Here is a 72089-nt window from a genome sequence, read left to right as displayed (position 1 = left end):
TTGATTTCCATTTACATCAACATATACGTGATTCCTATTTCCAGCAACACATATTTGATTCATATTTCCAGCAACACTTAAGTGATTCCTACATACATCGACAGATCCTTGATTCATATTTACATCAACACATACCAGATTCCTATTTACATCAATAGATACCTGATTCCTATCCACACCAACACATATTTGATTCCTGTTTACATCAACATATACGTGATTCCTATTTACATCAACACATACTTCATTCCTATTTACATCGAAACATACCTGATTCCTCCCTACATCAAAACTTATTTGATTCCTATTTCCATCAACACTTAAATGATTCCTATTTACATGAACACTTACTTCATTCCTATTTACATCACATATACTTCGTTCCTATTTCCATCAATACATGTTTGATTCCTATTTACATCAACACATACCTGATTCCTATTTACATCAACACATACCTGATTCCTATTTACATCAACACATACCTGATTCCTTTTTGCATCAACACATACCTGATTCCTATTCACATAAACATATACCTCATTCCTATTTACGTCAACACATAAGTGATTCCTATTTACATCAACACAAGCGTGATCCCTATTTACATCAACATAAAAGTGATTCCTATTTTCATCAAAATACATTTGATTCCTATTTCCATCAACACATAAGTGATTCCTATTTATATCCACACATATTTGATTTCTATTTAAATCAACACATACCTGACATCTGTTTACATAAAGACATACTTGATTCCCACTTGCATCAACACATACCTGATTCCTATTTCCATCAACACATATTTGATTCCTATTTCCATCAACACATAAGTGGTTCATATTTACATCAACACATACTACGTTCCTATTTACATGAACACATACTTCATTCCTATATCCATCAACACATATTTGATTCCGATTTACATCAACACCTACCTGATTCCTATTTACATCATATCTGATTCCTATTTACATCAACACATACGTGATTCCCATTTGCATCAACACATACCTGATTCCTATTTCCAACAACACATATTTGATTCCTATTTCCATCAACACATATTTGATTCCTATTTCCATCAACACATAAGTGATTCATATTTACATCAACACATACTACGTTCCTATTTACATGGACACATACTTCATTCCTATATCCATCAACACGTATTTGATTCCGATTTACATCAACACCTACCTGATTCCTATTTACATCATATCTGATTCCTATTTACATCAACACATACGTGATTCCTATTTACATCAACACATACCTGATTCCAATTTACATCAACACATATGTGATTCCTATTTACATCAACACATACGTGATTCCTACTTACATCAACATATACGTGATTTCTATTTCCATCAACACATACTTGATTCCTATTTCTGTCAACACATAAGTGATTCCTATTTACATCAACACATACTTCATTCCTGTTTCCATCAACACATAATTGATTCCTATTTACATCAACACATACTTGATTCCTATTTACATCAACACATACCTGATTCCTACTTACATCAATACATAAGTGATTGCTAATTACATCAAGAAATACGTAATTCCTATTTACATCAACACATACTTGATTCCTAATTCCATGAACACATACTTGATTTCTATTGACATCAACACATACTTGATTCCTACTTACATCAAAACATATTTGATTCCTATTTACATCATCATATTTCTGTGAACACATACCTGATTCCTATTTCCATCAGCACATTCTTGATTCCTATTTACATCAACAGATGCTTGGTTCTATTTACATAAACACATATCTGATTCCTATTTAGATCAACACATACGTGATTCCTATTTACATCATCAACAAATACTTGATTCCTATTTCCATCAACACATACTTCATTCCTATTTACATGAACACATACCTGATTAATATTTACATCAACACATACTTGATTCCTATTTGCATCAACACATACATGATTCCTATTTACATCAACACATATTTGATTCCTATTTACATCAACATATACCTGATTCCTATTTCCATCAACATATATATGATTCCTATTTCCATCAACACATAATTGATTCCTATTTACATCAACACATACTTCATTCCTATTTACATCAATACATGCTTGATTCCTATTTCCATCAGCACATACCTGATTCCTATTTACATCAACACACACTTGATTGCTATTTACATCAACACATACCTGATTCCCATTTACATCAACACATATTTGATTCCTATTTACATCAACACATACCAGATTCCAATTACCATCAACACATACTTGGTTCCTATCTACATCAACACATACCTGATTCCTACTTACATCAATACATAAGTGATTCCTTATTACATGAACAAATACGTAATTCCTATTTACATCAACACATACTTGATTCCTATTTCCATGAACAGATACTTGATTTCTATTGACATCAACACATACTTGATTCCTACTTACATCAAAACATATTTGATTCCTATTTACATCAACACATACCTGATTCCTATTTATATCAACACATACCTAATTCCTGTTTGCATCAATATGTACGGGATTCCTATTTACATCAACACCTAAACGATTCCTATTTACATGAACAATTACTTCATTCCTATTTACATCTCACAGACCTGGTTCCTATTTCCATCAATACATTTTTGATTCCTATTTGCATCAACATATACCAGATTCCCATTTACATCAACACATACCTGATTCCTATTTACATCAACACATACCTAGTTCCTATCAACATCAATATGTACGAGATTCCTATTTACATCAACACATACTTCATTCCTATTTACATCAACACAGACCTGATTCCTATTTACATCATCACATACCTGATTCCTATTTACATCAACACATACCTAATTCCTATTTATATCAACATATACGGATTCCTATTTACATCAACACATACTTGATTCCTATTTATATCAACACATAACTGTTTCCTATTTACATCAACACATATTTGATTCCTATTTACATTCACACATACCTGATTCCAGTTTCCATCAACACATATTTGATTCCTATTTCCATGAACACATAAGTGATTCCTGTTTACATCAACATATACTTAATTGATGTTTACATCGACATATACTTGATTCCTACTTGACTCAACACATAATTGATTCTTATTTACATGAACACATACCTGATTCATATCTCGATCAACACATATTTGATTCCTATTTACATCAACATATACGTGATTATTATTTAAATCAAGGCATACTTGGTTGCTATTTACATCAACACATTCGTGATATCTATTTACATCAACACACACTTGATTCCTATTTAGATCAAGACATGCCTGACTCCTATTTACATCTACACATAAGTGATTCCTATCTACATCAACACATACGTGATTCCTATTTACATCAACACATATAGTTCATTCTTGTTTCCATCAACACATATTTGATTCGTATTTACATCAACAAACACTTGATTGCTATTTACATCAACACATACCTGATTCCAATTTACAACAACATATACCTGAATCATATTTACATCAACACATACCTGATTCCTATTTCCATCAGCACATTCTTGATTCCTATTTACATCAACACATACTTGGTTCTATTTACATCAACTCATATTTGATTCCTATTTAGATCAACACATACGTGATTCCTATTTACATCATCAGCAAATACTTGATTCCTATTTCCATCAACACATACTTCATTCCTATTTACATCAACACATACTTGATTCCTGTTCACATCAACACATACCTGATTCCTATTCACATCAACATATACGTGATTCATATTTACATGAACACACAAGTGATTCCTATTTCCATCAACACATATTTGATTCCTATTTACATCAACACATACTTGATTCCTATTTATATCAAGACATACTTGATTCCTATTTACATCAACACATACCTGATTCCTATGTACATCAACACATACCTGATTCCTATTCACATGAACATATACCTGATTCCTATTTACATCAACACATAAGTGATTCCTATTTGCATCATCACATACGTGATCCCTATTTACATCAACATATACGTGATTCCCATTTTCATCAACACATATTTGATTCCTATTTCCATCAATACATAAGTTATCCTATTTACATCCAAACATATTTGATTCCTATTTACATCAACACATACCTGATTTATATTTACATCAACATATACGTGATTCCTATTTCCATCAACGCATATTTGATTCCTATTTCCATCAATACATAAGTGATTCCTGTTTACATCCACACATATTTGATTCCTATTTACATCAACACATATTTGATTCCTATTTACATCAATACAGATTTGATTCCTTTTTCCATCAATACATATTTGATTCCCATTTACATCAACATATGCGTGATTGCAGTTTATATCAACATATACGTGATTACTATTTCCAGCAACACATATTTGATTCCTATTTCCATCAACACATATTTGATTGCTATTTCCATCAACACATAAGTGATTCCTATTTACATCAACACATTCTTCATTCCTATTTCAATCAACACATATTTGATTCCTATTTACATCAACACATGCGTGATTCCAATTTACATCAACACATATTTGATTCATATTTGCATCAACATATGCGTGATTCCTATTTACATCAACACATACTTGATTCCTATTTATGTCAAAACATACTTGATTCCTATTTACATCAACACAAACTTGATTCCTATTTACCTCAACACATACCTGATTCCTACTTACATCAATACATAGGTGATTCCTAATTACATCAAGAAATACGTAATTCCTATTTACATCAACACAAACTTGATTCCTATTTACATCAACACATACCTCATTCCTACTTACAACAATACATAAGTGATTCCTAATTACATCAAGAAATACGTAATTCCTATTTACATCAACACATACTTGATTCCTAATTCCATGAACACATACTTGATTTCTATTGACATCAACACATACTTGATTCCTACTTACATCAAGACATATTTGATTCTCATTTACATCACCATATACGTGATGGCTAGTTACATCCACACATATTTGATTCCTATTTACATCAACACATATTTGATTCCTATTTACATCAAAACATATCTGATTCCTATTTACATCAACACATACGTGATTCATATTTACATCAACACATATTTGATTCCTATTTCCATCAATACATAAGTGATTCCTGTTTACATCCACACATACTTGATTCCTATTTACATCAACACATACTTGATTCCATTTTACATCAATACATATTTGATTTCCATTTACATCAACATATACGTGATTCCTATTTCCAGCAACACATATTTGATTCATATTTCCAGCAACACTTAAGTGATTCCTACATACATCGACAGATCCTTGATTCATATTTACATCAACACATACCAGATTCCTATTTACATCAATAGATACCTGATTCCTATCCACACCAACACATATTTGATTCCTATTTACATCAACACATACCTGATTCCTATTTACATCAACACATACCTGATTCCTATTTACATCAACACATACCTGATTCCTTTTTACATCAACACATACCTGATTCCTATTCACATAAACATATACCTCATTCCAATTTACGTCAACACATAAGTGATTCCTATTTACATCAACACAAACGTGATCCCTATTTACATCAACATAAAAGTGATTCCTATTTTCATCAAAATACATTTGATTCCTATTTCCATCAACACATAAGTGATTCCTATTTATATCCACACATATTTGATTTCTATTTAAATCAACACATACCTGACATCTGTTTACATCAAGACATACTTGATTCCCATTTGCATCAACACATACCTGATTCCTATTTCCATCAACACATATTTGATTCCTATTTCCATCAACACATAAGTGATTCATATTTACATCAACACATACTACGTTCCTATTTACATGAACACATACTTCATTCCTATATCCATCAGCACATATTTGATTCCGATTTACATCAACACCTACCTGATTCCTATTTACATCATATCTGATTCCTATTTACATCAACACATACGTGATTCCCATTTGCATCAACACATACCTGATTCCTATTTCCATCAACACATATTTGATTCCTATTTCCATCAACACATATTTGATTCCTATTTCCATCAACACATAAGTGATTCATATTTACATCAACACATACTACGTTCCTATTTACATGAACACATACTTCATTCCTATATCCATCAACACGTATTTGATTCCGATTTACATCAACACCTACCTGATTCCTATTTACATCATATCTGATTCCTATTTACATCAACACATACGTGATTCCAATTTACATCAACACATATTTGATTCCTATTTACATCAACACATACTTGATTCCTATTTACATCAACACATACTTGGTTCCTATCTACATCAACACATACCTGATTCCTACTTACATCAATACATAAGTGATTCCTTATTACATCAACAAATACGTAATTCCTATTTACATCAACACATACTTGATTCCTATTTCCATGAACAGATACTTGATTTCTATTGACATCAACACATACTTGATTCCTACTTACATGAAAACATATTTGATTCCTATTTACATCAACACATACCTGATTCCTATTTATATCAACACATATTTGATTCCTGTTTCCATCAACACATAAGTGATTCGCACATACATCGACACATCCTTGATTCCTATTTACATCAACACATACCTGATTCCTGTTCACATCAAGACATATTGGATTCCTATTTACATCAACACATACCTGATTCCTATTTACATCAACACATATTTGATTCCTGTTTCCATCAACACATAAGTGATTCGTACATACATCGACACATCCTTGATTCCTATTTACATCAACACATACCTGATTCCTGTTCACATCAAGACATATTGGATTCCTATTTACATCAACACATACCTGATTCCTATTTACATCAACACATATTTGATTCCTGTTTCCATCAACACATAAGTGATTCGTACATACATCGACACATCCTTGATTCCTATTAATTGATCATCACATACCTGATTCCTGTCTACACCAACACATACTTGATTCCTATTTACATCAAAACATATCTGATTCCTATTTACATCAACACATACGTGATTCATATTTACATCATTTACACATACTTGATTCCTATTTCTATCAAGACATACCTGATTCCTATCTACACCAACACATACTTGATTCCTAGTTACATCATCACATACCTGATTCCTATCTACACCAACACATATTTGATTCCTTTTAACATCAACATATACGTGATTCCTATTTACATCTACACATACTTCATTCCTATTTACATCAACACATACCTGATTCCTACTTACATCAAAACATATTTGATTCCTATTTACATCAACACATACCTGATTCCTATTTACATCAAGATATATATGATTCCTTTTTCCATCAACACCTAAATGATTCCTATTTACATGAACACTTACTTCATTCCTATTTACATCACACATACTTGGTTCCTATTTCCATCAGTACATGTTTGTTTCCTATTTACATGAACAAATACCTGATTCCTATTTATATCAACACATACGTAATTCCTATTTACATCAATATGTACGGGATTCCTATTTACAACAACACATACTTCATTCCTATTGACATCAACACAGAGCTGACTCCTATTGACATCATCACATACCTAATTCCTATTTACATCAATATGTACGGGATTCCTATTTACATCAACACCTATACGATTCCTATTTACATGAACACTTACTTCATTCCTATTTACATCACACATACTTGGTTCCAATTTCAATCAATACATGTTTGATTCCTATTTAAATCAACACATACATGAATCCTATTTACATCAACACATACCGCGTTCCTATCAACATCAATATGTATACGATATTCCTATTTACATCAACACATACCTGTTTCCTATTTACATCAACACATATTTGATTCCTTTTTACATTAACACATACCTGATTCCTGTTTCCATCAACACATATTTAATTCCTATTTCCATGAACACATAAGTGATTCCTTTTTACACCAATGCATACTTATTTCCTATTTACATCGACACATACTTCATTCCCACTTGAATCAACACATAACTGATTCTTATTTACGTGAACACATATCTGATTCCTATTTCCATCAACACATATTTGGTTCCTATTTACATCAACATATACGTGATTATTATTTACATCAACACATACGTGATTCCTATTTACATCAACACATACGTGATATCTATTTACATCAACACACACTTGATTCCTATTTACATCAACACATACCTGATTCCTATTTACATCAACACATAAGTGATTCCTATCTACATCAACACATACGTGATTCCTATTTACATCAACATATACGTTATTTCTATTTCCATCAACACATATTTCATTCCTATTTCCGTCTACACATAAGTGATTCCTATTTACATCAACACACACTTGATTGCTATTTACATCAACACATACCTGACTCCTATTTACAACAACATATACCTGAATCATATGTACATCAACACATACCTGATTCCTAGTTCCATCAACACATACTTGATTCCTATTTACATCACCACATACTTGATTCCTATTTACATCAACACATACTTGGTTCCTATTTACATCAACACATACCTGATTCCTATTCACATAAACATATACCTGATTCCTATTTACATCAACACATAAGTGATTCCTATTTACATCAACACATACGTGATCCCTGTTTACATCAACATAAAAGTGATTCGTATTTTCATCAACATATATCTGATTCCTATTTCCATCAACACTTAAGTGATTCCTATTTATATCCACACATATTTGATTTCCATTTAAATCAACACATACCTGACTTCTGTGTACATCAAGACATACTTGATTCCCATTTACATCAACATATATCTGATTCTTATTTCCATCAACACATATTTCATTCCTATTTCCATCAACACATCAGTGTTCTTATTTATATCGACACATATTTGGTTCCTATTTACATCAACACATACCTGATTCCTATTGACATCAAGACATATTTGATTCCCATTTACATCAAGAGATATGTGATTCCTATTTCCATCAACACATATTTGATTCCTATTTCCATCAACACAAAAGTGATTCATATTTACGTCAACATATACTTCATTCCTATTTACATGAACACATACTTCATTCCTATATCCATCAACACAAATTTGATTCTCTATTTACTTCAATACCTACCTGATTCCTTTTTACATCAACACATACCTGATTCCTATTTACATCAACACATACCTGACTCCTATTTACATCAACACATACCTGATCCCTAATTACATCAACAGATTCTTGATTCCTATTTACACCCACAGATATTTGATTCCTATTTACATCTACACATACCTGATTCCTATTTACATCAACACATAAGTGATTACTATTTCCATCAACACATACGTGATTCCTATTTACATCAACATATACGTGATTTCTATTTCCATCAACACATATTTGATTCCTATTTCTGTCAACACATAAGTGTTTCCTATTTACATCAACAAATACTTCATTCCTGTTTCCATCAACACATATTTCATTCCTATTTACATCAACACATAAGTGATTCCTATTTATATCAACATATACGTGATTCCTATTTACACCCACACATATTTGATTCCTATATACATCAACACATACCTGATTCATATTTACATCAACACATAAGTGATTCCTATTTACATGAAGATATACGTGATTCCTATTTCCATCAACACATATTTGATTCATATTTCCATCAACACATAAGTGATTCCTATTTACATCCACACATATTTGATTCCTATTTAAATCAACACATATTTGATTACTATTTACATCGAGACATATTTGATTCCTATATACATCAACATATACTTGATTTCTATTTACAACATCACATACGTTATTCCTATTTACATCAACACATATTTAATTCCTATTTACATCAGCACATACTTGATACCTTTTTACATCAACACATATTTAATTCCTATTTACATCAACACATACTTGATTCCTATTTACATCAAAACATATCTGATTTCTATGTACATCACCACATACGTGATTCATATTTACATCATTCACACATACCTGATTCCTATTTCTATCAACACATACTTGATTCCTATTTCCATCACTTCATTCTTGATTCCAATTTACATCAACAGATACTTGGTTCTATTTACATCAACACATATTTGATTCCTATTTAGATCAACACATACGTGATTCCTATTTACATCATCAACAAATACTTCATTCCTATTTCCATCAATTCATACTTCATTCCCATTTACATCAGCACATACTTCATTCCTATTTACATCAACACTTACCTGATTCCTATTCACATCAACATATACGTTATTCATATTTACATGAACACACAAGTGATTCCTATTTCCATCAACACATATTTGATTCCTATTTACATCAACACATACTTGATTCCTTTTTACATCAACACATACCTGATTCCTATTCACATCAACATATACGTGATTCATATTTACATGAACACACAAGTGATTCCTATTTCCATCAACACATATTTGATTCCTATTTACATCAACACATACTTGATTCCTTTTTACATCAACACATACCTGATTCCTATGTACATCAACACATACCTGATTCCTATTCACATGAACATATACCTGATTCCTATTTACATCAACACATAAGTGATTCCTATTTACATCATCACATACGTGATCTCTTTTTCCATCAACATATACGTGATTACTTTTTTCATCAACACATATTTGATTCCTATTTCCATCAGTACATAAGTCATCCTATTTACATCCACACATATTTGATTCCTATTTACATCAAAACATACCTGATTTATATTTACATCAACACATACGTGATTCCTATTGACATCTACATATACGTGATTCCTATTTCCATCAACACATATTTGATTCCTATTTCCATCAATACATAGGTGTTTCCTGTTTACATCCACACATATTTGATTCTTATTTTCATCAACACATATTTGATTTCTTTTTACATCAATACATATATGATTCCCATTTACATCAACATATACGTGATTGCAGTTTATATCAACATACATGTGTTTGCTATTTCCAGGAACACATATTTGATTCCTATTTCCGTCCACACATATTTGATTGCTATTTCCATCAACACATAAGTGATTCCTATTTACATCAACACATTCTTCATTCCTATTTACATCAAGACATACTACATCCCTATTTCAATCAGCACATATTTGATTACTATTTACATCAACACATACGTGATTCCAATTTAAATCAACACATATTTAATTCCCATTTGCATCAACATATGCGTGATTTTTATTTACATCAACACATACTTGATTCCTATTTACATGAGCACATACTTGATTCCTATTTACATCAACACATACTTGATTCCTATTTACATCAACACATACCTGATTCCTACTTACATTAATACATAAATTATTCCTAATTACATCAACAAATACGTAATTCCTATTTCCATGAACACATACTTGATTTCTATTGACATCAACACATACTTGATTCCTACTTACATCAAAGCATGTTTGATTCCCATTTACATCAACATATACGTGATTCCTATTTACATCAACACATATTTGATTCCTATTTCCATCAACACTTAAGTGATTCCTACATATATCGACACATCCTTCATTCATATTTACATCAACACATACCTGATTCCTGTTTACATGAAGATATATTTGATTCCCATTTACATCAACACATACCTGATTCCTATCTACACCAACACATATTTCATTCCTATCTACATCAACACATATTTGATTCCCATTTACATCAACACATTCCTGATTCCTGTTTACATGAAGATATATTTGATTCCCATTTACATCAACACATACCTGATTCCTCTCTACACCAACACATACTACGTTCCTATTTACATGAACACTTACTTCATTCCTATTTACATCACACATACTTGGTTCCTATTTCTATCAATACATGTTTGATTCCTTTTTACATCAACACATACCTGATTCCTATTTACATCAACACATACCTAATTCCTATTTACATCGATATGTGCGGGATTCCTATTTACAACAACACCTACTTCATTCCTATTTACGTCATCACATACCTGATTCCTATTTACATCAACACATACCTAATTACTATTTACATCAACATATACGGATGCCTATTTACATCAACACATACTTGATTCCTATTCACATCAACACATACCTGTTTCCTATTTACATCAACACATACCTAATTCCTATTTACATCAATATGTACGGGATTCCTATTTACATCAACACCTAAATGACTCCTATTTACATGTACACTTACTTCATTCCTATTTACATCACACATACTTGGTTCCTATTTACATCAACACATGTTTGATTCCAATTTACATCAACACATACCTGATTCCTATTTACATCAACACATACCTAATTCCTATCAACATCAATATGTACGAGATTCCTATTTACAGCAACACATACTTCATTCCTATTTACATCAACACAGACCTGATTCCTATTTACATCATCACATACCTGATTCCTATTTACATCAACATATACCTAATTCCAATTGATATCAACATATACGGATTCCTATTTACATCAACACATACTTGATTCCTATTTACATCAACACATACCTGTTTCGTATTTCCATCAACACATATTTGATTCCTATTTACATTAACACATACCTGATTCCTGTTTCCATCAACACATGTTTGATTCCTATTTCCATCAACACATAAGTGATTCCTATTTACATCAACATATACGTGATTACTATTTACTACAACACATACGTGATTCCTATTTACATCAACACATATGTGATACCTATTTACATCAACACACTTGATTCCTATTTACATCAACACATATTTGATTCCCATTTACATCAAGACATATGTGATTCCTATTTCCATCAACACATATTTGATTCCTATTTCCATCAACACATAAGTGATTCATATTTACATCAACACATACTTCATTCCTATTTACATAAACACATACTTCATTCCTATATCCATCAACACATATTTGATTCCGATCTACATCAATACCTACCTGATTCCTTTTTACATCAACACATACCTGATTCCTATCTACATCAACACATACCTGATTCCTATCTACATCAATACATACCTGATTCCTATTTACATCAACAGATAAGTGATTCCTATTTACATCAACACATACTTGATTCCTAATTACTTCAACATATACGTGATTTCTATTTCCATCAACACATATTTGATTCCTATTTCGGTCAACACATAGGTGATTGCTATTTACATCAAGACATACTTCATTCCTGTTTCCATCAACACATATTTGATTCCTATTTACATCAACACATACTTGATTCCTATTTACATCAACATATACCTGATTCATATTTACATCAACATATACGTGATTCCTATTTACACCCACACATATTTGATTCCTATTTACATCAACACATACCTGAGTCCTATTTACATCAAGATATACGTGATTCCTATTTCCATGAACACATACTTGATTTCTGTTTACATCATCACATACGTGATTCCTATTTACATCAGCACATATTTGATTCCTATTTACATCAACACATACTTGATTCCTTTTAACATCAACACATATTTGATTCCTATTTACATCAACACATACGTGATTCCTGTTTACATCGTCAACACATACTTGATTCCTATTTACATTTACATCATATCTGATTCCTATTTACATCAACACGTACGTGATTCTTATTTACATCATTAACACATACTTGATTCCTATTTCTCTCAACACATACCTGATTCCTATTTCCATCAGCACATTCTTGATTCCTTTTTACATCAACAGATACTTGGTTCTATTTAGATCAACACATATTTCATTCCTATTTAGATGAACACATACGTGATTCCTATTTACATCATCAACAAATTCTTGATTCCTATTTACATCAACACATATCTGATTCCTATTTACTTCAACAATACGTGATTCCTATTTACGTCAACACATACTTCATTCCTGTTTACATCAACACATACTTGATTCCTATTTACATCAACACATACCTGATTCCTATTTCCATCAACATATACGTGATTCATATTTACATGAACACACAAGTGATTCCTATTTCCATCAACACATATTTGATTCCAATTTACATCAACACATCCTTGATTCCTATTTACATCAACACATACTTCATTCCTATTTACATCAACTCATCCCTGATTCCTATTCACATCAACATATACCTGATTCCTGTTTACATCAACACATAAGTGATTCCTATTTACATCATCACATACGTGATCCCTATTTACATCAACATATACGTGATTCCTATTTTCATCAACACATATTTGATTCCTATTTCCATCAACACATAGGTTATCCTATTACATCCACACATATTTGATTCCTATTTATATCAACACATACCTGATTCCTATTTACATCAACACATACTTGATTCCTATTTGCATCTACATATACGTGATTCATATTTCCATCAATACATAAGTGATTCCTGTTTCCATCCACACATATTTGATTCCTATTTACATCAATACATATTTGATTCCCATTTATATCAACGTATACGTGATTCCTATTTCCAGCAACACATATTTGATTCCTATTTCCATCAACACATAAGTGGTTCCTATTTACATCGACACATATTTGATTCCTATTTACATGAACACATTATTGATTTCTGTTGATATGAAGATATATTTGATTCCCGTTTACATCAACACATACTTGATTCGTATTTCCATGAAGACATATTTGATTCGTATTTACAACAACACATACCTGATTCCTATTTACACCAATACATATTTGTTTCCTGTTTGCATCAACATATACGTGATTCCGATTTACATCAACACATACTTTATTCCTGTTTTCATCAACAGATACCTGATTCCTATTTACATCAACACATATTTGATTTCTATTTACATCAACACATACCTGATTCCTATTTATATCAACATATATATGATTCCTATTTCCATCAACACCTAAGTGACTCCTATTTACATCAACAGATACTTAATTCCTATTTACATCAACACATACTTGGTTCCTATTTCCATCAACACATGTTTGATTCCTATTTACATCAACATATGCCTAATTCCTATTTACATAACATATACGGATTCCTATTTACATCAACACATACTTGATTCCTATTTACATCTACACATACCTGTTTCCTATTTACATCAACACATATTTGATTCCTATTTACATCAACACATACCTGATTCCTGTTTCCATCAACACATATTTGATTCCTGTTTCCATCAACACATAAGTTATTCCTATTTACATCAGTACATACTTCATTCCTATTTACATCAAGACATACTTGTTTCCTATTTGAATCAACACATATTTAATTCTTATTACATCAACACATACCTGATTCCTATTTACATCAACACATATTTGATTCCTGTTTACATCAACATATACGTGATTCCTATTTACATCAACACATACGTGATTCCTATTTACATCAACACATACGTGATTCCTATTTACATCAACAGATACGTGATTTTTCTTTCCATCAACACATATTTGGTTCCTATTTCCGTCAACACATAAGTGATTCCTATTTATATCAACACATATTTGATTCCTATTTACATCAGCACATACCTGATTCCTATTTACATCAACACATACTTCATTCCTATTTACATCAACACATGCTTGATTCTTATATACATCAACACATATTTGATTCTTTTTTACATCCACACATATTTGATTCCTATTTACATCAACACAGACATGATTCCTATTTACGTTAACACATATTTGATTCCTAATTACATCAACACATATTTGATTCCTATTTACATCAACACCTACCTGATTCCTATTTCCAGCAACACATACTTGATTCCTATTTGCATCCACACATATTTGATTCCAATTTACATCAACACATACATGATTCCTATTTACGTTAACACATATTTGATTCCTAATTACATCAACACATATTTGATTCCTATTTACATCAACACCTACCTGATTCCTATTTCCAGCAACACATACTTGATTCCTATTTGCATCAACACATATTTGATTCCTTTTTACATCAACACATACGTAATTCCTATTTACATCATCAACACATACCTGGTTCCTATTGACATCAACACATGTTTGATTCCTATTTACATTAACACTTAGTTGATTCCTATTTACATCAACACATACTTGATTCCTTTTTACATCAACACATACTTGATTCCTATTTACAACAACACATGCGTGATTCCTGTTTACATCATCAACACATGCTTGATTCCTATTTACCTCAACACATATCTGATTCCTATTTGCATCAACACATACGTGATTAATATTTTCGTCATTAACACATACTTGATTCCTATTTCCATGAACACATACCTGTTTCCTATTTCCATCAGCACATACTTGATTCCTATTTACATCACTTGATTCTATTTACATCAACACATACGTGATTCCTATTTACAACAACACATACGTGATTCCTATTTCATCAACACATACGTGATTCGTATTTATATCAACACATACGTGATTCATATTTCATCAATATATACGTGATTCCTAGTTACTTCAACACATGCTTGATTCCTATTTCCAGCAACAAATACTTGATTCCTATTTACATCAACACGTAAGTGATTCCTATTTACATCAACACATTCTTGATTCCTATTTACATCAACTAACACATGATTCCTATTTTCATCAGCACATACTTGATTCCTATTTACATCAACACATACTTGATTCCTATTTACATCAACACATACGTGATTCCTATTTACATCAACACATACCTAATTCCTATTTACATCAACACGTACTTGATTGCTATTTACATCAAAACATATTTGATTCATATTTAGATCAACACATTATTGATTCCTATTTACATCAACACATGCTTCATTCCCATGAACTAGTTTAAAACTATTTTAAATGGTTTCATTTTCGATCAAAGTTGGATTTTATGTATTAATAAGATAAGATAATATAACACCCTCAGGGTTCAGGGGAGGAAAAGAGTTACTAGACCTATTCACCAATTTACGATAAACAGTACACTTTTTCACTAAGCTGACTTCGCTTTTACTAAATAATCAGAGGTACCCGATACAAGTGTGATACTAATATGGGTAAAAGCTATAAAAATAGTATGTTCTAATACACGACTTTTTAAATAAACATACAATAAAAGAACAAGTTATAATCTCGACCGATTGCTGCAGCACACATAGCCCTTGATCCATTTGGCGCTATTCGCAGTTACAATGAAACCATTAAATAATTTAGATGTGTACCGCTCCGATGACCTAGTGGTTAGAGCGTCCGCCTTGGAACCGTGAGGTCGCGGCCTCGAACCCTTGGCCGAGTCATACCAAAGACTTTTAAAAATGGTACAACATCTGCCTCGCTAGGCGCTCAGCATTAAGAAGTTAGTGTTAGGACTGGTCGGCCTGGTGTCAGGTTAATGTGACCGGGTGGGACATCATGCGACCTGTCTGCGGCATGATGCCCTATTGTTAGACATTACTATAAACTGCCACACTGCAGACATCGTAGCGATGTGACTGAAAAATTGTTAAAGCTACTTCAAAAATCCAAATCACATCACATTACACATCCATCTATCAGTCACACACAATCTATATGTCATAATTTTCCCTTTCACATTTGCTATCACACACCTGTACGAGTTATATATGGCCGATGTTCAAGACAGAGAATGTGAACATTTTGTCATTTTCGTCTGGTCAAACATTATTACGCCTGCTCCAGATCATAGTTTTTTCAAAACTGTGTTACTTTATTAATTTATTCTTACGCTAAAGTAAAGACGTCAATGCTATTTAAATAAGTATGTATTTACCTTTCTCGAGAAAAAGGTCAGACACGTGCATTTGACATTGGAATTACAACCCGCTTCCGAGGCGGACGTTCTAACCACTAGGCCACGTTAAATGTAAATATATAATTATTTAATCATTTATACACACACACACACACACACACACAGATATATATATATATATATATATATATATATATATATATATATATATATATATATATATATATATGTCTGTTACTTTACCAAGATATACGGTGTCTCATGACCGTTGTGTACTCCATACACCTTTGGCAAAGGATGCAAGGGTTTCACAAGGATCGTAACATTAACAACAACCCGTTAAACTAACATACATGGAATTTGGTACTCATAAATCGTACATAAGTCCATTTGTCTGTCGAAAGAACAACATATGAAAATCTCTTAATTTCTAGTATTGATTATGCAGAAGATTATTTTACAAAACAGCGCACTCGTAGCATTTACCTCTATTAGTCAAAAAATAAAAAATAGAGATCACAGTGAACTACCGTAGATTCAATTGCCGCTGTGAAGCAAATACTTGTTTCACCACCCCATCTCCCCCTCTCTCTCTCTCTCTCTCTCTCTCTCTCTCTCTCTCTCTCTCTCTATATATATATATATATATATATATATATATATATATATATATATATATATATATATATATATATATATATATACATATATGTATGTATGTGTGTGTGTGTGTGTGTGTGTGTGATTATTGAGTTGCCGTCATTACTGGCTCATAAGTCGAGTCCAACAACAAATTGCACACCACCTGGATCTGCTGTCGCACAAAGCTCCATCAGATCTGTGTCATACAATTTGGTATGAGTAGTTTTGGACCATACGTTGGGAATCTGCATGTGACGGTAATATTGTTCCTTGATCTAAAAAAAAAAAAAGAAAAACAAGCAAAAGCAACATACAATGATCGTGTCATTCAAATAAAATTATTGCGGTATTACAAAGATTCTTATTTACAGATATATCTGGTAAATATTAAATCTACTGACCCACTATCAAGACGACGCCGTGCTGATTTCTGGAAAATCTGTTTTCATGGTGTCGTGGTCGTGATTTGCTTATCATTAACGATGACCTTAGGCAATTTCACATCACGTGCTATATACAGCAAAATTATCTATCGTCAAGCTTAGGAAAGTAGTATTTGGTGGGTGGGTGGGGCATTTCCTTTTTTGCGGGGAGTGAGGGGTAGCAAGCGGTACCTAAATACACTAAGACTCAACGTGCTAGGGTCATTGTGTATTTGTGTGTGTGGTACATCTTCGCAATACTTACATTTTTACCCTGAAAAACCTTCTAAGTGTCATAGATTCATTTTGATATAAAGTGTGTGTGTAGATTCATTTTGATATAAAGTGTGTGTGTGTGTGTGTTGGAGAGAGAGAGAGAGAGAGAGAGAGAGAGAATTCACATCACGCACTATATACAGCGAAATTATATATCGTGATGCTTTGGAAAGCATTTATTTGGTGGGTGGGAGGGGCATTTTTTTCGGAGAGTGCGGGGTAGAGAGCGGTACCTATATACACTAAGATATATAGTATGTGTGTGTGTGTGTGTGTGTGTGTGTGTGTGTTGGAGAGAGAGAGAGAGAGAGAGAATTCATATATAATAGATATTAGTAGACTGGATCAGTCCTCTGCCGTCAAGATCATGGGTTGGTTTATGACGATGTCTGAGCTTTTCTGCCAAGATTCGTCCATGCCGGGAAGCATGGGACATTTCATCGCCTTCTATATTTATATTCTAAATTCCAAACTCTCTTTGTAACACTAAAAAAATAAATCTTGAAATGAAATAAAACCTGATGCTTGGACGCAGACACAATAATACAAATATTTCGACAATGCTGCTCTCTAATATTCTTGTAAGAATATAGCGATCATACATGCTTTTGTTTTCTTCTGGTATCACCGTCCGTCGAATCTTGAATCTCCAGCGGTCATTAAAGCCCTAGTCAAAAGGACGAGGGTTTCAACACACCAATCTGATTCGGATAATATCAATATCAGACGAAAAATGGGTATGATCGCCAGTCTTACGTAAACAGCACTCAAGTTAATATTGTAAGACAGTTTCGAATTTCCATTCTGTAGGCACCGATCCATGTTGACGTTACTTAATTCCTTTCTGAGCAGGAGAGCACTCCCGATTGTCTGACGGAAAACAAACGAGCGTATCCGAACAGGGCCTGCTACTAAAATCCATTGAGAATTAACCATAATCGATCAGTAAAATATTTGTAATCTTTTTATGGAATTAAGCAACTATCAGATCATTATGTTAATTGATAAACAAACTAAGAAATACACAAGGTTAGAGTGTAACAGAGAAAGTTCAAGAATCCCATTTGCGCGCATTGTTTTTTTTCTCTGAATGAATGCTGTGTACAAGAAGAACAAGAGAGTCTTATGTCTCAATTCCGTCAGAATCGATTGCATATTTTTAGGTAATGAGCATATTGAGGATGTTCGGTCTTTAGGTTTGGGTTGTAAAATATACGAAGGAATCATTGCCATATCAGACCGAATATGTACACGTGGACACGACCACACTTACACATTTCGTTCATCAATGTTGCGCACGCATTTTTTGTATCATTTTATTGACGATGATTGTGTGATAGTCTTATAATACTAACGATATACCTAATTATATTGTATTATGCTTTTGTTATAATATAATATAATATAATATAATATAATATAATATAATATAATATAATGTGACGTGACGTGACGCAACGTAACGTATCATAGCAACATAACAGAACATATAATATAATATAATATAATATCATATAATATCATATATAACATAACATAACATAATATAATATTTAATCTGTCTTATAAAAATTATAATTACCAATTGTATTTGTAAAAGAAATCTCCTATTCTGATCTAAAGAAGGACAGTTTAAAGGTTGCATATAATTTAATTTATATTTTGTTTTAATACATCCACTTACGCTACACTTCAGTTAAATGTAACTATGTTTAAAAAGTATATTTCTGGGAGTAAACAATATGAACATCAATTTGAAGTTTGCCTATCTGTATCCAATATGAATTCCTCATCTGCAGATTGATCACAATATGAGTACTCATGTTGCACATGAAGGTCACCTGCGAGGTCAAAGTTCACAAACCGTAATCGGTGAGAAAGGGTGAGATTTGACATATGCGCTTGTTTCGATGCTGTATATAAGGAAACAGAGTGACAATCAGCCTTACTTCTCTCTCACAACTTGCATAGCTAGGAAAAGTGCCGAGACGTTCGTCATGAAGGGAACTCTGATTTTCCTGTGTGTTTTAATAGGTAATTTTGATCACATTATTTCAGATACCATTCTAGATTGTTTCGAAACTTAACACATACCTAATTAAAACTTAGAGTATCCAAATTATTATTTTGACTACATCGTTAAGTTATGTTATGTTTGAAGAAGTGGACTGTTAGATAATCATAGGTATACCTGAGGTATTTAATAACTTTAGACATCAACATTCTGCAAGCCATTTTGAAGTAAATCTGTATCAAGTATGAATCTGAAGATTGCTCACAATTTGAGATTGACAAATGTGCTTGTTCCGATTTTTGTATATAAGCTAACAGACTTAGAGTCCGCTTTACTTCGTTCCCACAACTTTTATAGTACGGAAAACTGCCAAGACATCTACCATGAAGGCGAATCTGATTTTCTTGTATGTTTTAATAGGTAATGTTAATCAGATGTTTCATGGTACAACCTTAAATAGTTTTATAACTTAAAACGTATCTATTTAACTGAGATTATGCTATCATAATTATTACTTTAATTGCTTTGTTTGAAGAGGTGGACAGGCACGCTTTTATGTTTGTAAAGAAAATGCCTTCTATCAAATTTTAGATGAATTCAGTTGCAGTGTCTTAGCAAACACAGCCTATATAAGTCAAAATACCATCAATAAATAGAGTGTAGGAAATTACATGTTATCAACAAAAGACAGTGGAAAAATGTGAAAGTTTTGTTCCCGGTTAAACCTTATTCTATCGTTTCAGTTGGTTTGCGTGATTTTCACATATCTTATAGCAATCAAAATGAAGGAATGGTGGAAAATTACACGAGTCGACAGATGGTAACTCCTCTCGCATGCATTAATATATATAGATATTACGACGTGGGGGGGGGGGGCTTGAGTCCAGTTTCTGATGAAAATTATACCGCTTTTTCTTGACAGCGGTGACACTAGCTCAACATAACCACCACTGTAATGAAAGATCGGATTGTAATTCTGTAGTTTGCGGCCACAACGAAGAGGTTCACTGCAGAGATGGTTTTTGCGTTTGTGAAGTTGGTGAGTATAGTTTTCATATGCCATGGCTCTTGGTTAACTCAATCTTCACTCCTTCACTTTCAAATGCACGACATGTAGCAACTATCCAAAAAGTCTCAAAGACAGAGAAGGCTAACGGAATGAGAAAAAGACTGGGGGACGCAGACAAAATAGAAAAAATGAAATCCTTACGTCGTCACTTCTTTGAAATGGATAATAAAATCATTTGAATCACTCTGACGTTCAATACACTAAACTTATTTGTCTCTGCAGTACATGGAAAAAGACAACTCTGCCATGAACATCAGCATTGTACTTGCAACGATGGTACCGTCAGTGTGTGTAACGCTGATGGCGCTTGCGTCTGTCACGACCATGGAGGCCACGGAGGATTAGGTAAGATATCTGCATAATTTTGTTAGTTTATTTTGACCTTAAAAGATTGCAAATGATATGTGTGTGAGTGCGTGCGTGCGTGTGTGTGTGTGTGTGTGTGTGTGTGTGTGTGTGTGTGTGCGTGCTTGCGTGTGTGTGTGTGTGTGTGTGTGTTTGTGTGTGTGTGTGTACGGATGGTTGATGCCAAAATTAGTTAAAGTATTCCTGATGAATTATCCCTGATAACACAATTACAAATCTTTTTTGCCAATAACCTTATTCTGGAAAATGCGGGGTCTATGTGATTTACATTCGCTGTGGAATCGGTCGACCTAATATATATTATATTGACCACTGATTTTCCATTATCTATTTATAAACTCGACAAGGAAGTGATTGCAAAATTTCAAAAGGGCCTTTTCTGTCCTGAAAGGGCACCAAAGGAAAGGTCTACGTGTATATTTACTCAAAGTGTGAGTAATACCCAATTACGTTAGTGTGATTTTAGGTTAGTTTTTTTTAGCCTGGGGTTGGGGCGGGGGCGGACACCCGGGAAACGCTGGCTGACATAACCACCATTGTAATGAACGATAGGATTGTAGTTCTGTAGTTTGTGGCCACAACGAAGAGATTCACTGCAGAGATGGTTTGTGCGTTTGTGAAGTTGGTGAGTATAGTTTTCATATGCCATCGCTCTTGAATAGCTCAGTCTTCACTCCACTTTCAAATACACATGTAGCAACTATCCAAAAAGTCTCAAAGTTCTAGCTGGACAGAGAGGGCTAACGAAATGAGAAAAAGATTGGGGGGAGCACACAAAATAGACACAATGAAATCTTTACGCCGTCACTTCTTTGAAATGGGTAATAAAATCATTTGAGTCACTCTGACGTTTAATACACTCAACTTATTTGTCTCTGCAGTAAGCAAAAAAAGACAACTCTGCCATGAACATCAGCATTGTACTTGCAACGATGGTACCGTCAGCGTGTGTAACGCTGATGGCACTTGCGTCTGTCACGACCATGGAGGTCACGGAGGATTGGGTAAGATATCTGCATAATTTTGTTAGTTTATTTTGACCTTAAAAGATTGCAGATGATATGTGTGTGAGTGCGTGCGTGTGTGTGTGTGTGTGTGTGTGTGTACGGATGGTTGATGCCAAAATTAGTTAAAGTATTCCTGATGAATTATCCCTGATAACACAAGTATAAATCTTTTTTGCCAATAACCTTATTCTGGAAAATGCGGGGTCTCTGTGATTTACATTCGCTGTGGAATCGGTCGACCCAATATATATTTATATTGACCACGGATTTTCCATTATTTATTTATAAACTCGACAAGGAAGTGATTGCAAAATTTCGAAAGGGCCTTATCTGTTCTGAAAGGGCACCAAACGAAAGGTCTACGTGTATATTTACTCAAAGTGTGAGTAATACTCAATTACGTTAGTGTGATTTTAGGTTAGTTTTTTTTAGCCTGGGGTTGGGGCGGGGGCGGACACCCGGGAAACCCTGGCTGACATAACCACCATTGTAATGAAAGTTCGGATTGTAGTTCTGTAGTTTGTGGCCACAAAGAAGAGGTTCACTGCAGAGATGTTTTTTTTGCGTTTGTGAATTTGGTGAGTATTGTTTTCATCTGCCATGGCTCTTGAATAACTCAATCTTCACTCCTTCACTTTCAAATGCACGACTTGTAGCAACTATCCAAAAAGTCTCAAAGTTTTAGCTCCACAGAGAGGGCTAACGGAATGAGAAAAAGACTGAGGGAACGCAGACAAAATAGAAAAAATGAAATCCTTACGTCATCACTTCTTTGAAATGGGTAATAAAATCATTTGAATCACTCTGACGTTTAATACACTCAACTTATTTGTCTCTGCAGTAAGCAAAAAAAGACAACTCTGCCATGAACATCAGCATTGTACTTGCAACGATGGTACCGTCAGCGTGTGTGGCTCTGATGGCACTTGCGTCTGTCACGACCATGGAGGCCACGGAGGAGTGGGTAAGATATCTGCACGATTTTGTTAGTTTATTTTGACCTTAAAAGATTGCAAATGATATGTGTGTGCGTGTGTTTGCTTTTGTGTGTGTGTGTGTGTGTGTGTGTGTGTGTGTGTGTGTGTGTGTGTACGGATGGTTGATGCCAAAATTAGTTAAAGTATTCCTGATGAATTATCCCTGATAACACAATTACAAATCTTTTTTGCCAATAACCTTATTCTGGAAAATGCGGGGTCTATGTGATTTACATTCGCTGTGGAATCGGTCGACCTAATATATATTATATTGACCACTGATTTTCCATTATCAATTTATAAACTCGACAAGGAAGTGATTGCAAAATTTCAAAAGGGCCTTATTTGTCCTGAAAGGGCACCAAAGGAAAGGTCTGCGTGTATATTTACTCATAGTGTGCGTAATACCCAATTACGTTAGTGTGATTGTAGGTTAGTTTTTTTAGCCTGGGGTTGGGGCTGGGGCTGACACCTGGGAAACGCACTCCCCCTCTCCCGCCCAGATATACGAATACAACTATATGGATGATGATATTAAGTTTTAATGACAAAATCCTCAATTTTGAAGAGTTATTTCTGAAGTCAAATCCATTTAGTCTTTCTCTTTTTGTTCAAGTCGATACGGTGGGGATAGTTGCTGCCTGTTTTTAGGAAATGTTTTAATGCGTTGCAAGACTTGCTAATTTAGTTCGAATATCTCATTATTGTTTTCTTCACTATACACGTAGCTTTCGAAGCTTTTCCCCACCTTAGCCGGAATGTATTCACAAGCTAGCGATGGGTAATATCGCTGCTGACACTAGGAGGTTCTTTATGACTCTTAAATCTCATTTGTAAGGACTAGATTAGAGGAGACACCGAACAGATACGGAAAATTAGTCAGCACGTGACCGCTCTTGGATAATGACGACAATGTAAATTTGTCTAAAGCTGGACGTATTTTTCGCTTCATCGCTTTCAAAAAGCTTACATTATGGTTGTTTTCAGTTAGATATAAGTGTTGTGGAGAACAAATGGTAATCAGGATGAACGAAAATTAAACGTCGAAACAAAAGCATCGAAAACAAGATGCAATTTACTTCTTTACGTAAGTAGCAGAATATTGAACAATGTGCTAATTTCAAGAGAGTCATTTCGCGAAGACTAAACGTTTTACCAGAAAATACTTGCAATTACAATTAACTCCTTCCCTTTTTCGTTTCTTTTTCAGGTAAGAAATAGAGAAGATGAAAGTGGGAAAGGTTTCGTTTAAATGCATCTGTTTGTACCGTGTAAAAAATTACTTACGATACAGTCCATAAAATGATCATCATTTCTTTTTACTTGCTTACCATTTTATATTAAACCCGTATGTGTGCAAAGATGTCTTATTTAATACTTCCACACCCAACCCACAATAAAACACTATTTATAGATGCATTTCAGTTAGAAATGGAAATCAGACATTTAGCAGTATAGAGGGTGAACAGACCACTTGCTGGAAGTTCTATTTTTGAAAAATTAAGCTTCCTACAAAAAAAAATGAAAATAAAGGGTCAATAACGTCAAACCGAATCATCTCTAATTGGGTTAGTTTATTTTGTTATTTCATTTTTGTAGTTCGTGTTTTTCTAAATTTGTGTTTATTTTTGTTTACCAACCGTGTCGCTCATTTGTGGTCGCACCATATCTGCTGCGGTAATCTTTCATTATTATATCAATCTCTCAACCAAAGATTTTATCAAGACCTATACGATATCGCGATCGAGGATCATGTAAATGTATCGTGATAAATCCGTGTGGGGTAGATTGTGCTTTTGAAAAGAAGTTTTTGAACTTAATCTTGTCTATATCCCCACTACACCAAGTCTGATGAATATTTCGCAGAGTATGTGTATCAATTCCATTAAACACAACTAAAATGTTACAATTATCTCTGATCACTTTAGGTATTTGTGTATATCGCTGAGTAACATATATAAAATTTAAGTCTGCTACGAGAAAATATCCGAGCTGGATTTGATTGTTTATCCAGCATTACATCATCATATACTACGAGATTATTAATAAATCCCTCGAGATCATCTACAGATGGGGTTTCATCAATATCGATGATAAAATCAATAATATCATTACCATCCTCGTCCAACAATTTTGCATTTTCATTTAAATCTTTAAGCACCTCGTAGCATCTCTGATCATCTACAGATGGTCCAATTAGACATAACTTATCCCATCTGAGCCATCTCATTATCCATTTAAGTAATAATTGCGTCTCACCAGACCCAGATGGACCAATGATAATTGCCTGATAGAATTTGGTAGCGCTGGATGATGTTTGCCTGGCTCTTGCTTTCGTGTCGCTGAGAAGTCAATGACATCCATGTTATACAAATATAATACAATATTTGGATTTATATTGTGTTCGATGCAGAGCATTCACCCCCACAAGTGGATTAACAACAATAATAACAAAAAATAAAAAGCGTGCACTTACAGGTAAATTATGAATTGTGGTACAAATAAATATAAATTTATTTCGTCTCGTAGGAAGACAGGTGGTGATATCACTGCTTCATTAGGAAAATTATCAGGAATTCCTTCGGCTAAATAGCAAGGAGAAACACATGTTCCTGGATAAAATTAGTGTGGTCCTGGAACCCGACTTGATATCCGACTTGACGAGCGAGATCAAACAAAACCTGGATAGTATCCAATAGACTCGACTGATCAAGCATGTCACGTTCATGATGCAGCTTAGATTTACAAAAACTACATATTGCAGAGTGAAGTTGATTCATTCGTTAAATTCCATAAAAAAATAAATCTTGGAGAGAATCATTAGCTAATTGGTTTGTAAGATCTGCGAGGAAAGGTAAACTAATATTAGGGGCTGGTAATTGATCAACCGATTATTATAGCCCAAGGGGATATTGGAGGGGTAGACCAGCGATTAGTAAACTCGCTGATGCAGCAAATGTTACACGTTATGTTGCTGCAAATTGGTTAGCACGACAGGCAATATAGCAAATTTTATCTAGCACGACCTAACATTTTGATGTCAGGACTCCTAATGAAGTTCATCAGTCATATATTTTATTTTTACCACACGGTAGCCCGGAACGCTGTATTATCGCGGTACATACTATTGTTATCTGTATTTGTTTAAACCGTTTTGTTGTTACTGCATGGTTACATTTTGTGAAGTTTCTGTGACTTTCCCTCTATCTATTCCTATAAAAATTCTCTGTCAATCTAAGCCCGTAAATGTACATAAAATCAAATATAGTTGATGACCCAGATTAAATTACCATGGGGGAACAACTCTATATTTCGCGGTATTTATATAACTTGGGTATGGTAGCACGCACGTATTATAATAAACGTAAATTTGAACTTACCTATAAGAATGAATGTCCACACTAACACTGGCTGAATATTCCACATAATTAAAAGGATCCAGTGCTTAAATGGAACACACAAATGTAATTAAATTTGAAATCCATGAATACAAACGCAAGAAATTATTTTAAAAAAATTAAATATCTATGAATTTTAAATGCAGTTTGGGCACAGAAATGAACTATGTTGCCTAACAACTGATATTAAACTACAAAATAAAAGGTGTGTCCAATGTTGTCAATTGTCACACTGTGCCTATTTAACATTCACAAGACTAACACAACCCCTAAGTGTAGGTAGCGGATGCTTGTGACATACACAATAGTTTGAAGATTCATCCTCTGATACAGATAAGCCGTCGTGACTGTCCTCAAATATGTTTTCATCATCATCATCTACATAATATGCAGAAGGACCATGTTGAGGAGAAGAAGGGATTGTAATCATAGGTGATGTTTTCTAAAAAATTTTGGTTGTAGTACAAGATTTCTTTGAGAAAGTAGGTACTATTCTGATATTCATTATTTCTGTACTTGCTGACTTCACAGTTGAGACAGATGATTCCCTGACAGTGAAACTTGTGTAATTCTCGAGAACAGTTGGTGCTTCTTTGTAAGGTTTTGAAGCTGATGAGTGTTGCATGATGTTGACATTCTTCTTCTTCGCTAGGCTACCAGTAAGGAACGGTGTAACAAATTTTATTTTGACTTTTGGGCAATTTTTATAATTTTTCTCTTCTTAAAGAAATGATGTATGTCTTCATCTTTCTATGATGTGTTGTCATAACAACATCTTTATCGTAATCCCGAGTTGCTGCTTGAGAGGTTTCTGTAATTTGTTCTTCACCGTGACTGACATCATTCTCCACATGGTAAATGGTTGATGGTGCTAACTGGGAATCAAACATTTTCTTATTTGAGAATGGATAAATTCCCGATTTACCAGAAGACACTGCATAGTCTGCTGCAAGGTACTGCACATTTGCCTTTGTATATCCATATCCGATATCAGCCATATACTTGAGTTGGCATCAAGGGATACATGTCCTCTAGTCCTATTTCTCAAGGTTGACTCTGGAACACCAAACTGCCTAGCTGCATGATAAACAGACATGCCTGCAAGAGTTGCATTAAAAGCTCTTTGTAAATAAGTATAACTATACTGTCTCCTTGCTTTCTTCATACGTTGATTCTGAAAGACAGAAATAATATAAGTTTGTGATGATAATAGGTATATATATATATATATATATATATATATATATATATATATATATATATATATATATATATATATATATATATATATATATATAAAGGTATGAATACTGAGGAATGTGTAATTATTATTATTATTATTATTATTATTATTATTATTATTTTTCTTTAAAAATATCAAATGGAAACACTTAAGTATTCATAATTTTATATTTATGTATGATGCGCATGATCATTGTTTACGCTTCGTCCAGGGGCCCCGAGTGGCCGAGTGGTCTAAAGCGCTCTTCGTTACGGATCACTGCCATCTCACCTCTGTCTGCGGCGGTTCGAGTCTAAGATTCAGCCAATGTGGGCATGTGAGAAAGCCTGCCAGTAGCTTCTCGTGGGTCGGTGGTTCTTTCCGGGGTTTTCCGGGTTCTTCCTCCACCATTAATACTGGCCGCCATGTATAGCCTATCGTGCTGAAAAATGGCGTTAAACCCCACAACAACAACAACAACAACAACGCTTCGTCCATTATGGTCCTTACTGGCTACCATAGAATCAAATTCCATGCGCATCCTTGATATGGCTTGTACGTAACCACCGGTATATAACCTATAATTATTAAAGTGCAGACGACACATTTAGTATATTTAGCACTCAAGACCGATGTAGATATTAAAATTTCGATAGTACGTTTGTATATAGTGATCCATGAAATTGCATGCACTTTAATAGATAGTGTGCCTCCGGGTTTTTCAAAGTATATTTACCATAAATGTTGACATTTTGATGGAACTGTGTTCCAACCGATTTGCGTAACCTCTTTTCTGCAACTTTACCAAGGCAAACAACCGCTAGGCGTCGCGTGTGCAAAATTACTCTGGAAATCGCGTTTGCCGCGATAATATAGAGCCCGCAATAATACGGCGTTTGACTATACTATTAAAATTGGTAGACATCAATCACGTACATACAAATACACGTTAACCGTCGTTAACGTTGCAAGTAGGCATAAAGAAGCAGAACCACTATCAGCTAAAACAGCAGCTGAAGTTGTATCTGCTTTTGAAAGAATTTATCAACGAGGACCCTTGCGATGGCCACAGGTACTATATATTGATCTTGGCAAACAATTTCTTGGTGCGGCATCATTTCTGATGAAAACAATAGCGTCAAAATTTGACGAGGGCATACAGCAATTCATCTCAATCAGGCAATTGTTGAACGATTTAATCGAACACTTGCTGAGCGGTTATTTGGATATCAATATGCAAAAAAATAAGATCTCGCGAATGAATTGCAAGATTACCAAGTGTGATAACTGCGTTAAATAATGAACTTACTCGTGCGATTTATATGAAACACATCAATGCAATTACAACAAAAAAAAAACACATACCAATACAACAACATGACTTTTCAAAACAACAAGTATTAGGTAATGTGACTGTAGGATGTTTATATGAACCCGGTGAATCTGAATGCGGAAAAAAATAGCGACTGATCCTGTTTGTAGTATTACGACACATACAATTTCTAGCGTGGCATGATCTACGGCTAGACCTGCAATCTACAGACTAGATTCTTCTGCTCCTCAAGATCTTAAATGAGTAAACAGCGGTGACTCATCATCACTTTAACTCACAATTGTACCTAATTTAGTTCCGTCGGATAAACTAACATTACTTCGACTTATAAATGTGTTTCTTTTCGTTATATCGGTAATTAAAAAATCGAGTTAGCATCATCTATAATTAATCTTGACAATGTCGTTTTCTGCCAAGATGTTTTGCAATTTTATTCTCAAATCAGTCATATCAGGATTTTCATCTTCAGAATATTTCTTTTGTTGTGGTAACCAAACTTCTTTCTGCGAACTATATAATATAATTGTTTCACTTACAACCAACGAGATCAGTATTTTTACATCGAGCATATATCGAAATAATACTGCTGGTGTCCACAATTTTTCTTTTAGTTTGGTGGCGTTAAATCTTGGCAGTACAAAATTACATAGATTTTCCTCAAGTTATTTTATAATAATTGATAAACAGTAGTTTAAGTTTCTTTCTTTGATATGTATATTCTTCTCCGAAGATTACAGATTCAATAATAATTGAATTAACTGTTATGTATATTTGATATAATTATATCTGATTTAATTGTTTGTAAGTTTTGAAATGTTTTTATCTTTTTAAATTTCATTATATTTCAAAATAATGTTTGCTAGGAACTCGTACTTTTTCCAGAAAATAGTTTGACCTTGACTGTTCGTTTCAGTAAACACATAAAGCTGACTGGGTCTCTGAACTTAATTCAAAATTAGTAACAGCAATGTCAACAAATTCTTTTTTTATTTATTTCTATTGTGTGACTAATAAGAGTGAGATAGAGGATGTATTTAATACGTAACCCTCGACTTGTAAATTAAGTTTGATAAAGTAAACAATTTTTAAAATTTTAATTCTTTGAGTAAAATGATTGGTTTTCGTCAGGGTCATGTTAGGCATACCTGATATAAACACAATCACGTGATCCCCTTTTCGAATTCGCAACTTGGAGAATTAAAGAAATAATCTCAGTTGGGCTTTTATACTTGAACGTGTTGTGTCGTTTGGAGTTATTTCAAATTATTTGGATTCAAAAGGATTAATTATTTTTTCTGGAGATATACGTGTGCTCACACGAAATTCTTGAACAAAGACAGCTCTAATAAAAATTTATTCGGATTTCTAAAACCTGAGTGATATTTCTTATTTCTACAAGGAGCTGTAGACTTCAACACACTACAGGTTACAACATACGTCATCGTCTTCCATCTTGGATTCTTCGTCGGACTCACACTTGAAATCATTAGAAGATTTTATTATTCGGACTTCTAAACTTTTATTCGTAAATCATTTTTGGATTGGATTCTTAATACCATAAGTTCATATTTTTTCATTTATACATACATTTTCCAGGGAAAGAAATTATTATATTTTTTCAAAGCTTGTCGTTTTCACTCTTTCTTGTGTTACTGTTTACTCGAGTCTAAACACGTGACATAAGAAGTGTGCGCTCGTCGTAAGGATAATTTTGAATTTTGGCAAGAATATTTCAGAAAACTTTGTTTTTTTAAATTTTAATTTCCTTAGTTTTTAAAAATTATAGTAAAATCGGCAAGCTTTTTCAAAAATTTAATCAAAAGTGGAAATCTTTCTTTCAAATCCTGCCCAGGAACAACTAGATCTTTTCCAAAAAAGATGAATTTATTGAACTTGCCAGAAAATACGATCTTTATGACGAAAAGCTTCCTTAACGAAGAAAGAAAAACAAAATATTTTGATTCAGTATTTAGTAGAAAAGAATCTTCAGGATAAAAGAGCATTGGTTTCGATTAGTAAATCTGTGTCAGACTCTGAAATGAAAGTGAAGGAATTAGAATTAAAATGAAAGATGGAATTGGAGATGAGAAGATTTGAGCTTCAGAAAGAAGAAAGAGAAACACAAATGCAATTACAAGCGGACGATAAAGAAAAAGAAAGACAAATGCAGTTACAAAAAACACAAATGCAGTTAGAATATGAGAAAGAGGAGAGATATAGGAAAGAGAGAGAAAAAACAAATGCAAATGCAATTAGATAAGGAACAAAGAGAGAAAGAGAGAGAGATACAATTACAAAGTGAGGCGAAAAAGAGGGAATATCAATTTAGAATGAAAGAAATGGAACTGGCAAGTCAAAAGCACATTCATACTTCAAATCTAAATTTAAATTTCGATCCTGCAAAGAATATTAGATTTAGTGCCCCATTTTAGAGAAAAAGAAGTAGTCAAATATTTTGCTCGTTTTGAAAAAGTTGCTGAAATTCTGAAATGGCCAAGGGAGCATTGGACTCAGTTGTTACAATGTGTACTCACTGGTAAGGCTAGTGATATCTACAGTCCACTTTCAGTTCACCAAAGTGGTAAGTATGATGTTAAAGAATGCATCCTAAGGGGCTATGAGTTAGTCCATGAAGCTTATCGTCAAAACTTACGGAACTATGGAAAAGAAGCTGGACAAACTCATGTCGAATTTGCTAGAAAAAAGGACAGTTACTTGATAAATGGTGCTTAGCCAAGACACTTAAACGAGATGATGAAAGTCTCAAACAACTTGTATTACTTGAAGATTTCAAAAGCTGTGTCCATAGTGACATTAAGTCTTATATTGACGAGCATCAGATTGAAATCTTGGAAAATGCTGCTCGAGCCGCTGATGAGTATTCGTTAACTCATAAAGTTCATTTTGCAAGTAAGACTTCTACTCAACAGTCTTCTGGCAGAAAAGTATTTCGGCCTAATACAAAACTCAGATTGGCGCAACTGCTAAAAATCAAGCTCCTGGTCAGCTTGATTCAAGATCCTTGTCTCTTCATACGTATACCTATTATAAGAAGAAAGGACACGTTATTTCTGATTGCTACAAATTGAAAAATACACCAGAATCAAGACAGACCTATTAAACTGCTCTTATTACTAAGAGGTCAATGTCCAGGTCATGTATTGAAAGCAATAGATTTGTTGGGTCTAATAAACCCCAGTCTGATTTTATTATGGAAAATTATGAACCATTCGTTTCGAAGGGTTCTATATCACTCTTAAGTGATTCGGCCAATCCTATCCCTATTAAAATTTTAAGGGATACAAGAGTTTCTCAGAGTCATTTATTGTCAGGTATTTTGTCTTTATCTAAAAAATCTTCTTCTAATGAGAGTATTATTATTCAGGGAGTAGAGTGCGGCTTTGTTAATGTTCCTCTCCATTGTGTAAATTTGTCAATCGGAAAAGTGTATGTTGTACCCGTTGAGGGCACTGATGTATTAATAGGCAAAGACCTAGCTGGAGACAAGCTTGTGGTAAATCCGCTTGTAACTGACAAGCCTTTTTTGGATCAGAAAGTCGATCCAATTGAAAAAGAATTCCCTGATTTATTTCCAACTTGTGCAATTACCAGAGCTATGGTAAATAAAGCTCTTGAGAATGATGTTGATAAGGAAAGCATTCCTTTAACTGACACATGTATTGGTCACGCTTTTAATGAGGTCACTTTCACTCCTTATTTGGATCAATCAGAAGGTATTGATCACAGTGATCCTCTTTTAACGAATCATTTTCTTTATTCCAATCAGGGTGATAAACAACAATCACTTGTCGTCGAACAGGAAAAAGATCCGGAGATCTCCTCTTTGTTTCAAAGGGCCATTAGTGAAACTAAAGCTACTGAAGTTCGGTCTGTTATTTCATTAAAAATGGAACTCTAATGAGAAAATGGAGATCTCCCGATGTACCTGCTTGTGATGAGTGGTCATTGAACTATCAAATTGTAGTTCCAAAACCTTACAGACAGGAAATACTTAGTCTGGCCCATGAATCCATTGGCTGATCTTTTAGGTGTTAATAAAACTTATCACAAGATCTTGACTGATTTTTATTGGTCAAAAAGCAGTGATGTTGGTAAATACTGTTCATAGATCTGGCCATACCTGTGAAATGGTAGGAAAACCCAATCAGAAAATACCTAAGGCTCATCTACAACCTATTCCTGCCTTTGACTAACCATTTAGTAGAATTATGGTAGATTGTCTTGGTCCCTTACCTAAGACCAAGTCAGGTAACCAAGACCTGTTGACCATTATATGTGCGTCAACAAGGTTTGCAGACGCAATTCCTTTGAGGAAAATTAAAACTTTTATAAAGTTTGTTACTCAATTTTGCCTTCCCAAATCTGTCCAATCGGATCATGGGTCAAATTTTAGGTCTCGAACTTTCCAGCCTATTATGCTTGAATTTGGCATTCAGAAATTTAGGTCAAAAGTGAAATTATGGTTTGACAAAACTAAACTGGAGAGAACTTTTGAGCTTGGTAATAATAGAGTTCTGTCTCCCTTGCTCATTCTTCAAATTTCTCTTCAGTTTATATATTACAGCCTTTACAAGGATAAGAAGAAAATAAATAAGTTAAATTATAATATATTGCTCCTGGGAACTAAATAAATTATAGGAGTACCAATATACTGAGATAGCTGGGTTAAACATGCAATTAATTTAGTTGTACCTTTCCCACTCAGTGAAGATTTAAGTGAAGGAATATCATCAGATTCTACTGATATTGGAGTGACAAATCTTCGGAATTCATAAATTATGAAAGATCTGGACCAGAAACTTTCACATTTGCAAGAGCAAGAAAGAAATGAACATAAACAGTTATTATTTGAATATGAGCACTTATTTCAAGATGTTCCTATAAAGCGAACAAAATTTTCAATGACGATGAAATTATAAATTCTCAACCTGTGAAACAACACCCGTACAGGATTAACCCTCTCAAACAGGAATACTTGAAAAAAATTCAATATTTGGTGGCGGATGACTTTATAGAGCCCTGCAAAAGTGAATGGAGTTCACCACGCATGTTTGTTTCAAAACCAGATAAAACTTCCGTATGTGTACTGATTATAGAAAGGTGAATAGTGTGACAAAAACAGATTCATTCCCATTACCACGAATAGAAGACTGTATTGATAAGATCGGTAATGCCAAGTATGTCACCAAATTTGACCTTCTAAAAAGATTGTGGCAAATTCCCCAAAAGGAAATCGCAAAAGAAATTTCGGCATTCGTAACTCAAAATAGACTTTACCAATATAAAGTAATGCCGTTTGGGATGAAAAGGTCTCCAAGTACATTTCAACGTCTCATGAATATGATTACCTCTGGTTTAGACAATTGTGATACTTACATCCATGATGTAATCATCTACAATGACACCTGGAAATAACATTTAGCAGAAATTCGGAAATTCCTTGACAGACTCACTGATGCATGTTTGACAATTAATTTGTCTAAAAGTGAGTTCTGCCGTGTTAGTATAACTTTCCTGTCTCTGAATTTCTCGTGCCCGTTAATAAAATGCAACTGATGCGATTTTTAAGTATGGCCGGATATTATCGAAAAATTTGTTCCAACATTTCGATAATTACTGAACCCTTGACGAATTTATTGAGTAAGAAAAACATGTTCCTTTTGACCGAAAAATGTCAGGAGGCTTTTGACAAGTTAAAAGCCATACTTAAAAGGGCGCCAGTTCTTACAGCTAAAAATTTCAGCCAATCTTTTAAATAGTATGTCGATTCAAGTGATGTTGGTGTTGGAGAAGTTTTGATTCAAGAAGATAAAAATGGTATTGATCATCCAGTGTGCTATTTTTCTAAAATATTAAACAAGCAGCAAATTATTCAACAATCGAAAATGAAGGTTTGGCTTTCATGTTGATATTACAACATTTTGAAGTTCAGCTCCTTCTTCTATTATTGTATTTTGCGACCACATCCCCTTACTTTCATCACCAATATGAAAAATAAATCAAAGGCTACTAAGGTGGAGTTTATTATTATAGGAATATAATCTTGACATCTGGCACAGCAAGGGAAAAGATGATTTAATAGCAGACACACTTTCCCGTGTATAAGAAAGTATTATTTCATTTACTGTGTGTAATTTATATGAATTCTTTTTAACATCATGCATAATTAGTCTGTGGTAAAAAGAAAGCTTTATCAGATAAATCTTTCTTTTCTTATTGAGGGAAGTGTTATGTATATTTGATTTAATTATATCTGACTTTGATTTAATTATGTCTGATTTAATTGTTCGTAAGTTTTAAGATCTTTTCATTTCTTTAAAATTTCATTATATGTCAAAATAATTTTGCTAGGAACTCGTATCTTTTCCATAAAATAGTTTGACTTTGACTGTTCGTTTCAGTAAACACTTAAAGCTGACTGGGTCTCTGACCTTAATTCAAAATTAGTAACAGCCACGACAACAAGTTCTTTTTTATTTGTTTCTCTTGTGGGACAAATAAGAGTGAGGTTGCATTGAATACGTGACCCTCGACTTGTAAATAGTTTTTAGTGAAGTAAACAATTTTTATATATTTTACTTCTTAGAAAAAATGATTGGTTTTCGTCAGGGTCATGTCCGGCGTACCTGATATAAACACAATCACGTGACCCCCCTTTTCGATTTCGCAACTTGGAGATTTTCGAAACTGTGTTTTAGAATACGATATAACCTTTGTTTTAAAGAAATACTCTCAGTTGGGCTTTTACACTGGAAAGTGTTGTGTCGTTTGGAATTATTTCAATTTGTTTGGATTCAAAACGATTAAGTCTTTTTACCTGGAGTTATACGTGTGCTCATACGAAATTCGTGAACAAAGACAGCTCTTATAAAAATATATTCTGATTTCCAAAACCGGAGTGATATTTCTTATTTCTACCAGGAATTGTAGACTTCAACACACTACAGGTTACAACATCAGTCATCGTCCTCGATTTTGGATTCTTCGTCGGGACTCCAACCTGAAATCATTAGAACATTTTATTATTAGGACTTCTAAAATTCTATTCTTGGATTATTTTTGGATTAATTTTGGATTTGATTCTGAAAATCGTACGTTCATATTTTTCAGTTTTACAGAATTTGTCCATGGAAATAAGTTATTATATTGTTCAAAACTTTTAATTTCACTCTTTCTTGTGTTACTGTTTATGCCAGCCTAAGCACGTGACATAACATACACAAGGTCTGATGTAATTTGATTTAGATGTATCGTTTCAATGATTCGTTGTTTTACATCGTTATTGTTATATTGTGTGACACTAGAAAATAAATTTGGTAGAGTCGCAAATGTAGTTTGATGTTCATTTTTAATTCTATTCTCATATGATTTAATAAATTCTTTGTTAGGAGTTTCAATAAAATTTTTAACAGTAAATAAATATTTTGGTGGAGAAGGAATTTTAATCGAACCATGACCATCAATAAATAAATTTTTTGGTGAGTTAGAATTTTTTTATATCATATTAAGCGTAATAATAAAAGTCTATTCCACGGATATCTTTTTCTGATATTGTGGAGTTGATATAATTTTTTTCTCATATGTGAGGAATTCATTTAAATTTGGTTCTGGCGATCCTTTATACTCTGGTAATATTTCTGGCCAGCCTAATACAGATTTAATCGACGATTTTTAAATATCTACAACGTAATCTGGTGAATTTATTTCTATCTCCACTGATAAAGTTGGTTCATAAACAATTATTTAATTCTGAGCTGCAATTCATCGTTGATTTGTTCGATTTGGTAACTACCTGCAGGAATTCCGACAATATGCTTATCGGGAGTTCCATCATCCTTATTTTTATATGCAAATACAAGTGAATTATTTGCTAGCAATCCACCAAATGATTTGATCATATTTGACCAGCTGTAATATACTCGCAATTGTGCTAGCGGTATTTCTTTCGCTGGAATTGTAGTTGGAAAGTTAACGCTAAATTCAGGTTTAGTTGAGTTCACTGATATCATCGGGTTTTTATTATGGAGTTATATTAACGACACTTTGTTAATGTAGCTCGTTCGGAGTTAAAGTTATTATTTAAATCCTGATTTTGTAAATCAGACGTTGATTCTATCACAGTCATTAATTCCTCGTAAATTCTAATCATCTCCGTGAACGCAAAATCTGATATTTTTCATCTCACTAAGGCTAGATGATATTAACGAGCATAATTTGGAGCATGCTAGCGTCGCTGTGTGAAATTGCATTATATACTCATGCAATTTTGCCTTTGTGCATGTAAATATTTGTTTGTGATGATATAAGAAGGTGTGTTTGTGTGATTCGGATTTTTAAAGTTTATATTAAGAAGGCCAGCAGTTGTTGTTGCAGCTGAAAAACAAATTGTTACAACTGCTGCTGATGCCATTGTTATTGTTGACAGCAATAAATCAGTTCCAGCGATAACAGAAGACGCAGAATACACAATTATGTCAACAACAACTACACATCTGCGATATTTTTTTACTTTTACTGTATATTCGAGAACGATATTTTTTAGTTTTGTTTGCCATTCATGTGCTTGATTGTATTTAAAACGTTGAACGTTGATTTGTATGCTCATTATATTTTAAGTAGGTGGGAATTTGGCTACTAATTCAAGACACCAGTAATAAATGAAGCCGGGTTTGTTTTCTTCGGGTTCCACCGTAAATGTTTCCTCGTCGTTTTGCTCCGACATCACTAACATATATCCAAAAGATCCAGTTGGTGGATAACGCCGTGAAATTGTGCTAGATACCGTAAATGTTGTAACTACAAGTACTGAGAGGCTGTATATATCGGTAATCTCAGCGCGATGTTTGGTAGATTTATTAAGTGGTGACCATAATGCTTGTCCAGACGCTACTCTATCTACTATAATATCGGTAATTTATTTTTATGTAATATCGATGGCTGGTGGACTTCCAAAATATCATTAATGGATTTATTTATGTTTGTACGAAAGCTCATAAACAATGTACCTGATTATAATCAGTTCTAAATGAGGTCATTTTATTATTAACTGAAACTAACGAGTTCATCTTTGGAAGGATGTACTTCTTCGTTATAGCGTCATTGTCTGATTCTGGTTCTCCAAGATCAATAATTTTATTATTAGACACATTGAGAGAACCAGTCATTGTATCACCGGACTTTTGTCCTCGACCACGAATATTTTTTTAATATCGTTGACATAATAACACCGAGTTTAATTTTTCCGTTACTATCGAACACAGCTATGTTATTTTCAGTTACTCCATCAATTTAAACGATAATATCTTTTAAGGAAAGATTGTTTTCAATTTTTCCTGCTCATCTACATTTGCAAGATTTAATAATTCAGATATTTCATCACTAATCCGTTTACTTACATCCTCATGAGTTATTCCGTCGGATTTTGTTTTCGTTTAGAAGATCTTCCTTAAATATCAACCATTATACTTTAAGATCTGTTTTAAACAATGCGTTTACTTATATATTCGTGCATGATTTTATGAGGTGCATCTGATGATTTTGATATAGCGTCGAGTACAGGAATTACTTCACGGCCAAATATTTTCGGATCGGTTATTGTTTGTGTTGGTAATGTTGAATACCAAATTAGAGTTTTTATTGTGTTTACGTAATTAAAAATTATTTTGGTGGAGCCAACCCATATGAATCAAAATAAATAATTCCACGTGGATCAATAGCGTATGCAACCCAGTGAGTACCAGGACCGGAACTTTTATCGAGTTTATACCAGTTTCAGTATTGTTTCGTTGTTTTGGAAATTTACCACGCATAACAACATCTCTGAAATTTGTTTTTTTTTTTTTAGCAACATCGAGTAAATCAATATTTTACATAAGAAGAATCAGCGAAGCGTTCCTGGAAGTCTCAGACTTTTTCCGTACTAATGAGTGGTTCCTGGTAATCTTATACCCCTTCACAGTTTTAGAAGTCTTTATTCCTTTTCCTGTTAGTATTGTTTGTTTTTGCTGCTAATCCACCAGCAGCTCCAGCAGCACCAAGTGCAGCAGCTTTTGCAACAGCTGTGGTTGCGGCGGCTAATAAGCTGGTATAGCTGCAAGAAGTGGAAATATTCCACCAGTCGTGATTGAATATTTAATGGCGCTTGCAGAAAGATTGAGTCTAACGCCTGTTTTTGACTGTTTGGCATCATTGAAATACCTGAGTTGACGTTCTGACAATGATAGTTCATTTTGACCATCTGTGATCTAATCTTTATTTACTGATATTTTTATCCCGCAGTTCTTTTCTGAATTTGATTGAAGCTTTTTAATCTGACCCGGAGTCAGACTGACACTAACATGATTATATGACATTATAATTATCGTGAGCGATTTAATTAATTGTTTTCTACTGAAACGTCACTGATTCTCATTCGTCCACCAACAACTTTAAGTAAAATTCCTTTATCGCAGAGTATAAGTGCAATTGTTCTGTAATCAGCACCAGCTGAGTGTACAAGAGCTCTAAAGTGAATATCAACAACAGATTATTTACATAAGTCAATATGTTCCAGTGAAAAGTCATAAATTTGATACAGACTTGTAAAGTCTGTGATATTTGTAAACTAGTATCTATATTTTGATCACGTCCTATAAACGTCATTAAACGATGATATGCACGTGCTTCAAAATTCAGATCAAAATTTAGCAATATATCTTCAGATGGTTTTAGATGTCCATTTATCCTTAAAGATACTTCACTAACTCCAAATTTGTAAAATATCATATGATTGTGAATTTGGTCGATTAGCATTTAGTAAAGCAATAAATATATGCCTTGGTGCAGAAACTCCATGTTGCGACGCAATATGCCATGTAAATAACCCACCATTACTTTTAATGCTATCTATTGTCATTGTCAACCACGATAACAATGATGTTCCACTTGAATTCATAAAAGTAATTAATTTGTCTTCTTCAGCAATTGTTGGGGTCATTGCCGGCATCCACAGGACAGTTTTGCTAGTATTACTCTACCAGGGAGTGTTGCAGTTGCAGCAGGATTACCTCCTTCAACATGCCAGATTGCATCGTTGTCAGTAACCTTTCTTACTAGTAAAACTGTATGTTTACCTCCAAAGATAAGTTTCCTAACATTTCTACAAAATCCAAAGATGTGAGATAGTGTAATTGCACATGAAAATCTTCTATTTCCACCTCTCAACATAAATTTACGTGTAGCAAATCCAAGGTTATAATTTGGGTTGCCATATTGAACCACCGACCACACAGCAGCATCAGCGGTGTTGTCAGCGGTTCTTGGTCGTCATCAGGACTGTCAGAATTATCTTTAACAAACATCATTGACGGGCCAGCTAATCTTGTATAATCATCTGAATATCTAGCTAAATTTAATATCGTTATAGCAACATCAACGTCTTTTTTTAATAGTTTCAATATTTCTTCCGTTAATCATGTACGTAGCACTGTCAAACAACACCATAATACCATTGTTAATAAAATTATGTCATCAGTCGCATATGGTGTAATATAGGCGACATTTGTTAAAATTTCACCTTCTACTTCAATTAACGCTTCAGCAGGTAAAAAAATATCTGCTTATATCTTGAACTTGTAATTCAATCAAGCCATTCTGCTTTGGTCCACGTGCGTCGTTAGAATAATATTGATAATCGCGTATAGATTCATCTTTAAGAATTGGTGCGTCCATATCAAACGCTGAATCACATATACGTCTAAGCATTTTTTTATAATTGTTATCGTCTAACACGAATAACACTTCCTGAAATAAAACTTGTATTTATCTGCATAATTTCATTAGATAACTTTGCAAGAACCACTTCCTTACCAGCCAACTCTGCTAGTTTTTGATTTGCAGCTTGATTTATTATTTTACTGATATTTGCAGGCATAATTTCAGTTCAGGTAATTTTGCTGGTTGTGGTTTTCTTCGTACTAATCGAATTAATCTTTCTTTTATTGGTGAAAATGCTTTACCGGGAACATTACCAACAGCACTGATACCTTTATCGCGAGTAACGTCAATTGCTTTCATGCCTAATTGTTTTGCAATAGGTATTACTTTTCGAGCTATTCTCTTTAAAAAAAACTTGAACAACATCACGAAGTCCATCTTCGTGCATAACTTTGTACGTTGGTAATAACGAATTTATTATTCTGACCATTACATTTCCACGAAGAGCATTATGTAAAAATATTTTATTAAATTAAAAGTTGATTAATTACAAGTTTCAATCGCTGTAATAATCATCAACAATTTCATTAATGAGAGATTGATAAACATTACGATCCATAACACAGCCTGTAAATAATCTTCGACAAATATCAGATATTTCATTAATAAATTCTGGAGAATTGTTTCCTTCTCGTTTTCAGAATTTCTAATCGTTCCACATCAGCAACAACACTAGGTAGACAAGTTCCTAAACCACTTTCTGTCTGTTTATGCAATTCGGCAATTAAATCTTTACCTTCTTGTAATTGTCCTTCTCTTTTCCTTGCATTATTTTGAAATGTTTGCTGAAAATATTGGTCATTAGCTTTGAGAAAAACTTGATCAGTAACGACGAGATACATATTTTTAATCCAATCATCTTTTGTCCAAAATCCAACATATTCAGGTTTTAAATATTTATCTTTTTCGTCATATTTTCCAGCAATATGTAAACAATTTCCTGATCTTGCAGTCACGATAGAGTTTATACCCTTAGATGTAAATTTATTTCTAGGATGGTATTCTATTTTTTTCTTTAAATTTTCGACAAAAATATCTATCTCCATATTCATCTAAAGGATTAAGAGCAGAAGCGGCGCGATATACATTTTCAATCCAATCATCTTTTGTTAAAGATCCAACATCTTCAAGTTTTGAATATTTATTTCGTTCTATATATTTTACAGCAGTATCTACTAGTTGTTCGCTTTTCTAATAGTTATTAAAGCAGTTGGTGTAAATTTAAAATCAGTTAATTGTTGTTGAGAAGATTTAGGTGTAGGCAAATGTGGCTGAGGAATTTTTTATTTAGAAGATTGTTGTTGAGGAGGTTGTTGTTGTTTTTTGTGCTTCAGTTTGTCTTTTAAATTTAACATATTGCTCTATATCTGAATAATAATTATATATTTCATCTAAATATGCAATATAATGAACATCATCTCTGGCTTGCTTCCTTTTGTTATTCGAAAAAGCCATTATGAATCAGTTTTCTTTTGACACCGGCTTATCGACATATTCAGGTTTTAAATATCTTTCCATATAACTTTAACTCGCAGCGGAAAATGCAGCACAATCTTTTAATTTTACAAATCCTTTTTATTGTATTAATAGTTTCGTGGGTAAATTTATAAAACAATTCAACTTTTTTGCTTTTTGTTTTATGGATTTGGTTCTTCAAGTATTTCTTCTTCAAGTTCTGGTTAAGCAGGAGGAGGTTGAGTGGCAATTATTTCGCCTGAAAGATCTCTTAAAATGTTTTTTGTCTGTTTAGTTCTTCTTGCTATCTTTTCAGTTTGTTCATCAGTTTGTTTTAAAGCAGGATGAAGACACTAGGGAGCTTCTGCAACTCCTTCAATAGCTTTTGTAACAGGTCTAAAAAATTGTTCTATATCTTCTGTATATTCAACTTGTGCTTCTTGTCGTTCTTGCAGTTTTTGTTTAACAGCATCACGAACAGGAATATATCTTCTAATTGCTTCTAATATTTCTCGAGCTAATCTACTAGTGTAAGATTGCATTATTGATGTAATAATAATTTAATTACTCACACATTTATAGCATCAGAGAGGGTGCGACCACACATAAGTGTCAGGGTGGGTAAACAAAAACGTTATACAAATGTTGAAGAAGAAAAAAAAACGACAAAGAAAAAGTAAAAATAAAAAGAACACTATTGTTCCCTGCCTTGGGCCATGTTAACAGCAGCAGCATAAACAAAATATACAATATAATTAGCAACAACAGCAACAACAAAGAATAATACCTCTACCACTACTTCTGTTGCTGATCACCTTTTTATATCCACCACCTAGATGATTATCACCATAGTTTCTACTGACAACAACACCAGCCATTAGGATGAAAGCAACAACAATGGCGTCGGGGAATACAAAAATAAATCCAATCAATTCACAAGTACAGTTCATAAGTACATAGATGTAGGTATGTATATAATGCGATACTTAATGTGGTTTCAGCAGTGAGGATGTTATAAGTGAGTGTGTGTGTGTGTGTGTGTGTGATTTGGACTTTTAAAGTAGCTTTAACATTTGTTCAGTCATATCGCTACGATGTCTGCAGTGCGACAGTTTATAGTGATGTCTAGCACTGGGGCATCATGATGCAGACATGTATAATGATGTCCCACCCAGTCACATTATCCTGAAACGTCAGACAAGTATCTAGCGAGGCAGCTGCTAGTACAATTGTATAAGTCCTTGGCATGACTCGGGGGGTGCGGGGTCAAACCCGCGACCTCCAATATTCGAGTCGGACGCTCTAACCACTATGGAACTGGAGCAGTCAGGTTGTTAGAATTAGAAACAATATCATGGCGGCTAACAAAGTTTTGAAATGTGTAATACAGCAAGTTGGCATTTTCTTCATTCAATAGCACATTATCAGCTTGGCGACTCTTACTTAAATATCTGCTCTTCATTTTTTATGAATCCGAAAACATATTTTGTTTCTTAAAACATGCAGTAAAATCAAATGAATGCGATGTTATAATTGATGAATAATCAAGTAGGAATAACAATTAATGTTAAAATAATTCAGCTCAAAATTAGTTAAAAGACACTTTCAATTAGGGCAAATTTCGAGACACCCTTTTGAAAGTAAAACTGAATTTATGTTAACATGCAAAATAGTACATTTTTATGCAACGTTTTTCTAACACGATAATGATTTGTAAACTGTTTTGACCTTCATCTTAACAATAGTAAAAATAACAATAATAATAATAATAATAATAACGATAACTTATATTACTCTGTATGTTATGTACCTTATGATAAAACTTTCATTCAGACCTTTGTGTTTAATAATCTCGAGAACTATTTTTTACAGAGAATAAGACCAATGTCACATAACACCATGCTATCATAAAGAGTATAGTATATTTCAAGTTCTTTATGACTGAACAGGGAAATAAATAAATAATTCATCATCAATATACGAGTGAAATCAATTATTATTCAATACCACTATTTCTCAAAACTTTTGGAAATCACTAGCTTCATAGTTAACTTTGCATACAAAATTTTAAGACCACTCAGTGTTTTCGAGCCAGCATTTTTCTCATACATTTTGAGGGTCAGTAGATTATTTAAACTTACTATTAGGTTACCCCAAAGTGTAGATCCATTTTACAGCGTTTCTGACTATTTTTAAAAAAACACCAAACAATTCACACAAATTTCTCAGCCACCTAACTTTGACCCTAAACCACCCGCATTTCCATCATTAAAATCTTCGTTATAAACCTAATTTTGCTGTCTTTTGGTCGTTGGCTCCATCACACAAAATTATTAATCGTTCTAACTACTGTGTCGAGACACGAATACATACGATACGCATGTAAACACTTTAGGTTAATGGGCTGCAATGACTTAATACCGCTCCGGTGGCCTAGTGGTTAGTGCGTCCGCCTCGGATGCGGGAGGTCGTGGGTCGTGGGTTCGATCGCCGGCTGAGTCATACCAAAGACTTACAAAAATGGTACTAACAGCTGCCTCTCTTGGCGCTCAGCATTAAGAGGTTAGTGTTAGGAATGGTTGGCCTGGTATCACGATTATGTGACTAGGTGGGACATCATGCTACATGTCTGCGGCATGATGTCCCAGTACTAGACATCACTATTAACTGTCACACTGCAGACATCGTAGCGATATGACTGAAAAATTGTTAAAGCTACGTTAAAAATCCAAAATCACACACACACACACACTAACTTCACGACAAATTTAAATAGCAGTCGTTGCTACATACAGCCTGCATACATATCATATTATTCGTATGTCTGTCTGTCGCATTGGGATATAAGATCTAAACGAATTGTAGGAACAAGAACCACATGAAGAAAAAAGATCCATACGCATGGAACGAAGCAGTCTACACCTATCTCTATTGAACTAGCTAGTTTATGCAGGATTTAAATAACTCGTACTGACCGCTCCGGTGGCCTAGTGGTTAGAGCGTCCACTTCGGATGCGGGTAGTCGCGGATTCGAACCACGGTTGAGTCATAAACAGCTGCCTTGCTAGGCGCTCAGAATTAAGAAGTTATTGTAAGGACTGGTTGGCCTGGTGTCATGATAATGTGACTGGTTGGGACATCATGCTACACGTCTGCAGCATGTTGCCCCCTGCTCACAATAAACCGCTACACTGCAGACGTAGTAGCGATATGACTGAAAAATTCTTAAAGCTACGTTGAAAAACCAAATCTCACACACACACACACACATTAACTTCTATCATTAATGCACACTTTGTCTTTGATGTGTCTGTATTAATTATTTTAACTGGCCAAACTTTAATTTCCTATGAAATTGCTTTCATATTTTAATGACATTACACAGCACATTCTCTTGTAGGAGACTCAATGGCTAGATAACGGAGTTGAGCCATGCAATTACCAACGGAATCTTGCTGTTATTTCATAGTTCAAGCTCCGCCTTCTTTCTGTAACCCTTGAACTACGTCTCGACTGACATGTTCAGATGTCAATGAAAATTAGAATATTACATTATTTTTAACCAATCAACAACCAGGGTTTTGTAAATTTCATTTAATTCTGCAAAAGTTGTACTAATTATCATTAAAACAGATCTTAACCAGGGTGAGTGTTAGTCATAACTCGACAGTTTGCGTGGAGAAATTCAGCAGATGCTCAGGACAAGTACACGAAAACGTAAATAAAGTATTTAGTTTGAAGCATAAAGTCTGAACATTTAAATGAAGTTCTAGCTAACAAAGCAGCTTTTGATGTTTCATATGTAACAGGCACAATACTCTTTGAACAATATTTCAACAATATCTGAGTTAAGGCTGCCTGTTTTCGGATGCATTAAAAAACAACAAGAGAATTTTAATTCCGGTGAAATATTCGGACTTATTAATATATGCCCTTGAGCGCCGCTCATTATCTTAGAATTATATTTACCTCATTTCGTAGAAGAGGTTTCCGATACATGGATCCTTTTCGGGAAGCTAGAGCGAGATTTGTTTCATACAAATACGCGACATAAATAACGTTGTCCGGCTATTCCAACTGAATAATAAGTTGAGTGTTAATTCTCCTGCACTTCAGCCCATCTGTCACGGAAATGTGTATAAATAATGTCATTGCATTATATATGATTGAAAACGTCCCAGGGTTTCGTTATCGCGTACATGAGTGTCGTTTATATTTGTAATTTGCTATTTCGAAATACTGAATTGGATTAATGCTGCACCGTTTAGCCCTATTAATCCTGCATCGATTTTTAACATCCTGCTCTCATGAATAATGCTGGGTATCACGGTGTTATCATCGTTAAATATAATGTGTTCATCGATCGTCTTGTCTAAAGCATTGTATATATTTTTCTTCCTATTTGAAAGTTTAATTAAAATTAATTTAAAAAATTCTTTTGATTGCTGCTTTGTAAAAAAAAATATCTTTGATCAGACATGTATTCGATCCAAAAGTGTAAACCAATATATATCTCTTCATACCATTATGGTTGCTTTCATGTTAAATATTGATATCACTCCTCTGACAACTTTTGAATTGAATACATTGTGGCTTTGTCACATTACTAATAAAATAGTTCCATTAAATATTTAAACACATTTTATTTCCATATTTACACTACATGGGGATCGGTATACAATTTTTCACAACTTAACAACAACCTGTCTCCCAAATACACAAGTAGGTATGTGAAAATTGGAAAGGATAAACAGTACGTACATACACTTATGCGGATAGAAATACAATGCAATAATACAAATTAATATCGACTAAATTCATCGTACTAAAAAAGCTACAAAATAAGCCTGTAACAACTACTATAAAAAAGAAAAAAGGGTTGGGGGGGGGGGCTCTAAAGGGATTCAACGGAGAATTCGGGATGGATATCATCAAGCCAGTAAGTAGTCTGTCTTAAATGATTATTGAAATCTTTTAATGTCTTTAACATAAGTCTGGAATATTTCAAAGACGAGGTGTTTAGGTCATTTGATAATAAATAGATAAAGGACTCCTTGTAAGATTTTGCACTGCTATTTCACAAAAACACCCACCATAACGTGACAGGAAGTGTCGAACTGTATATATTACTTTTTCAATTACAATCCGACTAAGAGGAGCCAATATTGTACATGACCAAAAATTCCAGATAATGACGTCACAAACAACACCCCGGCGGTTTTTGTCAGTTTGGAGACCGGTTTATGTCCAGATTCTTCTGTGAACAGAGTAGAGTTTTTATTTACTTCTGTAAGTTAACATTTAAACCACGCTTGTATATAGGAAGGATTCCATGGAACAGGTTTTACCCCCCTTCCACGCCACCCCACAAACCCGCTATCAACTCAGCAGTACCCATACTTTTACTTTATGGTTGTTGTTCTGGTTTTGGGTTTTTTAGCAATTGTTCATGTTATGATATGTTATACATAACATTACAAGCCCGCTGTGTCGGTAAATAGACAATATTCAGACAGACGAGACCATTTTCCCCAAATTCCTTTTGTGATTAGACTCGAGAAAAATGACCGCCAAAATGTTCAATGAAAACAAAGGAAATCCAGAAGGCGGGGTTTAAAGAGTTTATTTACGATCGCAGCCACTCAGAAAAGAGAATACTACACAATAATGCCGATCAGAATCGCATAAAGAGATATGTTCACATAAAATAACATAAAAAATATTTAACGGCACAAACTATAGGCAATGTGTACCGACAGTGTGATAAGTAATGTAATCATTGATTTATTGACCTTCGTAAATGATCGCCTAACCTTCAAGATCGAAAGCATAGTGACGTCATAAGATAAAATTTAATCATTAACATCTACATGCGTAAACAGTCTCCAAACTTTCAAGTTTGTTCATAACAGAACAAGCATTGCTATAACATTTGTTACAGGACCAATAACTAACTCGTGAATTGTTTTCAGTAATACACCAGGTGAAATTATGAGAAACGAGAACGAAAATTTTCCCGTAAATTGGTCTCACGTATATAATAGAAAAGGCTATATTCAGCAAAGACTCCCTTACCAGTCAATGGTAAAACACGGTTGACATCACTTCGATTATTCCAGATGAATCTTTGGTATCGACAAAGAAATAATGTAGAAGTGTTGTTCATAACCTTACTTATGTTGAGGATATGCTGACGGTAATTCAGTTCAATAAAACTTGGCATTGTTACAAAGTCATTGTTTGTTTTGCAGTTTGATATATAAAGAAAAGTCAGACATTCTGACCACTCAATGCTAAAAGCTATAAAGCTCGGTCTAAATACGTTTTCCTGCAGACATATTTAGTCTATAACTATTTTTAATTATAATCTGAGAGTAAAATGCCAATAACAATGTTCGTTTACGACGAGTACCACCCACTTCTCAGGAGGTGCAATCTTAATGGAATATAAATTCAAATCGTTTGATAAGTTTAAAATGTCGCATACGTGTACAAATTGTTATATTTCCGTTTTTTTCTTCTTCTCAATATCCGACTAGCCATACTAGTGTACGATTTATGCAAATGTTTTCTTTTATGAAAAGTTGGTGGAAGTCGTCTGGGAATATATTTGTCACTAGTAATTTATGACCAAGAACCAATAAGAATGTTATCTCCGATTAAATTACAAAATACAAAAGCAGCGTTTAGTAGCTGTCTGAAGAAGACCCCATTCACTTGCACCATTTTACATGGATATTTAGAAGCTGTCTGTTACGGCTGAAGAAGATATCACCCCATTCACTTGCACCATTTTACATAGATATGCAAAGGTACATATGTATAATTACGTAAGTAAGTAAATTTAGTGATATGAACTGATTTTTACACCTAGGGAGATGGCGCTAAAGTTAATTTACATATCTGTAAAGTAGCACCGTATGAAAATGTCAGCATATATATATATATATATATATATATATATATATATATATATATATATGTGTGTGTGTGTGTGTGTGTGTGTGTGTGTGTGTGTGTTTGTGTGTTTAATAAATTTCTTCAAATAGCTGGTCGCGAAATTATGATTATTATTTTATTTACTGAAGTTCAGTTATTTACAGTATATCTGGCATGATTACTTGTTTCTGTTAGCAATTTTAAAATTTTAAACTACATACGTGCATTGTAGTATGCTTCCATGTCTATTATACATATTGTTGTGCCGAGACCATGTAAGAGATTTATTTAATAGATGGATGAGTGCATGCATGCATGGGTTAGTGCATGGATCGATAGATTAGGTGGTTATGCCAATTATCCTTTAAATACCTTTCCCTACTACATTACTTTGGAATATTAGCCTGCTACCGTGTGAATCCAGCGCTACCAAAAGCGGAAAATCATATTTTGGTGTCTATCTTACATAGAAAAAGGGCACTAACTCTTGCCCATTACGACTCCTTGCCAACGCCAGATGTCGCTAGATTTTAGCTTCGCTTTTATAGTGCTAACATCGTACAGTTTATCCTCCTGCAATTCAAGCCATTTTGGTGTTCTAATTGAATCAGCCTTCGTTTCTTTTGGATTTATTGCGTAGATTTATCATTCTGCTGCAGGTCGTATACATTCATTTTTACAATTTCCGCCGAATTTGAGTGTTTTTGTCACCTTTAGAGAGTTTGTCCTATAGAGTCATTACAGCTTAGCGCGACATGGATTTTTCGCTATCTCCGTTGGTAACAGACTTGGTTTTTAGCGAGATTTTGCATATGCTGTATGTCTAATTTATATGTGTCGTTTCAGTAGAAGGTAAAATAAATACACGAATGCATAAGCTCGAAACAGAGTCAATAGGTTTTGCATGCGACACAGACTTTTTAGATTACTCCGTTAGCAACGGGGTAAATGCATGTATTAGTTAGTAACATGATAAATTACTAATTCTTGCATTTCTTTCTCGTGTCTTTTTATCAGAATGTCATCCAAATGCAAGAAATGTATCTTCAGAGTATGGAAGTCTACCATGACTATTCTTTTGTATATACTAAGTGTCCATTATATATGACACGCAGCGTGTGGATTACGTGGTCAGAGGCAATCTGGACTACAATATTAGCTAGTTAATCACATACTGATTTGAATATTTGTGCTTGTTTTCTCTTTCTGTATAGTTTTATGATAAAAGTCTACTAAACGCATGAAATGCACGTCCAAAGAAATAGTCCATATAGCATTGTAGGGAAGAAAGTCAAGGCAGACAACTACGGTTAATGTTAGCGATGTCAACTCACTGGAGAATATCCCTCAATTATAGGCAGCCCCGTGGGCGTAAGTCCCCCAACATGTCCGAGCATGGCCCTCAGGGCTGTAAGACGTGGCGCACGGTCTTCGACCTCTTTATACAACTGGATTGTTACCGGCCGTCAAGCCGTCATCAAACATCCAGCACATGAGATCTTTTGATAAAACGGCTCAGCCAGCTAGTTCGTTGCTTTCATTATCGACTCACCCTTCGCCTGCCGTCCAGCTGTCACCTGCTGTCTGAACATATGACCTTGTCGTTAAATCGGCCCCGCCAACCATGATTTATGGTGACCTTAGTGACTTATCCGTCCGACATGCCGTCCCATCGGCGACATGCCCTTTCAATGACAAAGATTTCAGCGAGAAATCGGTCAGTCTAGCCAGGCCCTTGGAGCGGCCGTTACCGTTGATAACCGGACCTTCTTCTATACTGCCAGCCTCAAGGCCACCCATTCGACTGACAAAACAACCTAGCAGTCACAGCAGTGCCGGACTTCTGTGTGTTCACTGCTATTCCACAGGGGTGAGCTAGTGATGCTCTTATAGTGATGGAATATAGTCTTCATGCCACCTAGTATGTCTTTTCCAGAGCTGAAAATAGACTACAATTGGGCATCGATGCACACTGAGTGCAAAGAAACTCCTTCAAATCGTCCATCCCTCACATTATTCTCAGACCAAACCATGAAAGGGACTGAACTCTTGCTTCCAAGCCACCGTTGGAGCCATTTATAGGGTGTTGGCGACAGCAGAATGCCCCCTCCCACCGCTACTCTAAAGAATCGATAGCTCTTGATGAGAAAGGAAAGCCGTTCTTCCAATTCCTTCCACAATCGGCAAGACTTAAGCGACAATTGACAAGTATATAGCTGATGGTCATCTGTTTTATAAAGCAAACAAATATGCTACATGTCACGCCATACCTCATTTGGGATGTCGTTGCTCCTTCTTCAACATTTCAGACTCGCCGGATACGCTTGGAAGGCGACAGTCAAGATTGCTTAGGGTCACCATACTTTTGCCAATACTTTGACGGCTTCGGTAAATTCACACCTGATATAAAGTGTCTGCAATCCACGTCGTTCAAAACCTCGTCATACCCATCCTTTCTGGACGACCCTGTTTTTGGGTCACCGTTCCTTTGGAGGAAGAGTAGATGAAGTTCGGAGGCAGCTCAGGAACTGCCTCTCCACCTCGCCACTTAATCTACACGGACGTTTGGAACCACTCAGCCCCCGCCAGTGTAAAGGGATGTTAAGCGGCCTCAGGACAGGGGATCTTCTCAGTCGTATGTAAATCAATATCGATCGCTAGGAAGCAATCGTAAAGAGGAGGTATGAAACAGAATTTTGATGTCACTAATCTCTCTATTGCCTCAAAATGGGGAGTGATCCAAGTCATTCAGAAAGTCTTCGGGTTTCGTACATTAAAAAAACCTCCCCTCGCCTCCTCTACTCTCTTTACGCATTAACCGTCTAATTGGGAGACGGACGCCTTTCTACAACGAGAGATACGATAGCTCGTCAAAAAAAACCCAAAAAAATAAAAACAAGAAAAACAAAACAAAAATAAAACAGGCAGTGGAGCTCGTGATAAGAAGACGATCTACCGGATTTATTCTAGGTTGCTTCTTTTTCAGAAACCAAATGGCAAGTTGAGACCCATCATCGACTTGAGTAGCCTCAACCAATTGATTACGCCTCCAAATTCAATGTGGTGACTGCGAGTTCAATCAACCTCCCGAAGGCACGAGTATGCCGTCAGTCTTGATATGACCCACGCATATTTTCGTATCCCTATCCATTCCGTCTCATGAAAATTTTCTCCATTTTGCTTAATGCAACTCATTTTATCAATTCAAAGTTCTCCATTTCTCCCCAACATCAGCACTTGGGCTTTTAGTGATATATTGGATTGTGTCCTCACCTGTTCCGATGGTCATCTACGACGACGGCAGCGTATCTGGACAACATACTTCAGAATCATATGGTAAGTTCTATCCTACCAGAAGGCAGGAACTATCTCTTCTCTATCTTTGTCTCTCTCTTTCTCTGTGTCTGTCTGTCTCTCTGTCTGTATGTCTGTCTCCCTCCATCCCTCCCTCTCTCTCTCTCTCTCTCTCTCTCTCTCTCTCTCTCTCTCTCTCTCTCTCTTTCTCTCTCTTAGATCATCTAGGCTTTCTAGTCAGAGCACTGTGTATCTCAGAATTATGTCCATCTTGATAAGGCAATATTAAACCATCCGGAACCTGATGCGACTTCCTCATGTTCGCGTAATCAGAATCGCATAACTCGTCGAATCCGTTTCAAAGCATGGCTTGGATTTCAGCGAGGGTGTTTTGCCGATCATCTGATTATTCAGTGCAGCTGTAGACTTGATCGCGATCGGCCGCATTATTTTGCTCTCCTTAAAAATGACATTGGGAGCACAATGGCATCCATTTTAAAGTCCCTCAATCAAACAGTCATTATCACATCCGAGATTCGATCAGTTCTGCATCAGTGGGCCAACCCAGGTTGGCTGACCATGGGAATCCCGCTGCAGAAGCCCCAAGTGGAAATAACGGCATGTACCTACTCCAGTGCGCACGGTTGGAGTGCCCACCTGTTGCCAAACTTCACTACAGTCAACAGCACGTATGAGCCAGGGGAACGGCCTCTACAAATGAACATACTAGAAATGAAGGTAGGCATCAACTCCTTTCACTTATGAAAAGATTGACTCTCAGGCAACTACGGTCCTCATTAGGTCCGAAAACTCGATGGTGGTGACCGATATCCTCAAAGAAGTAGGCACCAAATCACCCGACATGTGTGTTCTAATTTGGCAATTTCTACGTTGGTACGACATATCAACGTACAAACCAGACACATTCCCGGCAGACTCAATGTCTTGGCTGACGTTCTCACCAGTTGAGGACAGGTCTTGTCCTTCACACGAAATGGTCTCTCCATTACTCAGTCTTCACTTGGATTTGCACACTTTGGGGCGTCGGAATATCGATATTTTCGACAAGTGGTTTCAAAGTTACCCATCTTTGTTACCCGTGTGGGACGGATTGTGATCATTTGCCTACCCTCCCGTGGTTCAGATACCAAATCAATCCAGAAGTTTGCACGATGGATCTGATCGCCCTTCTCAGATGGGACAGGCCCTTGGTCACCGATATACTCGATCTAGAGACAGATATGCCCAGGAAGATTCTGGCCAACCCGAATCTTCTCAAATAACCACGGTCACGGGTTTTCCGCTCCTGTCCGGACAGTCCTCTTCTCCACGCTTGGCTCTTATCAGGACTGCTTTGCGAGACAGATAATTTAAAACTTTGATTGTAGAAAGAATATGGAGTGCAAGTAGGCCCTCCACTCAGAAGGCTTGCGATGGAATGTGATGTATTTTCAGGGACTGGTGCGATACCAATGACATCGTTCCTCAGAATGCCTCAAACCCTCAACAGGCCGACCTTCTTCTTCGGCTCTTTGAGGAGAAATAGCTGGCCTCAGTATCAATCAAAGGCTATCGCTCAATGATATTTGACATGATCTGGGGCATAATACCAATCTATTGGCCCGTTTCAACCAAAATCCTCCACTCTATTTCCAAATGAACCAATGATGAGATTTTACATGGCTCAATTTGTATGAATTCGATCATCTAGCCAACACATCACTAAAGGTACTATCATAAAAGACAATTTCCTGATAGCTTTAGCTTCCGCTTGCAGGGCGAATGAGCTCCGTGTCCTTTCTATCGACTCAAACTCTCTTCACTTCTGATCGGCGGGATCGGTGGTTCTCCTGACACAACCATGCATTGTAACCAAAAATATGTTACCGTCCGCCGGCAACCAAAGAGTCGTCATTCGCTCGCTCTCTTCCACAATCTTTTTTGAGAACGAAGTCTTATTGCCGTGTTTCAGTGGTTGGTCGATGTTTTTTCGGCACAGAAAATTATTTTGTCTCGTATACGCTTTCATAAAAATCTTTCATCGTTTCATATGCTTGATTAACTTCTCTGATAGTGGCAAAATGTGCGCCATTTTAATAGTCTAAAAACGAACTAGTGGCGTGTTTAATCTCAGTAAATTCCCCGTATATCCACTTGGTCCATATCTTTTTCATACTGTTTGTTGGTTAATTGATGAAAAGATTTTCCCAGCCAGGGAATATATAAATCTAGAATGGATGGGATTTTCAAAAATCCTCTGGCGACTGTATTCGTTAAAATTATGTTTTGATGATCTCATCATTGAGTGGTAACCCAGTGGTAGATTCGTCTATTAAATTGGATATTAGATGGTTGGCACTGTTGTCCTCATTTTTAATTCAGCAAGGTCTTCTTTGACTTCCTTGGTCTAATAGTAACTGAAGTTTCTCTTGTTCCTTTCTTGAACTCCTTGGTGTGTCTAGCTATTTTACTAAAAGAATTGACCCGGTTCTTATTCTGTTCCTGTGAGTGCTTATATTTGTTCCGCCATTGGAAGTGTGGCTTTATTTAATACTCTCGGCAATTTTCATTGAGGGTTTAATCGCGACCTTCTATAAAATTTTGAATCAAATTTCTTGTGTTCACGAGCAGTGTCACGACGTCTATTTCCATACTCTTCTATAAAATCACTGACAGACATGTTATATGATTGTTGTGATTGTTACATGTGTGCGTCCGTGTGAGCGTCTCCAGATCTTTGTTATTTACCCCTACAAGTTCTATTCAAATTAAGAGTGAGAAAACTATCGGACTCATTGTGATCCGCACAAACATATGACAAAATTCAACACAACCGTAGTCAGCGGTACAGCATATCCAGGGAATATTTCTAATACCATTCACGTCAATGCGACGAAGTATCGTCAAGATGGTAAAGTTGTCAAGAATCACTTTGGCAATTGTGCGTATCGTCAAATATATCCCTTCTGTGTTTTTATTACCGCCTCATGAAAATATTTGTGCGGTATAGACCTGGTGCTCAAGCATCACATCGTGGTACGTAACAAGACTATTTTTGTTTTCATTCAGATCGTCAGTAGTAGGAGCTTCATCAATGGCGCACAAAATTGACGATCGTCTTATTACCACCGCTGCACAGCGCTTTTTCCAAAATCTTTCTAAATATCATTTGCAACCGAGCCTACTTCAACTATCGTAAAACCATGTTCAACAACAGCTAAGGTTTTTCCTCATCCATCATGTACAGAGCACGAACTAAGTTTGGAAATACGGACTTGCCAGTTCCATCACCATGCTTGGACGGTTTAGGTGCTGCCTGCATGGAGAAGTCAATGAAGTGACAGAATCTGTGAATTTCATTTTGCGTTATGTCAATGAATAATACAGTATACAGTACATTCAGGCTTTCATATTGTGCACGATATCGGGGCAAAAACACGTACCGTAAATACAACTCGAGTCGAAACACATAATGGACGAGCAGCGATTACTGGAACTTGCATAAGATTTGGTGAAAAAACTTCACATTTGTGATATCCTACTTTTCCAGACATTTTGGATTTAAAAAACGTTTGGTGGTTTTATCGCTGCTGCCTTAACAAAGTTATCTGTAACATCGTGGAGTAAATACCCTGGTCTACTTGGATACAATTACTGTGGACCCGGTACACGGCTAGATACACGACTCGGTTCTAATATTCAGCCAAAATTATGTGAACCACCGATGAATCATGTTGATGCTGCGTGTTACGGACTTTAATACTATTACGGGACCAGGTGTCCGAGAACTAATCGCAAGATGGATCGTCAAATGATGGATAAAAGCCAAGATTGTACTTGGTGGTTCTCATTAAACGTAACTAATATTGACACAAACAAATAATGGATACAAAATGCCGGCCATTATCATAAACATTATACAGTCCGCTTGGGTACTGGATAAGTGAAAACGCCGTGGAAAAGATGGCAAGTGCCGTAAAGGTCACTTATGGGATCGCTTGAGTATGGCTGGCTAAACAAGCGATGTGGCAGATTTACTTACCAGTACCAATAAAGATTTCACGCGGTTGGTTTGATGCCCATATGCCAAATAAGTTTCATCAAGCTATTGTGTTGTTTCTTCCACATGATCGCGTCCAGGTCGATTGCGCTCCTACAAGTAAGCGTTAACCATTGTCAACGTTGGCAGCAGATACAAAGAAGAATAAACATGGTTGCGCAATGTCCCCGTTCATCAGTTTGTTTTAAAGCAGGATGAAGACACTCAGGAGCTTCTGCAACTCCTTCAATAGCATCTTGACCCAAACGGTTTGATCTCGTAAAATTAAATATCGTACATGAGCAGCTTCGACAAGTCGAACACGTACGAACCAACGAAGATGGTGATGTCAGCCTGATTGTTGACTTTTTACTGTAAACGGCAATAAATACATCATCAAAGATATTTCCGGAATTAAAGGCCGGATCAGCAACGAGACTTCAAAACCTATTTTGTTCATTGTCAAGGACAAAATCGATTCATACTTGTTTGCGCAGATTTTGCATAATTTTTTCCAATACACAGTTGTCCATGAGCTTGAAAAAGTCCTCCTCAAACTCATTGGCGGCCTTTGTTCTCAGATCTATATTCATCTGGATATACGGAGCCATCCAAGCATTCTTTCAAAATTTAAATCATCGACGATCGAGCACAGGTTTGGAGACAACCGCGTGTTAGGCACCGACAGCACCTCTGGGGCAAGTGGATAATCATTGTGTGCCTATCATTGTGTGCCTCAAGTAAACGTTTAGGGTATTCCAAACGACCCTCAAAGAATTTTCCGCAGCTGCTGTTCACGTTGATATTTTTTATGTATTTTTACACATCAATGTATCTAGGATAAATCCACCGAAATCACCAACCGACAACCGTTGTATCATTGACCAGCCATTAAGGTTATTTCAATCGAGATATATGATATGACTTTTGGAGTCAACGTGGTTATATCGTCCGTGTTTGGCTTGCTAGAGCGCGCAAATCTGTGACTAATCACAGAAATGCCGCAACGAATAGATTTCTCAATAAACAAATGCTGGTCAATGCCGGTGAGCTATTCTAAGTCGATATTGGTTTTGGACAACAACGCATCCCAATCTATTCCCGGATTCCGGGTGAATTAATGAGCGGGATCTAACTTGTACAAATGTACAGCTGTCACAAAATTTCTCAAACACATCAGCGAGCAAATACACATCGGTGCGCAGATACAGATCGTGATATTCACCAATGTTTTTGCATTCGAATGCAAACCAACCATTGCTGTCCGCTGAAGTTTTTCACGATCCCACTACAGTAAACGTCATAGTTGGTGAGCAGTTGTTGGGTGTTAAATATATGCATGCAACGTCTGCGTGGAAAGTTCTTAAAGTGCGCGCTTACTGTGTTGGTTAAGCAACTAGGCAAATTTTTTATCCATACTTAGTTGGATACCGATTCTGACTCTTCCGTTTCAATCAGTAGCAACCATTCAATATGAAATCGTCCATGTTGTCCATGAGATAATAATGCAAGCGGAAAAAATCCTTTATAGTAAGTGAACATATTAACAGCGATACCTGCAATTGCTTTTCTCCTAGCTATTGTTCCGCTCATTTTTGTATCTGTTTGCACAGTCACATATGTTTGTGCAATCACAGGTGTCTATGCAGACAGAGGTGCATGTGTTTTACGTGCCTGATAATATTCACGAAGAGATCCATCTGTCGGACAGGGTGGATCACGAGATTTGACTTCAAGAAATCGTCACTTATCTTGATCTGAAATACTATATGGTGGTTTTGTAAATAAGCAGAGGCGTTCTATGAATAATCATTAACAAATCAATCCACAAACTTACGGAGAATGTTTAAAGTTCATTTCGGCCCAAATGAGCTAAAATGACCCATCACTGAGTACTGCACAAATTGGTATACGACCGTTTGGGACATTAAATCCAATAATTTTAAACATGTTGGAGTGTTTGTATATCTCAGATATGGCTTTGCGTCTCTGGACTTCAAAAGGGGATCATAAAATCCTTTTATACAAAAACGTAAGCAACCCGTGGAATCCGTCAGCAATAACACAAAGTTGTTAATCAGCCCTTGCCGAAAAATTCATTCAGCCTGATTCAGGGTCCTCGTAGCGAAATTGCTTTGGGACGTTAGAAAAATATCTTTAAGAATGGAGTCAGCGTAAATAACCCCAATTAACCCATCACTGATTACAATACCAACATACATTTTATCAGACTGTCGAAATTACCATATAATGCCAAACATCTTTAAATTTCATCATTAGTTCTGGGTTATCTATGTCAACAACAGCCAATACTAATTTCATCGCTTGCTCTACTCCGCTTCTGAATAGTAATATATTTTTTGTACAACATTTCGTTCCTACATAATAACCACAAGACATTGGTTTAATTGACCTGCTATTGGATGTTTTCACCATTAAAACTAAAGTATTCGCTAAAATTATGATAGGTTGTTGAAGACGTTTCAGACATAGTGAGCGACCTAGTCAGAGACTCTACCTTTTGTTTCACAAAATTATCTTTATTCATTTTTGTCTTCATAAACCTGGCCTAATTTCTCCAGTTCCATTTATAAAGACACTCCCAAGTTAATAAATTCATCAGCGTGCTATATATATATATGGGGACATTAAGGACAGTACCATGATGACCTTACACGATTGGATTACACGGGTCCAACTAAGACTTAAGTGTCACGCGAGATGGCCACGTGACCTCTCGCATCCTGCTTTATTTTCCAACAAAATATGTTAATGTAATCCTTGAATGTTTCAAGAATGCAGTTTGGTCCAAACAATGAATATAGCTAAATCTGCATCTAATATGTTTGGGGATAAATAAGAATTTAAGTGACGCTGTGCACGCCTTGCACTGTGAAAGTACTGTTCATTATAGTTCATCCTGGTCTCCCGGGTAAACTTAACCGGCTCGCCTCCTCAGAAAGGAATTAAGTAACGCCAACATACTGGATCGGTGCCTATAGAATGCAGGTTGATGTGAAATAAACAAGATTATTGGATTACCGTCATTATTGGCTTATAAGTCGAGTCCAACACCTAATTGCGCATGATCCTGATTTGCTGTTGCACGATGCTTGAGCAGAACTGTGCCTTACAATTTTGATATGAGTAATCAGTAGAACAAACGTGATTGTTCCTGATAAGCGAGTACAAAGGTATCAATTTGGGACCATACTTGTAGAATCCGCATGTGACGATAATATTGTTTCTTCATATAGAAAAAAAAACCCAACCCAAAAGTAGCCTACAATGACCGTGTCATTCAAATAAAATTATTGCGGTATTACAAAGATTCTTATTTACAGATATATCTGGTAAATATGAAATCTACTGACCTACTATCAAGACGATGCCGTGCTGATTTGCTTATCATTAACGATGACCTTAGGCGATTTCACATCACGTACTATATACAGCAAAATTATCTATCGTCAAGCTTAGGAAAGCATTTATTTGGTGGGTGTGTGGAGCATTTCCTTTTTTTTCGGGGAGTGCGGGGTAGCAATCGGTACCTAAATACACAAGACTTAGGTTATTGTGTGTGTGTGTGTGAGAGAGAGAGAACGAGAGAGAGAGAGAGAGAGAGAGAGAGAATTCACATATAATAGATATTCGTAGTCTGCCGTCAAGATCATGGGGTGTGGTATAATGATGCCTGAGCTTTTCTGCCTAGATTCGTCGATGCTGTGAAGCATGGGAATTTTTACCGCCTTCTATATTTATATTCTAAATTCCAAACTCTCTTTGAAATGAAATAAAACCTGATGCATGGACGCAGACACAAAAATACAAATATTTCGACAATGCTGCTCTCGAATATTCTTGTAAGAATACAGCAATCATACCTACTTTTGGTTTATTCTGGTATTGCCGACAGTCGAATCTTGAATCTCGAGTGGTCATTAAAGCCCTAGTCCAAAGGACGAGGGTTTCAAGGCACCAATACGATTCGTATAATGTCGATATCAGAAGAAAAATGGGTTTGGTCGCCATTCTTACGTAAACAGCACTCAAGTTAATATTGTAAGACACAGTTTCGAATTCCATTCTGTAGGCACCGATCCAGTATGTTGACGTTACTTAATTCCTTTCTGAGGAGGCGAACACTCCGGATCGACTGATGGAAAACAAATGAGCGTCTCGTAAGCGGGCCAGCTACCAAGATCCATTGAGAAATAAGCATAATCGATCAGTAAAATATTTGTAAGGAATTATCAAACTATCAGATCATCATGTGAATTAATGTATACACAAACTGAGAAATAAACAAGGTTACCGTGTAACAGACAAGTTCAAGAATCCCCTTCGCGCGAATTGTTATTTCTCTGAATTAATGATGTGTGCAATAAGAATAAGAGAGTCGTGCCGTATATACTCGCGTATAAACCAAATAATTTAGAAGAAAAAAAAAAACAACGTCCTGAGGGGGAAAAAGGAGGAGGAGGGGAGCTTATCCGCGGGCCAATGTCTAAACTTGACAGTTTTTAGGTCTTTGTGTTGACTACTGTAAAGGCTGTAAATCTTGGAACACAAAGAAATACTTTTTCCGTGTCCAAAGACGTCGGCATGTAAAAAAAAAATAACTTTCAGTCACCCGACAATTATTAAACTGTTATAAAGTATTATAATTGATTTTGTTATTATTGTGCATGTGCATATTTTCTGATTTCTCCAACATGAAGTTAAATAAAGGTAAATACAGACTTCTTAATTCGCGAGCCGGTTAAGTTTACCCGGGAGACCAGGATGAACTATAATGAACAGTACTTTCACAGTGCAAGGCGTGCGCAGCGTCACTTAAATGCAGATTTAGCTATATTCATTGTTTCGACCAAACTGCATTCTCCCAGATAACATTTCAGCTAGTCCTAAATATGTGTTTTATTTACGTTAAATCACGCGCTTGAGTTACTCATTTTCAATGATATAAGCGATTCTACAACTCTAGGTACTATTTTTAAAAAGGTACGCACGTTTATTTGTACAAGGCACATAACCATCATAAATTACATGTTCACGAAGAGTGGTAATAATAAAGGCTAAAATTCTAATATGAATCAAAAAGATCAACATCAATCAATGTTAATTTGTGTTTTAGCTGAACAAACATAACTCTCCACACAATGGAAAGCTTGATGTTTCGGTGTCTTCTATGTTGATAGTCGGCGAATTTGTCTTTTCGTTTTGCGACAGCAGTACAGGCCAGTTAGTCATTAAAACCCTGAAACTGGCTTGTGATAAGAGGGAATTTCGACCGGCAACTATACCAGTACACTGATGTGTAATTGCCTTTTATTCCATAATATTAGCATGATTACCGTAGTCTTTTTTAAAACTGAGTGTATGACATACATGTGAACTTTTCAAAAGCCAAGTATGGAGACTGAATTTTTATAAAAAAAAATTGGGACCTATAATACTGAGGTTTTTCGTGGCATTTTTAAAGCCTTGTGGTATGTATTTTCAATCCTTCTTTTAATTTAACGATGGTAATTAACATTGGTATATACGGTATTAAAATGACTGGTTTTCACTTGTGCAAGTTTCTTTCGTGGGAATGGCGCTGTAGCATAAGGATTTATAGCATTCGTAGTGATCATTCTTGGGATTGAAATTAATTGTAGACGATTGTTGTGGTTTATTTTTTTTTATTTTTGTATTCTTGTAGAGGTAAAACAATTAATTACTTTCCGTGAATAATGTTTAAACTTAACATTTTATTTAGTGAAGAAGCGAATTCTTTTTAGTGAAGTAATTATTTCGTCACAACAATAATTCACAGGTGATAGAGCATAACATGTAGGACTTTTCTTGTTTATAAGAAATGAAAATTAAAGACATAATATAATAATCGGGAGTTCTTTGCAAAAAATTGGAAGATATTATAAAATCGGGAGGTAGGCGTAGAGCGATATAACATATCTGGATTTTTTTAAATTATTTTTTTCTCTTCCCTGCGTGAAAGTTGACAGATATGGTGTAAGGTCGCTTACATCAAAGCAATCTACAGCTCAGCTTTTACGGTATTAGCATAATTTTCAAAGTATTATTTCTGAAACTTCTTTATTTTATTGTGGAGGTCTCATTAAGGTTTAACGCAATGGTGCCCATAATTCGACTCCAAGGGATGTACTTAATTCAACTCGTAAGTGAACCTACAATGTACATGCGGTGACGCCATTATGTAAATACGTTCAGTAGCCTAATTACAAGCGTTGAATCGAACCGTATTGTTGTTCCTTGTGTTGTCATAATGGGATTACATTTTAATGAGTTAGTTATTTACAATTTCAAAGCAAAGTTAAAACGTAATTACCGGTGCACTGATACAAAATGTCCAATGCAATAATTCTTAAACAATAATTGAGTCAAAAGTGAGAGGTAGTGTTATAGCAACTCGCGATTGCTAAATTCTTGTCATCGTTTGATCAAATTATACACAAGACTAAATTACACAGAAACAATAAGAAAACAGAAAATTAAATTATTTTTCAAACAAGTTTATGCCATTTATTTTTAATAATAATGCACGCCAACCTAGAGAAAAGCAACATGTAACTTTTTTAATACACGTTTGTCTAGATAAATGCATCTAGAACTTACCTCGTGCATTTTGAGATGTCTCGGAGTTGTGGGTCGGCTTATACGCGGGTCAAACACTTTTTAGTGTTTATACCTGTTCAGTTTGGGGGTCAGCTTATACGCGAACGGGTTTGTCACGTTATAAGTAAGGAACATTAGCCAGATTGCAACATGTATATGCTAGACCCTGAGGCTAATTATTCGCTTCATAAATGTTGCGAGTGTGAGCCGACATCAAAAAGACGGAGGGGAAGCCAGTTGTGCATACCATGGCCATATGAACTTGTTACTGGCGCCTTATTCTGCTGAATGCGATTCACAGGTAAGTGGCAGGAATTGCCGGTGTTGGCTCAAAAGAAAACAAGTGGGGGTCGTAAATTCACCCTTGACAGACTGCCGGGGAGGGGGCAATGTCTGCTAATTATGCAGACCATGGGTGAATCGACATCCACTCGGAACTGAGCAAGGCGTTGCCACCATTGGAATCGCAAGTTTAAATCTAGTGTTTTGAAACTAAATAGCAGTAGTCGCTAAACCCTCTAGCGGGAATTACATAAGGAAGTTCTAAGCTACTCTTACGCCATTCGAAATTGGCGGGAAACAGTGTTATTCTGGGAATTACAAAGGAGCTTCGGAAAGGTCAGTGACTTATTTGCTCGATTGTCGCAATCTATTACGGCAAGATAATTGATCTTTAATTATGTGCAGTATGTACACTTCATTACTAGAATCGTTAGTACGTAGAATTACCATTTGTAGGGTTTGATTCATTTATAGTGTTTGATCTACATGCATATTTTGAGATATGAACAATGTTTATGCAAAGAATTAATATTGTAATTCACTGTTTGGTTAATTCGTAGTAACCTCGTGCATTTATTCATGTGATATTCTAGATCTGCAAATGTTGAATTGAATTATAACTTTGTATAATGGTTGCAGTGTGCAACATTAGTTACTATGAGTATTTGACTATTTGTGTACACTTTGTAGAAGTGTAATGTACAAAAATGCGTCTGATTATGTGATATTGTTCTGTATAATAAGATTGAGAATATATATATATATATATATATATATATATATATATATATATATATGATGAAATCTATTGATATATTCATGATAAGCAGTTGACACCGTGTATAACATATCATAAAGTATGGGTATTTCGATGTGCACGAAAGCGTGACCAAAGAAGGTAATGGCTTATCTGATGATGATAGATTATTATTTAGTGTGAGGCTTGAGAGTAGAGTAATATACTAATGTCCTTGTGCATGTTCGGACAGGAAGCTTTTAGGGACCGGAGGAGCTGTAGGAGACAGAGAAGGGAAATACCCTGGTACAGTTGGTCCCGAGTCTCTGGGAGACAAGAAAAAGGAGAGAACGGAAGTGGAGGAAGTGAAGGGTGAAGGACGGGGTTGTTGGACTGCAGGTGTACTGGGTACCAGTCAAGAAATACTACAGTTCATGAGATAAGTAGAAACACAGGACACGAGGAAAATCTATCACACTAAGTCAGATGATGAAATAGGCCGTCACTTGGTCGAGTGAAAGACGAGTAATAGGGTTTTGAATATTGAATTTCATTTGAGGAAGGATTATCTGTAATCGAATGGCATTAAAGTTGTTGTTTATTTGAATTTCACCTTTTTGTATTCAGTAATTTAACTGTCAGCATCGCTGACTGGGAGCTCGGAGCTTTGCATCTCTATCACTACTTCAACTTCTAACAAAAACGAGCCAGGGTGGGTCTTCTGTAATAATTAAAGATAATACTGGGAGCACCCCACCCCAACCTAAGGTAGTCAACGACGAGACCCCTTTATAGGGTTTATACGCTAGTATATACGGTATTTCTCAATTCCATAAAAATATATTGCATGTGTGCTTGTAATACACATGTTGCGGAAGATCGGTCATTTGCTTTGGGTTCTAAAATATACGAAGGCATCATTGTCATCTGAGATCCAATATTCATATATGGATACGACCACGTTGACACATTTCACTCATAAATGTTGCGCACACATTTTTATGTATCATTTTGTTGACGAAGATTGTGTCATAGTCTTATGATACTAATAATATCCTAATTATGCTGTATTATGTTTATGTTATAATATAATATAATATAATATAATATAATATAATATAATATAATATAATATAATATAATATAACATTTCGTCTGTCTTACAACAATTTTACTTACCAATTTGCATTTAGAAAAAAAAATCAACTCTTCTGTTTTAAAGAAGGAAAGTTTACAAGTATACCAATAATGGTTGCATATAATTTAATTTATATTTTGTTTTAATACCTCCACTTAAGCTACTCATTAATTAAATCTAACTATGTTTAAAAAGTATATTTCTGGAAGTAAACGATATGAACATGAACGATATGAACATGAATTTGAAGTTTGCCTATCTGTATTGAATATGAATTCGCACATCTGCAGATTAATCACAATATGAGTTCTCATGTTGCACATGAAGGTCAACTCCTAGGTCAAAGTTCACAAACCGTAATCGGCGAGGAAAGGTGAGATTTGACATATGCGCTTGTTCCAATTTTTGTATATAAGAGAACAGACTGACAATCAATCTTACTTCTCTCTCACAACTTGCATAGCTAGGAAAAGTGCCGAGACGTTCGTCATGAAGGGAACTCTGATTTTCCTGTTTGTTTTAATAGGTAATTTTTATCACATTATTTCAGATACCATTCTAGATAGTTTCGCAACTTAAAACATACCTAATTAAAACTTAGAGTATACAAATTATTATTTTGACTACATCGATAAATTATGTTTTGCTTGAAGAAGTGGAGTTTTAGATAATCATAGATATGCTTGAGGTATTTAATAACTTTAAACATCAACATTCTGCAAGCTATTTTGAAATAATCTGTATCAAGTGTGAATCTGAAGATTGCTCACAATTTGAGATTGACAAATGAGGTTGTTCCGATTTTTGTATATAAGCTAACAGACTTAGAGTCCGCATTACTTCGTCCCCACAACTTTCATAGTACGGAAAACTGCCAAGACATCTACCATTAAGGCAAATCTGATTTTCTTTTATGTTTTAATTGGTAATCTTAATGAGATTTTTGGGGTACTACCTTAAATAGTTTTATAACTTAAAACGTATCTATTTAACTGCGATTATGCTATCATAATTATTACTTTAATTGCTTTGTTTGAAGAGATGAACAGACACGCTTTTAGATAAACATAGATTTGAGATATTTAATAACTCAAACATTAACACTTTGAGATTATTGAATGTTTGTAAAGAAAATGCCTTCTATCAAATGTTAGATGAATTCAGTTGCAGTGTCTTAGCAAACACAGCCTACATAAGTCAACATTCCATCAATAAATAGAGTGTAGGAAATTACATGTTATCAACAAAAGACATTGGGAGAATGTGAAAGTTTTGTTCCCGGTTAAACCTTATTCTATCGTTTCAGTTGGTTTGCGTGATTTTCACATATCTTATAGCAATCAAAATAAAGGAATAGTGGAAAATTACACGAGTTGACAGATGGTAACTCCTCTCGCATGCATTAATATATATAGATATTACGACACGATTTCTTGAGTCCAGTTTTGATACAATTTATACCGCTTTTTCTTGACAGCGGTGACACTGGCTCAACATAACCACCATTGTAATGACAAATCGGATTGTAGTTTTGTAGTTTGTGGCCACAACGAAGAGGTTCACTGCAGAGATGGTTTTTGCGTTTGTGTATCTGGTGAGTATAGTTTTTATCTGCCATGGCTCTTGAATAACTCAATCTTCACTCCTTCACATTAAAATGCACGACTTGTAGCAACTATCCAAAAAGTCTCAAAAAAAAGTTTTAGCTGGACAGAGAAGGCGAACAGAATGAAAAAAAAAGACTGGGGGAACGCAAACAAAATAGACAAAATGAAATCTTTACGCCATCACTTCTTTGAAATGGGTAATAAAATCATTTAAATCACTCTGACGTTAAATAAATTGCACTTATTTTTATCTGCAGTACACGGAAAAAGACAACTCTGCCATGAACATCATCATTGTACTTGCAATGATGGTTCCACCAGCTTGTGTGGCGCTGATGGTACTTGCGTCTGTCACGACCAAGGAGGCCACGGAGTGGGTAAGATATCTGCATAATTTTTTTTACCTTAATAGATTGCAAATAATGTGTGCGCGCACGTGTGTGTGTGTGTGTGTGTGTGTGTGTGTGTGTGTACGAATGGTTAATGCCAAAATTAGTTAAAGTATTACTGATGAATTATCTCTGATAATACAGTTACAAATCTATTGTACCAAAGACCTTATTCTGAAAAAAGTGGGCTCTCTATGATTTACATTTGCTGTGGAATCGGTCGACCCAATATATATTATATTGGCCACAGATTTTCCATTATCTATTCATAAACCCGACTAGGAGGGGAGTGCAAAATTTCAAAAGGGTCTTGACTGTCCTGAAAGGGCACCAACTTAAAAGTTTCTGTGTATATTTACTCAAAGTGCGCGTAATACCAAATTACGTTCATGTGATTGTAGGTTAGTTTTTTTTAGCCTGGGGTTGGGGCAGGGGCGGACACCCAGGAAACCCACTTCCCCTATCCGGCCCCGATATATGAATACGAATATATGGATGATATTAAGTTTTAATGACAAAATCCTCAATTTTCAAGAGTTATTTCTGAAATCGAATCCATTTAGTCTTTCTCTTTTTGTTCAAGTGGATACGGTGGGGATAGTTGCTGCCTGTTTATCGGAAATGTTTTAATGCGTTGCAAGAGTTGATAATTTAGTTCGAATATCTCGTTATTGTTTTCTTTGCTTTACACGTAGCTTTTGAAGCTTTTCCCCACTTTAGCCGGAAGGTATTCACAAGCTAGCGATGGGTAATATCGCTGCTGACACTAGTAGGTTCTTTATAACGCTTAAATCTCATTTGTAAGGACTAGATCAGAGAAAACACTGAATAGATACGAAAAATTAGTCATCACGTGACCGCTCTTGGATAATGACGACAATGTTAATTTGCCTATAGCTGGACATATTTTTTCACTTCATCGCTTTCAAAAAGCTTACATTATGGTTGCTTTCAATTAGAGATAAGTGTTGTGGAGAACAAATGGTACTTAGGATGAACGAAAAAAAAAAAACGTCGAAACAGAAGCATCGACAATTTATTTACATAAGTAGCAGAATATTGGACAATTTGCTAATTGCAGGAGAGACATTTTTGCGTAGACAAAACGTTCTGTCGCTTCTTTTTCAGGTAAGAAATAGAGAAGATGAAAGTGGAAAAAGCTTCGTTGAAATGCCTTTGTATTTGGACCGTGTAAAAAAATGACTGACGATACAGTCCCTAAAATGATCATCGTTTCTTTTTTTTCTTGCTTACCATTTCATTCATACTAAACCAGTAGGTGAGCAAAGATATCTCATTTAATACTTCCCCGCCCAACGCACAATAAAACACTGTTTACAGATAGATTTCAGTTCGAAATGGAAATCAGACATTTTGTTTTACCACCATTGCTCCCTGCCTTGAACCCTGTTAACAGCAGCAGCATAAACAAAATATACAATGTAATTAGCAACAACAGCAGTAACAAAGAATAATACCTCTACCACTACTCCTGTTGCTGATCACCTTTTTATATCCACCACCTAGATGATTATCACCATAGTTTATACTGACAACAACACCAGCCATTAGGATGAAAGCAACAACAATGGCGTCGGGGAATCCAAAAATAAATCCAATCAGTTAACAAGTACAGTTCATAAGTACATAGATGTATACACACACACACACACACACACACACACACACATATATATATATATATATATATATATATATATATATATATATATATATATATATATATATATATATATATATATATATATATATATATATATATATATATATAATTTATGACTAAATAGAGATAAACAGTTTTATCAATAATATTATTATGTAACAACTGTCACACATTCTACATGTTGGTGTTTATTTTATATATATAATACGATATTTTATGTGGTTTCAACAGTGAGGATGTTAGAAGTGTGTGTGTGTGTGTGTGTGTGTGTGTGTGTGATTTGGTTTTTAAAGTAGCTTTAACATTTGTTTAGTCATATAGCGCCAATGTCTGCAGTGTGGCAGTTATAACGATGCCTAGCACTGGGACAATCATGCTGCAGACATGTAGCATGATGTCCCAACCAATCACATTAACCTGACACCAGGCCGACCAGTCCTTACAATAACTTCTTAATTCTGAGCGCCTAGCAATAGTAATAGTAACCTGTTAATGCTGAGCACTTAGCGAAGCAACTGCTAGTATAATTTTATTAGTCTTTGATATGACTCGGCGGGGGTTCAAACCCGCGACCTTCCGCATCCGAGGCGGACGCTCTAACCACTAAGCCACTAAAATTTTGAAATGCTTGGTACAGCAAATTGGCATTCTTCATTCAATAGCACATTATCAGCTTGGTGACGTTTATTTAAATATCTGCTCTTTATTTTTGATTAATCCGAGAAAATATTTTGTTTGCTAAAACCTGCAGTAAAATCAAATAAATACGATGTCGTAATTGATGACAATCAATTAGGAATAACAATTAATTATAAAAAATCAGCTCAAAATTAGTTAAAAGAAATGTCTAATTAGGGCAAATTTCGAGACATTCTTTTGATAATAAAACTGAATTAAAGTTAACATGTAAAATAGAACATTTAATGCTATTTTTTCTAACACGATAATGATTTGCAAACTGTTTCGACCCTCACCTTAACAATAATAATAATAATAATAATAATAATAATAATAATAATAATAACGATAACATAGATTACTCTGTATGTTTTATACGTTATGATAAAACTTTCATTCGGACCTTTGTGTTTTATAATCTCTAAAACTAAACAAAATCTTGCTTAAACTGTTTCGATTTTTATCGACACTGCGTCAACCATAATGAACCACATGCTGTCATAATGTATGTATCTTCAAGGGGTTCGGTTTGTAAAGGTGTCATGGAATTGTGTGTAGTAAAATGTCAATGTATTAACATATGAACGAAAATGTGCTCAGGTCTCATTGCAGCATTCACCGTGGTTATTTCAAAATTCT

At 35.0% G+C, this 72089-nt stretch overlaps 1 protein-coding gene across 4 annotated transcripts; it reads left to right on the top strand.

Moving 5' to 3' along the window:
- Positions 1-21333: 21333 nt before the first annotated feature.
- Positions 21334-70315, top strand: LOC149775064 (uncharacterized). Of its 4 annotated transcripts, XM_089943557.1 has the most exons (6): positions 21334-21440; positions 22343-22459; positions 22712-22834; positions 23737-23859; positions 24704-24826; positions 26050-26200. In XM_089943557.1, exons 1-6 carry the CDS (start codon positions 21404-21406, stop codon positions 26058-26060), a joined length of 534 nt encoding a protein of 177 aa, XP_089799683.1. In that variant the 5' UTR covers positions 21334-21403; the 3' UTR covers positions 26061-26200. The 4 variants fall into 4 exon arrangements, with proteins under 4 accessions (XP_089799683.1, XP_089799684.1, XP_089799685.1 ...); XM_089943558.1 differs by lacking the exon at positions 23737-23859; XM_089943559.1 differs by lacking the exons at positions 22343-22459; positions 22712-22834; positions 23737-23859; positions 24704-24826; positions 26050-26200 and adding exons at positions 68570-68686; positions 68957-69076; positions 70217-70315 and having other exon boundaries at positions 21339-21440.
- Positions 70316-72089: the final 1774 nt, after the last annotated feature.

Source organism: Sinohyriopsis cumingii, chromosome 19 (assembly GCF_028554795.1).
Source record: "Sinohyriopsis cumingii isolate HCF-2022 chromosome 19, ASM2855479v2, whole genome shotgun sequence".
Taxonomy (NCBI): domain Eukaryota; kingdom Metazoa; phylum Mollusca; class Bivalvia; order Unionida; family Unionidae; genus Sinohyriopsis; species Sinohyriopsis cumingii.
The sequence above is the reverse complement of the archived record's forward strand: the minus strand, read 5'-3'. Positions and strand labels throughout refer to the sequence as shown.

Excerpts from the sequence above, each read along its gene's own strand:
- LOC149775064 (XM_089943557.1), top strand. The coding sequence starts at position 21,404 with ATGAAGGGAACTCTGATTTTCCTGTGTGTTTTAATAG. Across the intron at positions 22,460-22,711 it reads TTTTTGCGTTTGTGAAGTTG|TACATGGAAAAAGACAACTC; the intron begins GTGAGTATAGTT and ends TTGTCTCTGCAG. Across the intron at positions 23,860-24,703 it reads TGGAGGTCACGGAGGATTGG|TAAGCAAAAAAAGACAACTC; the intron begins GTAAGATATCTG and ends TTGTCTCTGCAG.